Raw genomic sequence first — 60948 nt, forward strand, 5'->3', positions numbered from 1 at the left:
GTAAGTGGTAGCATTTTATCTAAAATCAATATACAGTGCAAACAGGAAGTTGTCAAGTTACCACCAACAACCATTTGCAGTGCAGCATTTCAAAGCAGTTACCACCACCAACAACAATTTGCAGTGCAGCATTTCAAATCACTTACCACCACCAACAACGATTTTGCAGTGCAGCATTTCAAAGTACTTTCCACCACCAACAACAATTTGCTGTGCAGCATTCCAAAGCAGTAACAACCACTAACAACCATTTGCAGTGCAGCATTTCAAAGCAGTTACCACCACCAACAACCATTTCCAGTGCACATTTCAAAGCAACCACATTTTCATTTTCAAACCACATTAAGGGCACTCACAGTTGAGTAGAAATGTGTTCAGTGTTATTCACAGCTCAGAGAGACGTGACCCTCTCGCTTCCTCCATCTTGCAGAGACTGAGTGAGGCACAACACTTCCGTGTTTTATAGTCCATACCCCCTCCCACCAGCAGGGGCAGCAGAGAGAATGTCAACATTTTTAAAACATTAATAACTCTTTTATTTTTCAGCGATGGGAAAAATCCTCTTGTCCTGCGCAGCGGAGGGGGACTCAGTAAGATGGCCAAAAATCACAGCCGTAAGTGGCAGCGTTTTTTCAAAAATCATGAAACAGAAAAACAGGAAGTGGTCAAGATCTTACTTTTAGTAATATAGATAAGATATCCTCTCATCCTTCTGAATATATGCCCAGTCGATCCATTATTTCAAATAATGATGAGACAGAGTACAGGAAGGAGATAGAGAACCTTGTAACCTGTGTCAAGACAACAACCTTTCTCTCAATGCCAGCAAGACAAAGGAGATATTGATCAACATCAGGAAGCAAAGCGGTGCCCATTCATTGACAGCACCAAAGTCGAAATGGTTGAAAGCTTCAAGTTCCAAGGAGTAAAATCATCAGCAACATGGCCTGGATTAGCCATATAGAAGCAACGACCAAGAAAGCTCACCAACGCCTCTACTTCCGTAGAACACTTAGGAAGTTCGGCATATCCCCAACAACTCTCACCAACTTAGAACTTTGCCGTAGAAAACATTTTACCGGGATGCATCACAGCTTGGTTTGGGAACAGCTCCATCCAAGACCGCAAGAAATTGCAATGAATTGTGGACGCATCCCAGACCATCACACAAACCAATCTCCCTTCAATCGACTCTGTTTATACCTCACGCTGCCTCGGCAAGGCCAGCAGCGTGATTAATGACAAGTCGCACCCTCTTCTCCCCTCAGGAAAGAGACACAGGAAAGAGACACAGAAGTGTGAAAACACATACCTTCATTTTCAGAAGTGTGAAAACACATACCTTCAGTTTCAGGGACAGCTTCTTCCCAGCTGTTATCAGGCAACTGAACCATCCTTATCACATGACAACTAGAGTCTTTATCTTGCACTATACAATATTCCCTTTATCCTGATTCTGTACACTGGGGACGGCTTGATTGTAATCATATATAAACTTCTAAATTTGAAATTAATATTTTCATCCTTCAAACCCCGGCATCTCTCCGGTGTAGATACACAAAATGCTGGTGTAACTCAGCGGGTCAGGCAAAATCTGTGGAGAAAAGGAATAGGCCACGTTTGGGGCAGAACCATTCTTCAGACCTGAAACGCCACCTATTCCCTTTCTCCAGAGATGCTGCCTGACCTGCTGAGTTACTCCAGCATTGTGTGTCTATCTTGAGTATAAACCAGGATTTGCAGTTCCTTCCTACACATCTCTCTGGTGTATCTGGGCCGCAACTCGTCCAAGGCCAATGTAAACATCCAGACTTGGTCAGGTACCCACAGAGGGATTTGTAATGCAAATCAACATGTCTTCATGTTATAATAAATTACACTTTGAAATATGACACAGCTAAACAGCAATAAATGTTGGCACGTACCAGTCCATCTTTTGGCAGTGGCTTTGTCTTCTTTATTCCAATCTGGATATAACTGGAAAGAAGAACATGCGTGGTTACTTGCTTTTCTTCATATCAAGTCAAGTTTATTTGTCACATACACATACAAGATTCAATGCAACATCTCCAATTTTCAGATGACACTAAGCTGGGGGGCAGTGTTAGCTGTGAGGAGAATGCTAGGAGACTGCAAGGTAACTTGGATAGGCTGGGTGAGTGGGCAAATGCATGGCAGATGCAGTATAATGTGGATAAATGTGAGGTTATCCACTTTGGTGGCAAAAACAGGAAAGTAGATTATTATCTGAATGGTGGCCGATTAGGAAAGGGGGAGATGCAACGAGACCTGGGTGTCATAGTACACCAGTCATTAAAAGTAGGAATGCAGGTGCAGCAGGCAGTGAAGAAGACAAATGATATGTTAGCATTCATAGCAAAAGGATTTGAGTATAGGAGCTGGGAGGTTCTACTGCAGTTGTACAGGGTCTTGGTGAGACCACACCTGGAGTATTGCGTACAGTTTTGGTCTCCAAATCTGAGGAAGGACATTATTGCCATAGAGGGAGTGCAGAGAAGGTTCACCAGACTGATTCCTGTGATGTCCGGGCTGTGTTATGAAGAAAGACTGGATAGACTCGTATGTACTCGCTAGAATTTAGAAAATTGAGGGGGGATCTTATAGAAACTTACAAAATTCTTAAGGGGTTGGACAGGCTAGATGCAGGAAGATTGTTCCCGATGTTGGGGATGTCCAGAACAAGGGGTCACAGTTTAAGGATAAGGGGGAAATCTTTTAGGACCGAGATGAGGAAAGCTTTTTTCACACAGAGAGTGGTGAATCTCTGGAATCCTCTGCCGCAGAAGGTAGTTGAGGCCAGTTCATTGGCTATATTTAAGAGGGAGTTAGATGTGGCCCTTGTGGCCAAGGGGATCAGGGGGTATGGAGAGAAGGCAGGTACAGGATACTGAGTTGGATGATCAGCCATGATCATATTGAGTGGCGGTGCAGGCTCGAAAGGCCGAATGGCCTACTCCTGCACCTATTTTCTACGTAAGACGTGCAGTGAAATGAAAGTGGTAATGCCTGCGGATTGTGCAAAAAACCACAGAACAGAATAGAACAGAATCAGTATTTACATGTTGGAGAAAAAACCCCAACAATTTTAAAAAGACACATCACAACAGTAAATTAGTCCCTGGTGAGATAAGAGTTTACAGTCCTGATGGCCTGTGGGAAGAAACTCCGTCTCATCCTCTCTGTTTTCACGGCATGACAGCGGAGGCGTTTGCCTGACTGTAGCAGCTGGAACAGTCTGTTGCTGGGGCGGTAGGGGTCTCCGATAATGTCCATATCAGTGAGTGAAAGCATTTTATAATAAATGACAGTGATATCAGAGTGAAACATGAGACATGTTTTCCAATCTCTCTGGTTCTTTGATGCTCAGCAGGGAGGTACATAAGAATGACGGTGCCGAAGTGGAGATGGTTGAAAGCTTCAAGTTCCTCGGAATAAATGTCACCAGTAATTCGTTCTGGACCAGCTACATTGACGCAACAGGCAAGAAAGCACACCATCACCCCTACTTCCTTAGGATGAGGAAGTTTAGAATGTCCCCAACAACCCTTACAAACATCTACAGATGCGCCATAGAAAGCACTTTATAGGGATGCATCACAGCATGGTTTGGGAACAGCTCTGTCCAAGACCACAAGAAATTGCAGAGAATTGTAAAGGGAGTCCAAACCATCACACAAACCGATCTCCTTTACATCGTTTCCTCCCAGGTGTTATCAGGCAAATAAACCCCCCTCTCACCAACTAGAGTGTGAACCTGACCTCATTGGAGACCTTCAAACTATCTTTAATTGGACTTTGCTGGGATTTATCTTGCATTAAATGTTATCCCCTTCATCCTGTATCTGTACACTATGGACGGCTTGATTATAAATCATGTATAGTCATTTCGCTGACTGGATAGGACGCGACAAAAATCTTTTCATTGTACCTCAGTCAGCGCGACAATAATAAACTAAACTGAAATGTAAAGAGGAATCAAAGGATAAATGAAACGCAAAAGATCCTTGCAGAACCATATGAAATATAATGTGGAAAAGTTTTATAATTCACTTTGGGAGAAAAGATTAAATACTGGAGGTTTTTTTTGAATGCCAAGAATTGAGAGGTGTTCATAGGTACCTTGCTGTTCTTGTACATTAATCACTGACTATTTACATGCAAGTATCACAAGAATCATAAGGTCTTTTATTTGAGGTAAAACCAAGAACCAGAAGAAATAGGTTCAAAGGAGCGAAGGGCAAGATTCAATAGAATTTTAAAAATTATTTGGACAAATACATGGATAGAAAACGTCTAGATGGATATGGCCTGGCATGGACAAGTTGGGCCTGTTTACATGCAGTTTGACTATGATTCCAATAATAAAGGTATGCACTATTACAAGTAGATTTGAGAACAAGAGTAGAGATGCCTTAATGCAATTAACAAGGATTGCACATATGTTATTTTTCACAGGTCTGGTCTCCAAACCCAAGGAATATATAGATGCAATAAACAGAGTCAAGAATCCAGTGTGTTCGAATGTGATAATAAATAGAACAATGGAATTCTTAGGTGTTGCAGCTAACATGCCCATTTATGCAATAACACAAAAAATAATACAGAATAAGCAATAATGCAATGTTAATAATTAATGATTCATCTAATTGATTTCTAAGATAGGGGGTGGTTTATTTTATGAGGAAGATTAAGAAGAAACTCTTTACTCAGAGGGTGGTGAATCTGTGGAATTCGTTACCACAATCAGCAGTGGAGGCCAAGTCTATGGATATTGAGTCGGAGATTGAGAGATTCTTGATTAGTACGGGTTATGGGGAGAAGGCAGGAAAATCGGGTTGAGAGGGAAAGACAGATCAGCCAAGATTGAATGGCAGAGTAGACATGATGAGCTGAATGGCCTAATTCTGCTCCTAGAACTTATGAAACATGCAAAATCCTTATGGACCTTGACAGCATGATGCAAAAATTCTGTGCTCACCGATTGGGATGTCTAGAACCAGGGACCACAGTGTCAGAATAAGGTGTCAGAATAAGGTGTCAGAATAAGCGGTCAAACTTTGACATTCTCTACCCATAAGGGGAATTCTAGAAACATAGAAACATAGAAAAGAGGTGCAGGAGGAGGCCATTCGGCCCTTCGAGCCAGCACCGCCATTCATTATGATCATGGCTGATCGTCCCCAATCAATAACCCGTGCCTGCCCATATGTTTTATAGTTGAACATATCCACGAGAAAGGTTGATAGATTTTTCAATATTAAGGAAATTGAGGGAATGGGTTTCATGCAGGAAAGAGGGTTGAGATTAACAATCAGCCATGCAATTGAAACATCAGAAAGCAGGCACGCAGGGCTGAATGACCTAGTCCTGTTTTTATTCCCATCTTGCTATATAGAACTAACTATAGTTTCTTTATGTTGCATCCTTGACGTGGATTTATCCATTAACACCCCTCCTTCCACAGGGTCACAGGGAGAACATACAAACTCTGTACAGACAGCACCCGTAGTCAGGGTCTCTGGCACTGTTGTGCCACTATGTCGCCCGTTCTTCTGAATCACCTCATATAATTCCACTTTGTACTCCATCTGCTCTGTTGACCTGACCACTCATATTTCCACTTAAGTTTATCATCAGTAAGCTCAGAAATATTGCAATTAGAGCCCTCATTCAAATCATTGACATTGATTACGAATAGCTGGGGTCCGAGTGCCAGGTGCAGTACCCGACTAGTTACATCCTACATCCTGTTACAGCCTGCATGCCATTATCACGCAACTGAATCATCCTACCTCAACTAGAGAGCAGTCCTGAACTACTATATACCTCATTGGTGACCCTCAGACTGGCTTTGATCGGACTTTACTAGCTTTGCCTTGTGCTAAATCATATTCCCTTATCATGTATCTGTACACTGTAAATGGCTCGATTGTAATCATGTATAGTCTTTCAGCTGACTGGTTGGCACGCAAGAAAAGTTTTTCACTGTACCTCAGTACACATGACAATACACTAAACTGAACTAAACATGAGATCTAAATTACGCACATGAAAGAAAAAAATTAACTTTCTCTCTTCGTACTATCGTAATTTGTAAAGGTTTGATGGTGGTAAAGATACTGTAGGGATGCACAATTTAAAAAAATAACCTAAACATTGGCATTGTAAAATTTAAACAGTTTTAATTCACTGGCAGTTTTGAAAAACATACCAGCCTTTTGTTCGAGAACAGAACATGGATTAAATGGATAGGTCAGGTTTAGAGGGATTATGGGCCAAGTAGGACTAAAGCAGATGGGACATGTTGGCCGATGTGGGCAAGTTGGGCCGATGGGCCTGTTTCCACACTGTATCACTCTATGACTCCATAACAGAACCTGTATCAACTGAATGCACATTGTTTGGCTCTAGAGAATAACTATCGTACTTGGACTTTGCTATTATGGTGACAATGATTAATTTTGCAGGTAATTTAATTTAGAAATAGATATATTGAAATGTGGAGGTAGATAAATATTTGAGAGATGGAGGAATTGAGGGTTAAGGGGAACTGGCACAGAAGTGTTGATCTATATATGAGTTCATCTATTGATTAGTACAAGTGTCAAGGGTTATGAGGAGTAGGCCTGAGAATGGGGTTGAGAGGGAAAGATAGATCAACCACGAATGAATGGCAGAGGGAATGAGAGGGAAAGATAGATCAACCCACTTGGAACCCGACGACTTTAGTTAAACCCATCCATTTTACACAAAGTCTGAAACTTTTTTTTTGACAAAGACGCTGACTTTGGCATCTCTGGAGAGAAGGAATGGGTGACGTTTCGGATCAAGACTGCTCTTCAGACTGAAGAAGGGTCTCGACCTGAAATGTCTTCGGTTAAGCCGGGCCACGGGCCACTTTGAAAAAGTATTCATATTGTTAGAATGTGGATGATGAGAGAAAAATTCTTTAGACTGACGGGGCTAGAATTGATTGCCACAGTGCATAGCTTTGGATAAAGACCAAGACATTGAGCACATATTTTTAATAGTAGATGTTGTATAGCATTCTTGATTTAATTTAAGGTTCAACTTTATTTAAAATTTAATGTGAATCCTACAGGAGAAGGCAGGCGAATAGGGGTTGAACCAGGCCGAAAATATGAGATCATCCACATGATCGATATGGCGGCTATAAGAGCTCTATCTAATTCTCTTGAATAAATCACTGCCTGCATTCCTCGACTCACAATTTACAAAGTTTTTCATCACTGTCGATTTCTTAATTTTAAACTGTGTGGATAGATCTTATAATGACCAAGCATACTATACATATTTTTGTCGATTTTATTAATAGATTTAACCAGTGCATGTAAAACAGTGCATAATAGTGCGTAACCATTTACCGTTTTTGTTTATTTTAATTTAATGTGAATAGATCCTAACCCTTTACAGTTTTTGTATATCTAAATTTAGTAGAGATCGTATTTCTAAGTGCTGCAGTGTGTGTAAACGGGATGCATCACAGCTCGGTTTGGGACCAGTCCATCCAAAACTGCAAGATATTGTAGCGAATTGTGGATGCAGCCCAGACAATCACACAAACCAACCTCCCTTCCATTGACTCCATTTATACCTAGGTCATAGAAACATAGAACATAGGTGCAGGAGTAGGCTATTCGAACCTTCGAATCATCTGATCATCCAGAATCAGTTCCCTGTTCATGCTTTCCCCCCATATCCCTTGATCCCGTTGGCCACAAGGGCTCTCTTTAATACATCAATTGAATTGGCCTCCACTGCCTTCTGTGGCAAATAACTAAACTGTTAAACTAAACTGAATATTAGGGTCTCAACCCGAAACGTCGCCAATTCCTTCTCTCCATAGATGCTGCCTCACCCGCTGAGTTACTCCAGCATTTTGTGTCTACCTTGAATAATGCATTATAAAGTGTATGTATAACAGTGTATGTATAACCCTTGAAGTTTCTGTTGATTTTAAGTCAGCATGGATCGATCTCATAAGGACTGTATAGTATAGTATAGTATATACTGATTTCCAGTCAGATAGAAGTAGATGGGTTACTAGCGGTTCACACACTCACTCACTCACTCGAGTTTCTTGAACTTCTCCTTGCCTCCCGCCACGTACTGCTTGCCGCTGTCCAGCTCCTGCAGCTGGTAAACGCGGTGTCCCTGCAGCGGTGTGTAGATGTTGCGGACGGCGCCGAACGGCGGCTCCAGCCCGTTGGTCACCTCCTTGAGGAACGCCTCGAACGTGGACATCCGCCGCTCGTTGATCACGAACTTTCTGCCGGCGAAGAAGGGGTCCCCGTTGCGGTAAACCCGCACACTCTTCACCGCCGGCTGCGACAGAAAGCTCGGCTTGGCCGCTGCCATAGCCGGCGCTGGAGAGACTGGGGACCGGGGAGAAGTGAGGCACAGAGGTAGGGGAGAGAGGGCAAGGGCAAAATACTTCTCTACCTGGCCGATTAGTGTTACATTTCGGACTGCAGGGGCCCGGGGGGAAAGCGTTGCGGGAAGCGGCCGGAGTTGCCACTCACTCGGTGGGGAAATGTATCCACTGCTTTGAACTGCAACACTCCGCCGTGTCCCGGGCAACTGTGCATGTGAGTTCCAGCGTCCCCAAGGCAACGCAACGCCGTGGAGCTCGGCTACACACGTGTGTGGAGGCTGCGCCGCTCCCTCTCCCCGCCCTCCTCCTCCTCATCCTCCTCCTCTCCCCCTCTCCTCCTCTCCCCCCACTCCTACACTCCCCTTCTCCCTCACCTCCTCTCCAGCCTCCCCCTCACCCTCCTCACCTCCTCACCTCCTCCTCCTCCCCCCACCTCCTCTCCCCTCCCTCCTCTCCCCCTCTCCTCTCCTCCTCTCCCCCCTCTCCTCTCCTCTGTCCTGCAGCAGTGACACCAGGTCTCCCTCAGGGTCCTGCTCTTGGTCCTCTCCCCACCTCCCAGTTCTCCTCTCCTCCTCTCCCCCCCTCTCCTCCCTCTCCTCCTCTCCTCCTCTCTCCCCTCCCTCTCCTCACTCTCCCCCCTCCCCTCCCCTCCCTCTCCCCCTATCCTCCTCTCCCCACCCTCTCGTCCCTCCCCTCCTCCTCCTCTCCCCCCCTCTCCTCCTCTCCCCCCCCCCCCTCCTCCTCCTCCTCCCCCTCCTCCTCTCCCCCCTCTCCTCCTCTCCGCCCTCACCTCCTCTCCACCCTCACCTCCTCTCCCCTCCCCCTCTCTCCTCCCCCCCTCACCCCCTCCCTCCCCCACTCCCTCCACTCCCCTTCCCCCCCCCTCACCCTCCTCCCCAGCCTCCCCCTCACCTCCTCTCCTCCCTCTCCTCCTCTCCCCCTCCTCCTCTCTCCCTCTCCCCCCTCTCCCCTCTCTCCCCTATCCTCCACTCCCCACTATCGTCCACTCCCCTCTCCTCCTCTCCCCCCTCTCCTCCCCTCCCGCCTCCCTCCTCTCCTCCTCTCTCCCCCCCTCTCCTCCTCTCCCCCCTCTCCTCCTCTCCCCTCTCCTCCTCTCCCCCTCTCCTCCTCTCCCCCTCTCCTCCTCCCCCCCTCTCCTCTCCTCCCCCCCCCCTCCTCTCTCCCCCTCCTCTCCGCCCTCATCTCCTCTCCACCCTCACCTCCTCTCCCCCTCCCCTCGTCTCCCCCCCTCACCCCTCCCCTTCACCTCCTCTTTCTCCTCTCCCCCTCCTCCCTCCTCCCCCCCCTCCCCATCTCTCCTCCTCCCCCCCCTCACCTCCTCTCTCCCCACTCACCTCCTCTCCTCCTCCTCCCCCATCTCCTCCCCCCCTCCTCCCCCCCCACTCCCCTCCCCTCCTCTCCCGCACCTCCCTCGACTCCTTCCCCCATTACCCTCTCCTCCTCCCCCTCTCTTCCTCCTCCCCCCTCCCACTCCCTCTCCCCTCTCGGGAGAACATGGATGAGTGAGGTTTGGGGTCGAAACCCTTCAGAACATTCTGAGGAACTGTAGAAGGTTCTCAACTCAAAACATCACCTATCCATGTTCTTCAGAGATGCAGCCTGGCCTGCGGAGTTACTCCAGCACTTTATGTTGTTTTGTGTATTTAACCAGCATCAGCAACTCTTTGTTTCTACTGTGTGGAGGCCAAGTCTGTGGGTCTTTTTAAAGCAGAGATTGATAGGTTGTCAAAGGTTACGGGGAGAAGGCTGGAGAATAGGGATGAGATGGAAAAATAGATCAGCCATGATCTAATGGTGGAGCAGACTCAATGAGCCAAATGGCCTGACTCTGCTCCTCTGTCTAATGATCTTATAATTATGAAAGGTGGGGCGGCCTGGAATGTACACACTGTTCTCAGGTGGAACATGCTCTGGCTACACTTGGTCACAAGTTAGTGACAAACAAACGTCTACACAGATCAGTGCGGTCGACTGCATTGTCGATGTCGATCAAGGATGACATATTTTTCTCCGGAGATCCAAGGAACTGCAGATTCGGGAATCAACACAAACTGCTGGAGTCTCTCAGCACATCCAGAAGACTTTATTTGATGATGACAGGTGGAACAGGAAAGACGTTGAAGTAACTCAGCAAGGTCAGGCAGTATCCCTGGTGAATATGGATAGGTGACGTTTCAGGTCGAGACCCTTCTTCAGACTGATACTGCTTCTCCAGGGATTGGTTTAGTTTACTTTAGTTTATAGATACCACGTGGAAATGGGCCCTTCGGCCCACCGAGTCCATGTCAGCCAGCAATCCTCGCACACTAACACTATCTTTACACACTAGGGACAATTTGCAATTTTTACCAAAGCCAAAAAACCTACAAACCTGTTCATCTTTAGAGTGTGGGAGGAAACCGGAGCATCTGGAGAAAACCCACTCAGGTCACAGGGAGAACGTGCAAACTCTGCACAGACAGCACCCGTGGTCAGGATCGAAACCAGGTCTCTGGCGCTGTAAGGCAGCAACTCTACCACTGCGCCACCGGATGTCGCCTGACCTGCTGAGTTGCCCCAGCATTTTGCACCTTCCCTTGGTAAACGAGCATCAGAGGTCCTTTGTTTCTACTGGTAGACGGGAGCTGCACCAGGGGGCTGCGTAGTGGATCATACATCAGTAATGCACTCCCTCTCATTTAAACTGTGCCCCCCGAGACTCAAGATGCTCACCGCCACGCCCTACACTCCACCACTTTTGCCCCAGGGCCTTCTGTAAGTCAATAGGCATGTTATACCTTATCAAGGAAACTTTTGAAGACAGCCTTAAATCTTTTCCTCCGTCCACAATCTAATCTCTTGCGACAGAGCTCAGACTACAGCACCTGTTTCAGGAACAGTTTAAGGTGAGAGGGGTAAGTATTTTTTTAGGAACCTGAGGGACAACTTTTTCACACAGTGAAACACAGTGGAACTGTGGAACGAGCTGCCAGAGGAGGTAATTGAGGCAGATATAACAGTATTTAAAAAAATACTTGGACAAATACATTGATCAGAAAGTTTTAGGGATATGGGCCAGACACGGGCAAATGGGACTAGCTTAGTTGGGGCATCTTGGTCAGCATGGATGAGTTGGGCTGAAGGGTCTGTTTCCATCCAGTTGAGGCAGTGTGACAACATTTAAAATACATTTATCCAGGTACGTGAAAGGGTTAGAGGGATATGGTCAAACGCAGGCAGGTGGGGCTCGTGTAGATGGGGCATCTTGGTCGGTGAGGGCAAGTTGGGCTGAAAGGCCTGTTTCCATGTTCTGTGACCCATGGTTACTATGCCGTGTTATTCCACCACTTTTTGTTCTATGAAGTCAAGTCAAGTCAAGTTTATTTGTCACATACACATACGAGATGTGCAGTGAAATGAAAGTGGCAATGCTCGCGGACTTTTGTGCAAAAGCCAAACAACAAAACAACCAAACAAATTATAAACACAATCATAACACACATATTCTTTTACATAATAAATAATGGAAGGAAAAACGTTCTATAGAGTTAGTCCCTGGTGAGATAGGCGTTTACAGTCCGAATTGCCTCTGGGAAGAAACTCCTTCTCAACCTCTCCGTTCTCACTGCATGGCAACGGAGGCGTTTGCCTGACCGTAGCAGCTGGAACAGTCCGTTGCAGGGGTGGAAGGGGTCTCCCATGATTTTGTTTGCTCTGGAGTTGCACCTCCTGTTGTATAGTTCCTGCAGGGGGGTGAGTGAAGTTCCCATAGTGCGTTCGGCTGAACGCACTACTCTCTGCAGAGCCTTCTTGTCCTTGGCAGAGCAATTCCCAAACCAGATGGTAACGTTCCCGGACAAGATGCTTTCCACCGCCGCTGAGTAGAAGCACTGGAGGACCCTCGGAGACACTCTGAATTTCCTCAATTGCCTGAGGTGCATTCCAGCATCTGCAATTCATTGTGTCTCCATCTGTTTTTAGAGTTTGGTGGTGTCGGCCATGCCAACAATGAGCTGGTTGTCGGAGCCCAAAGCACGCAGTTGGGGCCTTGATGGCAAGTGGACGTTGGCCTGGGTGAGCTTATGGACATTACTTTGTTCATCCTACCAGTGGAATAAGAAGATCATGGCAAACCATCTCTCAAGATCTTTCAGGGCCTACTTTTAAATAGTTTAAGGCGGAGATTGACAAATTCTTGATTAGTATGCGTGTCAGGTGTTATGGGGAGAAGGCAGGAGAATGGGGTTGAGAGGGAAAGATAGATCAGCCATGAATGAATGGCAGAGTAGACTGATGAATGATGGGCTTTGCGCTGGGTTTGAGGTTTAATTTTCAATCATCCCTTTCTTCAAATAGCCAAAGACTACAATAGTAGTAATAATAACTAGTGACTAGTGGGGTACCGCAAGGCTCAGTGCTGGAACCCCAGCTATTTACAATATATATTAATGATTTGTACGAGGGAATTGAATGCCACATCTCCAAGTTTGCGGATGACACGAAGCTGAGGGGCAGTGTTAACTGTGAGGAGGATGCTAGGAGGCTGCAAGGTGACTTGGATAGGCTGGGTGAGTGGGCAAATGCATGGCAGATGCAGTATAATGTGGGTAAATGTGAGGTTATCCACTGGTGGCAAATTATCTGAATGGTGGCCGATTAGGAAAAGGGGAGATGCAACGAGACCTGGGTGTCATGGTACACCAGTCATTGAAAGTAGGCATGCAGGTGCAGCAGGCAGTGAAGGAAGCAAATGGTATGTTAGCATTCATTGGCTTTAAGTTGAAAGGCACTGCAAATGGTGGCATGAAGTTGAAAGGCACTACTTACTGCAAGTGGTGGCTTGGGAGCTTTGGTTTGAAGTTGAAAGGCACTACTTACTGCAAATGGTGGCTTGGGAGCATTGGCTTGAAGTTAAAAGGCACTACTTACTGCAAATGGTGGCTTGGTTGCTTTGGCTTGAAGTTGAAAGGCATTACTTTCGGCAAATGGTAGGTGTGGCTTGAAGTTGAAAGGAAATGGCACCATTTGCAGTAAGTGGTGTCTTTCAACCTCAAGCAAATGGTGTGGCTTGAAGTTGAAAGACGCCACTTACTGCAAATGGTGGCATGAAGTTGAAAGGCACTACTTACTGCAAATGGTGGCTTGGTTGCTTTGGCTTGAAGTTGAAAGGCACTACTTGCTGCAAATGGTGGCTTGGGAGCTTTGACAAAGTTGAAAGGCACTACTTACTGCAAATGATGGCTTGGGTGTGGCTTGGGTATGGCTTGAAGTTGAAAGGCACTACTTACTGCAGATGGTGGCTTGGGTGCAATGGCTTGAAGTTAAAATGCATTACTTACTGCAAATGGGGGCGTGGGTGCATTGGTTTGAAGTTGAAAGGCAAGTTGAAAGGCACTACTTACTGCAAATGGTGACTTGGGTGCGTTGGCTTTAAGTTGAAAGGCACTGCAAATGGTGGCATGAAGTTGAAATACACTACTTACTGTAAGTGGTGGCTTGGGAGCTTTGGTTTGAAGTTGAAAGGCACTACTTACTGCAAATGGTGGCTTGGTTGCTTTGGTTTGAAGTTGAAAGGCACTTCTTACTGCAAATGGTGGCATGAGGTTGACAGGCACTACTTACTGCAAATGATGACTTGGGTGCATTGGCTTGAAGTTGAAAGGCACCTCTTACTGCTAATGGTGGCTTGGGTGTGGTTTGAAGTTGAAAGGCACTACCTACTGCAAATGGTGGCTTGGATGCAATGGCTTGAAGTTAAAAGGCATTACTTACTGCAAATGGTGGCTTGGGTGCTTTGGCTTGAAGTTAAAAGGCACTACTGTAAATGCACTTACTTCCTGTTTGCGCTGTATATTGATTTTAGATAAAACGCTACCACTTACGGCTGTGACTTTTGGCCATCTTACTCAGTCCCCCTCTGCTGAGCAGGTGCAGAGAATTCCTCCCATCAATGAAATATAAAAGTGTTATTAGTTTTTTTTAAATGTTGAGAATCTCTCTCCTGTCAATCACTCCATGAAAGGCACATCTTTTCCAGTGTGGGGGGGGTTGTTATAAAATCCGGAAATGTGGGTGTGGCCCAGTCTCTGCAAGATGGAGGAAGGAGAGGTCACGACTCGCTGTCTTTAGTGGCTTTGCACCCTACTTCAAATGGTATGAAACTGCACTTGAATTTGGTGGCCTTATACCCTGCTTGAAACAGAATTTCAAGGATTAGCTGTCAGTCAACTACCAGCCCACCAGCCGTGAGAGAGTGAGTTGCCAGCACAACAGGCTTGATTGACTGATACGCCAGCTCAAGAATCCATTTGGCGCACAATTTGCATACTAGCCCTCTGGAAACCAGTCCCTCCAGCCCACAACACCCATACTAGCGCTCCAGAAAGGCCCCCCCCCCCCCAACTGGCCACCAATATTAGAATTGGTGGAGAGGTGGAATATTGCGTTGGATGACCAGCCCTCCTGTGTGATGCTGGGACCCAACGGGTCCCACTTAGTCTAGTATATACTAAATAACTGGGCTGACACACCTTGGCTGGGAATCTAGGGTTCACCAAAATTGTTCCCAATTGGACCCTGCACCCCCTAAGGCCGGCCCTGGATGGTAGGAGCAATAAGGAAATGTCATCTCACTTAAAAATAAGAATGATACAGGAGAGGAACACATAGAACGGTGGAAACTGAAGTGAAACAGAAAAGGCAGCCTGAGATAGAAACATAGAAAAAGTTAGAAACATAGAAATTAGGTGCAGGAGTAGTGCCATTCGGCCCTTCGAGCCTGCACCGCCATTCAATATGATCATGGTGGATCATCCAACTCAGTATCCCGTACCTGCCTTCTCTCCATACCCTCTGATCCCCTTGGCCACAAGGGCCACATCTAACTCCCTCTTAAATATAGCCAATGAACTGGCCTCAACTACCCTCTGTGGCAGAGAGTTCCAGAGATTCACCACTCTCTGTGTGAAAAAAGTTCTCCTCATCTCGGTTCTAAAGGATTTCCCCCTTATCCTTAAGCTGTGACCCCTTGTCCTGGACTTCCCCAACATCGGGAACAATCTTCCTGCATCTAGCCTGTCCAACCCCATAAGAATTTTGTAAGTTTCTATAAGATCCCCTCTCAATCTCCTAAATTCTAGAGAGTATAAACCAAGTCTATCCAGTCTTTCTTCATAAGACAGTCCTGACATCCCAGGAAATCAGTCTGGTGAACCTTCTCTGCACTCCCTCTATGGCAATAATGTCCTTCCTCAGATTTGGAGACCAAAACTGCACGCAATGGTGTGGTCTCACCAAGACCCTGTACCACTGCAGTAGAACCTCCCTGCTCCTATACTCAAATCCTCTTGCTATGAAAGCTAACATACCATTCGCTTTCTTTACTGCCTGCTGCACCTGCATGCCTACCTTCAATGACTGGTGTACCATGACACCCAGGTCTCGCTGTATCTCCCCCTTTCCCAATCGGCCACCATTTAGATAATAATCTGCTTTCTCGTTTTTTGCCACCAAAATGGATAACCTCACATTTATCCACATTATACTGCATCTGCCAAACATTTGCCCACTCACCCAGCCTATCCAAGTCACCTTGCAGTCTCCTAGCATCCTCCTCACACCTACACACTGCCCCCCAGCTTAGTGTCATCCGCAAAATGTTGGAGATATTGCCTTCAATTCCCTCATCCAGATCATTAATATATATTGTAAATAGCTGGGGTCCCAGTACTGAGCCTTGCGGTACCCCACTAGTCACTGCCTGCCATTGTGAAAAGGACCCGTTTACTCCTACTCTTTGCGGTTGGATGGGTTGGATAAGTGGTCTATTTCTGTAGATAAACACAAAGGGCTGGAGTAACTCAGCGGGTCGGGTAACATCTCTGGAGAAAAAGGATGGATGGTGTTTCGGGTCGGGGCCTTTCTTCAGACATTTTTGCTTCATTGTTCTATTTCTGTGTTATTTATGGAATTCTAGTGGCCATCTTTAAATCAAGCTCCAAAGGCTGTTATCATAAAGGAACTGTTTGCAAACTCCCCACCTTGGAAAGATCAGAATTTCACGCCAGTTACCCTGGACATCCCTCCTTATTGCTACTTTCATCACGACGTATGGACAGCACATTGAACAAAACACTCTGGCAAAGCTGCTATCATTTTTGCTGACTTTCTGAAGAATTTCAAGATGATCTTATTCAAACATATCTATACAATTAAAAGTCTCATCTTGACCACTTCCTGTCTGCGCTGTATATTGATTTTAGAGAAAACGCTAACATATATCACTATGATTTTTGGCCATCTTACTCACAGTTCTCCTCCGCTGAGCAGGCCCCGCGGATTTTTCTCATCGATGAAAAATAAAAAGGTTATGAGTGTTTAAAAAAAACCTTGAGTCCTCTCGCCTGTCAATCACCGTGATGAAGGTAACGCCCCATCTGGGGGGGGGGGGGCAGGACTATAAAACCCCGATGCCTGAACATGACTCAGTCACTTTGCAAGATCACGAGGGAGAGGCCACAACTCTCATTCTAGGCTGTGAATTAATTGAAACTGCTTGAAACTGCAATGGCAATGGACATGAAATGAAAATGCAATGAGCTGTTTGGCCTGCCATGTGTTTGAAACTGCAATGGCAATGGAAATGAAAATGCAATCAGCTATTTGGCCTGCCCTGTGCTTGTGACTGTATTTTCATTTCATTTCCATTGCCATTGCAATGAGCTGTTTGGCCTGCCCTGTGCTTGAAACTACAATGGCAATGGAAATGAAATGAAAATGCAATGAGCTGTTTGGCCTGCCCTGTGTTTGAAACTGCAATGGAAATGGAAATTAAATGAAAATGCAATGAGCTGTTTGGCCTGCCCTGTACTTGAAATTGAAATGGAAATTAAATTAAATGAGTTGTTTGGTCTGCCTGAAACCACTAATTTCGGCCCACCAGGTCCCTATTAACCGAGAAACCAGTCCCCATTTCGCCCCAGTGCCCGTATTAGCCCAGGAGGAGCATTTTGGCCTTAAAGGCCCGTGCCAGGCCACGAAAAGTACAGAAAAACTGCCTTTCACTGAGATTTCACTCAGATTTTTTTTAAGAGACTCTTTGGCCCATCAGGCCTGTACTAGCCCAGGAGGAGTCCCTTCGGCCCATCAGTAAGTATTCTCCTTGCAAGTATTAAACCTCACCCTAGTATTTTTCTCCCTCCCTTCATTGGCTCCCTGTGAGATCCAGGCCAGGATAGACTTTTCTCCGTTGCTGTGATCTGCAGAAAAAGATGAAAAATGTCTAAATTTGATTTTCCACCCTCTCCCCCTTCTCTATCTCTCACAGAGTCTCTCACCTGTTTTTGGCAGAATTTCTGGCAGTTTCTTAGCTGCCAGCTCACCAGGCCTGAGTGACTGAGCTGCCAGCCCACCAGGCCTGAGTGACTGAGCTGCCAGCCCACCAGCCTGCCTGAGCTGCCAACCCACCAGGCCTGAGTGACTGAGCTGCCAACCCAATAATCCATTTGGCACACAATGTCCATACTAGCCCTCTGGAAACCAGTTCCTTCAGCCCACAACACCCATACTAGCGCTCCAGAAAGCCACCCACCACCCACTGGCCACCAATATTGGAATTGGTGGAGAGGTGGAATATTGCGTTGGGGGGGCAGCCCTGCCATGTGAACATGGGACCCAACGGGTCCCACTTAGTCTAGTAAGATTCTAAAAGGCTGGCAGGGTAGTTATCAAGATTGAGATGCAAGAGAGTGAATATGCTGTCATCTGCAGCAAATAAAACTCTTGAAAAACTCGGTGGGTCAAGTGGTATCTGTGGAGACAAAAAGAAAGTCGATTTACAGGTTGATTGGTCGATACAATACGATAAGTTTGATAGCCACAGGGAAGAAGGATCTCATGTGTCATTCAGTCCTGTTGTCACATTTTCCTACTTACACAATGGGTGTCAATGGTTTTGGGGAGAAGGCAGGAAAATGGGATTAGGAGGCAGGGTATGCTTGAATGTCAGAGTAGACTCGATGGGCCGAAATGACTTAATTCTACTCCTATAATTTGTGAAGTGACATTTGTTTTTTCCACACAGTTCAGAAAAATCTTACTCTACATAAGCATAATCGTACTGAAAGACAAGTGGGCTGTCCCACTTACGTGTCCTTGTCACGCAAATTACGCGACCTCGTGGTCGCGTTGAGCCACCCTGGTCCAGCGAAGGTCGGGCGTGATTACATGCGTACACACAGCCGCCTGGTGCTCTTGACATCATTTGAAGATGGACACAAAGCTGGAGTAAACTCAGCGGGACCAGCAGCATCCCTGGCGAGAAGCGATGGGTGATGCTTCGTGTCGAGACTCTTCTGTAGTCTGAAAAGAAGGGTCTTGACCTGAAACGTCACCCATTGCTTCTCTCCAGAGATGCTGCCGGTCCCGCTGAGTTACTCCAGCATTTTGTGCCTATCTTCAATTTACTTTGCTCCGCTCTGGGAGTAGTCGGGGGTGGATCCAGACCGCAATGGCCGTGAGCCCCAGGCCGAGCTTGCCAATCGTTTGCCTGCTTCTGCTGCTGTTGGAGGTGAGCCGTTGCATCGCGCCAGGGTCTTGGGCCTGTCCCACTTTGGCCGTCAGTTCCGCGACAGGCCGTTGGCGTGCAAAGATTTTGTTCACTACAAAATTTCGGAGCCCCGCACGATGTCGCGCACAACTACATACCCCTCCGCGCTTCTCAGTGGGACCAGCCCCGCACGGCCATACGATGCCCGTGCATCTCAACGCGACCACGAGGTTGCGTAATTTGTGTGCCAAGGACACGTAAGTGGGACAGGCCCTTAAGAATAGCTGATTACACTGAGGCAATACACAGAGTCGCCACACTTCTGCTGCCTTCTTCGATCTCTGTGAAAGTAGAGGCTTCAATGAAGCCGTAATGTGAGATTGATAACAATGGAAATGGTACTTTGAATTTATTAGGCATCTGAGAACATGTGTCCAAAGAAAGACAGGGAATTTTCCAATGAGAATAACGAAGACGAGAGAATATTAGTTCACAGCATTATTCCTATATCTCACAAATGTCTAGTTTCAGTCTCAAGTTATGCCCATTGCACAGTTGATTTGCCGTCAAATTGCTTTTCAAAACAGGTTGAGATTCATAACTGTGATCAATCAACCAATATTCAGGTATATTTCCCTTTCAATTAAGTCACTATCAATCTCTTTATGTTATCTTACTTTTCTCAGGGAACTTCACAGGCCATTAACCATCTTGTATGTGGCAAGCTCCGACTACTTTGCTCAAAATATTTTATTCCACCGACTGGAAAGGTTGTTCTTAACTCTTTAAATACCACAGTGTGCAATATCTGCAATAACCATACAGGAATATCTCCATATATTAAAGTGGCACCATGGCGTAGCAGTAGTGTTGCTGCCTTACAGCGCCAGAGACCCGGGTTAGATCCTGACTACGGGCGCTGTCTGTACAGAGTTTGTACAGTTTCCCTGTGACCACGTGGGATTTCTCCAGGTGCTCCGGTTTCCTCCCACATTCCAAAGACATGCAGGTTTGTAGGTTCATAGGCTTCCGTAAATTCTCCTCAGTGAGTAGGATAGAACTAGTGTGGATGAATGCTGGTCGGCGTGAATTCTGAGAACTGAAGCGCCTGTTTCCACGCTGTATTTCTAAACTATTAAAAACTATTACTTTCAAGTATTGTAGCTTTTTAATTGTACCAGTAGGGTTAGTTTATCATATTTTAGTTTATCAAAGAACTGCAGATGCTGGTTGAAATCGAAGGTGGACACAAAATGCTGGAGTAACTCAGCGGGACAGGCAGCAGTCTGAAGAAGGGTCTTGACCTGAAACGTCATCCATTCCTTCTCTCCAGAGGTACTGCCTGTCCCGCTGAGTTACTCCAGCATTTTGTGTCTACCTTTAGTTTATCATATGTTAGTTGCAATTATCACTTTTAGTGCATGTCCTGGAAAACCAGCTATTAATATTGGCCAGCAACTTTTTCCCAGTTGTATGCTTTTACATTTTCAGTTAAGCATCTTATTTATTATGCCCGCAGGCAAAACGTGAATAACAAAGCAATCCAGTTGTGTTATTGCATCAACGACAGTGTGGTTAGTCCTGTACCTAAGGCCCTTATCTCCATATAATGCTGGTAACCTCAGGAACATGGGCAGGTAATTACCAAAGACATTATTACTTAAAGCATAAAACATTTAAAGAATTTGGCCAACCTAAACTCATAAAAAAACTAATAATGGCTAATTGGAACATTTGATCATTTTATTTTACAAAGATCAGTTGTGTAAATTATGTCCTCATATAACACATTGAGATAAACAAAATGAACTTGAAGCATTATATGGCTGCATAAAGGTTATAATATTTTTAAACCAATAATTGGTGGCGCAGCTGGTGGAGCTTCTGCTTCACAGCGCCAGGGTTCAATCCTGGCCTTGGGCGCTGTCAGTGTGGAGTTTGCACGTTCTCCCCGTGACTGGTGAGCTTCCTCCGGGTGCTCCAGTGTCCTCTCACATTCCAAAGACATGCAGGTTTGTAGATTGATTGCCCTCTGTAAATTCCCTTTAATGTGTAGGGAATGGATGCAAAAGTAGCGTAACATAGAACCATTGTGAACGGGTAATTGATACTCAGCGTGGACTCTGTTTGTATGCTGTATCTCTAAACTAATAAACATTCATTGAAAATTATTTTATTTTTAAGGGGAAGTTTGCTTGAGGTTAATTTTTTCTGCTTATTTAAACTCCTGAAGATTAGTTTCAACTCATTGCATGATAGAAAATGGATCAGATAAGACTAGTAATATACACCAGGGTGCAATTAAATTCCCAGTTCATATGAAACTCACAAAGTAAACAGGATATGCATATGGATGAGAAGAGAATGGAGGGTTATGGTATGAGTGCAGGCAGGTGGGACTAAGGGAAAAAATGTTGTTCGGCACGGACTTGTAGGGCCGAGATGGCCTGTTTCCGTGCTGTAATTGTTATATGGTTATATGATATACAGTAATGATAAATACACAAATAAATGCAATAATTAATGCAAAACAGCAGAAAGGTGTAGTATAATTTTAAGTAGTGCAAAATAAAATATTGAAGTGCACTAATAGAATAACCAATGAGGTTATTTACAATGTCCAGGTGTTGCAATTAGGTTAGTTTCGCGACACAGCACGGAAATATTATCTAAATGGTGATTTAGACTATTATCTAAATGGTGGCCGATTGGGAAAGGGGGAGATGCAGCGAGACCTGGGTGTCATGGTACACCAGTCATTGAAGGTAGGCATGCAGGTGCAGCAGGCAGTAAAGAAAGCGAATGGTATGTTAGCTTTCATTGCAAAAGGATTTGAGTATAGGAGCAGAGAGGTTCTACTGCAGTTGTACAGGGTCTTGGTGAGACCACACCTGGAGTATTGCGTACAGTTTTGGTCTCCAAATCTGAGGAAGGACATTATTGCCATAGAGGGAGTGCAGAGACGGTTCACCAGACTGATTCCTGGGATGTCAGGACTGTCTTATGAAGAAAGACTGGATAGACTTGGTTTATACTCTCTAGAATTTAGAAGATTGAGAGGGGATCTTATAGAAACTTACAATATTCTTAAGGGGTTGGACAGGCTAGATGCAGGAAGATTGTTCCCGATGTTAGGGAAGTCCAGGACAAGGGGTCACAGCTTAAGGATAAGGGGGAAATCCTTTAAAACCGAGATGAGAAGAACTTTTTTCACACAGAGAGTGGTGAATCTCTGGAATTCTCTGCCACAGAGGGTAGTTGAGGCCAGTTCATTGGCTATATTTAAGAGGGAGTTAGATGTGGCCCTTGTGGCTAAGGGGATCAGGGGGTATGGAGAGAAGGCAGGTACGGGATACTGAGTTGGATGATCAGCCATGATCATATTGAATGGCGGTGCAGGCTCGAAGGGCCGAATGGCCTACTCCTGCCACCTAATTTCTATGTTTCTATGTTTCTATGTTTCTAAATAGGCCATTCGGCCCACCAAATGGCGATCCCCGTATACTAGCACCCACTCGGATTAAGGACAATTTACAAACCTGTACGTGGGAGGAAACCGGAGCACCTAGGGAAAACCCACGGGGAGAACTCCATACAGACAGCACCAGTAGTCAGGATCGAACCCGTGTTGCTGGCGCTGTAAGGCAGCAATTCCACCGCTGCGCCGTCGTACCGCCCAGTTTCAGGACAGAAGTTTTTAAAAATCTACACAGCAAAGCTACAGCACAAAACTAGAGAACTTAAAGAACAAAGAACTGTCCTGTCCTTCTCCCAGCACACAAACTCTGTGTACAAGAAGGCACAGCAACGCCTGTTCCTGCTGAGGAAACTCAGGAGCTTTGATGTCAGACAGGACATTTTAACAGCTGTCTATAAATCACTTATAGAATCTGTACTCACCTTTAACATCACATCCTGGTTCACCCTCACCTCAGTCAAAGACAAATCAAAGCTTTCCCGGATCATCAATCAGGCAAGCAAAATAACTGGCAAAACTCAAAATCAATTATCAGTACTCCACACCCAGGCAGTTAAAAGGAAAGCCAATCTCATTACACAGGATCCCACCCACCCCCTGCACAAGTCTTTCCAACTTCTGCCATCAGGCCGCCGATATAAAGTCCCCCTATCCAAGAAAAACATCCACAAAAACTCATTCATACCCATTGCCATAAACAGCTTAAATAAAAAATGAACAATGGACAAATTAACCCTGACACATTGTCACTTTACACGTATCCACAACTTTTATCTTGTCTATTTTTACAGTTTTTAATCTTTATATTTGCTTTTAAGATCGATACACACTGTGTGTGCTCGCAGAAATCTGTGTTGTATGACTGCTTATCAGTACATTGTCCTGTCTGTATGTTGAGCCATGTCAAAGAAAATTTTCTGTTACAACAGACAATAAAGTTTTCTGAATCTGAATCTGAATCTGAATCTGAAACAGGCCATCTTATCTGTATAGGATGATCAGGATGTATTAAGCTCTCGAATATACTGACTCTTACCGACTCAAAAACAATCACCCATATTGTGTCCCTTCCATAATGGTCCTGATTGGGAGCTGGTTGGCATTACCTCATTACCCTTGTGCCATGAAGGGGTTATTGTTCACAGTTCTGTCTCGGTTCTTATCAATCCTAACCTTGAGTTCACATATTTGGCTCCGCGCTCAAATTCACAGGCTGTTCTTTTCAAGGAGTCATCATTTTGTAACAAACTCTCTCCACAATTATCTGCAGATTCCACATTTATGAAAGGGAAAAAACATCTTCGACTAATCTACTAAGCACTTTGAGGATGTAAGTGGTGGAATAGATAAGAGAAAACCAGAAGATGTGTATTTGGATGTTCAGAAGGCTTTTGATACGGTATCACACAAGTTTAGAACATTCAGATAATGTACATGATAAGGTCATAAGTTATAGGAGTAGAATTAGGCCATGCAACACATCATATCTACTCCACCATTCAATCATGGCCAATCTATCTCTCCCTCCTAACCCCATTCTCCTGCCATCTTCCCATAACTTCAGACACCTATAATAATCAATCTCTGCCTTAAAAATATGCACTGACTTGCCCTTCACAGCCTTCTTTGACAAGGAATTCCACAGATTCAACACCCTTAGTCAAATAAATTCCTCCTCATCTACTTCCAAAAAAGAAGGTCCTTTAATTCTGAAGCCATGACCTCTAGTCCAAGACTCTCCCACTGGTGGAAACATCCTTTCCACATCCACTCTATCCAAGCCTTTCACTACTCTGTATGTTTCAATGAGGTCCCCCCTCATTCTTCTGAACTCCAGCGAGTACAGGCCCTGCGCTGACAAACACTCATCGGAGGTTAACCTACTCATTCCTGGGATCATTCTTGTAAATCTCTTCTGGAATCCTTCCTGAGCCAACACATCCTTCCAATGTACTGACATGGATTCAGGATTGGATATCAGATGGAAACCAAACAATGGGAATAACTGGGTCTTTCTCAGGTTGGCAGATTATTCTTCAGAGGTAAACAAAGATCAGAACTTGGGGCCAACTTGGAGACCCCCGGTGATGGAATGTGTCCTGTCGCTGGCGGCAGCCTGAAGAAAGCGCCGTGGGCTAGGGGCTACAACGTGAGCCACGACAACAGCCGCATCAACCGGACGGTGCAGCAGCGGGCGAAGAAGAGGTCACAGGTGCAGACCAGGGGCATCAGCGCCTAGTTTTAACGTGAAACAACTCAAAGTGCTGGAGTAACTCATCAGTCTGAAGAATTACTCCAGCATTATGTCCCTCTCTGTCCATTTGTTCATATTCTCGGAGCAGAATAAAGCCAATTGAACCACCAAGTCTACTCCACCATTCAACCATGGCTGATCTATATTTCCCTCTCAATCCCATTCTCCTGCCTTTGTCCCATACACCCTGACACCCGTACTAATCAAGAATCTGTCAATCTCCGTTAAAAATATCCATTGACTTGACCTCCACAGCCGTCAGTGGCAATGAATTCCACAGATTCACCACCCTCCGACTAAAGTCACTCTTTCTCATCTCCTTTTGTGTATTAACCAGCATCTACAGTTCTTTGTTTCTAGTTTTAAGGTGATTCTGACATGTAAAATCTGGCTTATGTGAGAGTTGATGGGACTTAACCTTACGTACATTCGGGTAGTGTTTTATACACGACTACATATAGTCGTCCACAGTGTACAGATAAAGGATAAACAGTGCAACACTGAGTGCAATATGGTCCAATTAAAGATAGTTCAAACGTTCTCCAATGAGGTAGGTCAGGGGTCAGGACCGCACTCTAGCTGATGAAAGGATGTTTCAGTTGCCTGATTACAGCTGTGAAGAAACTGTCCCTGAATCTGGAGGTATGTGTTTCAAACTTCTGTACCTCTTGTCTGATGGGAGAGGGGAAAAGAGGGAATGACCGGGATGATACTAGCTCTTGATTATGCTGGTGGCCTTGCCGAGGCAGCGTGAAGTGTGGATGGTGCTCCAGAAATTCTTGGTGGGACCTGAATTACTGGAAGATTAAGGATGATGCAGATCTTACAGCAATTTGGCAGAATCTTTTAATTGCAAATGCTAAAACGAAGCTCTGATCTTTTTGGTAGTTGGAAGATTAACGAGGGCAGTCACAGAAAGACTTTACTAATCTAGCCCCACTGGGTTACCAGAAACAAAAGCATACCAAGACACATGCAATAAAAATACATGGAATTACAGCAGGAAAATCTGAAAGTTAATTGTGTTTCTCTCTCCACAAGGGGAGGCATGTTGGCGCAGCAGTAGAGTTGCTGCCTTACAGCGCCAGAGACCCGGGTTTGATCCTAACCATGGGTGCAGTCTATATGGAGTTTGTACATTCACCGCATGACCTACGCGAGTTTTATCCAGTTTCCTACCATGCTCCATAGATGTACAGCTTTGTAGGTAAATTGGCTTCAGTAAAATTGTAAACTGGCCCTAGATGCTGCCCGACAGGCAGGGTTCCCGTACCGAATAGTGAAAGGCCTGGACAGAGTGGATGTGGAGAGGATGTTTCCACCAGTGAGAGCCTAGGACCAGAGGCCACAGCCTCAGAATAAAATGACATATCTTTACGAAGGAGATGAGGGGAGGATTTATTTAGTCAGAGGGTTGTGAATATGTGGAATTCATTGCCACAGAAGGTGCAGAAGCCAAGTCAGTGGATATATTTAAGGCAGAGATAGATAGATTCTTGATTAGTACTGGTGTCAGGGATTATGGGGAGAAGGCAGGAGAATGGGGTTAGGAGGGAAATATAGATCAGCCATGCATGATTGAATGGCGGAGTAGACCTAATGGGCCGAATGCTGCAATCACTTATGAACCTACCACAAGACGGTATTTTTCTACCACACATGTCCCTCCCTCTGATGGCGCTTGCGCGCATTGGAGTAGGTTGATTTCCGGGGTCGTGTTGCTGGTTTCATCTGCGGAGATGTCACACTGTGACACTGTTTCTGAAGGAAACTCCATGTAGAATTTCACCCGGAGCGTTCCAAACTTCGCCCGGCCTTGTTGACTCGCAATTCTCCATAGAAATCAGCAACAACTAAAATCTTACTGACAGGGGACTCTTATTCCTGTCTGAGAAAGTTTTATTTTAAGAGATTTCGCGCACTTCACCGATTCAAGTCCTCTTCCGGGAGAGAAGGTCTGTTTTTTTTTTCAACATCCCAGCATGTAATTGCTGAAGAAATCATTACGCTGGGTCTCCGTCGTTCGAAGGCAGAGAAGGAATTTGGAACAATAAACTTCTTGGGATGGAGGTCTGGGGACTGACGAGGTCTTTCTTCTGCACGTTTGCAGAGCGAGCCGGGTTGGCCTTTAAAGGCACGCCTGCTAAATTGCGATTTTTTAAATACGGCTGCAGATGTACGATGTTAAAACCCTGTGGAAGAAGTATTTCTGCATTTCATACTTGTGCTTTAGGAACACAACTTCGGCTCGGGATAAGCAGTGAGTTCTTGCGTTGAAGGCAGACAATTTATAGAGCGCTGTTTATAGCGGTAGTGAACGTCAGCGTGTTTCTTCACCGACCACTGTGATGACACTGTTTGACCTGATGCTATTTTGAAACTAAATGTCGCTTCGTGATAATCAACTGCAGGCTATTACAACGTGCTGGAGGAACTCAGCGGATCAGGCAGCCTCTTCAGTCTGGGACAGTTTCTTCCCAGCTGTTATCAGGCAACTGAACCATCCCACCACAACTAGAGAGCAGTCAATAGAGAATATAATAGGTGTAGGAGTAGGCTATTCGGCCCTTCGAGACAGCACCGCCATTCATTGTGATCATGGCTGATCATCAGTACCCGTTCCTGCATTCTCCCCATATCACTTGCCTCCTACATCTTTAAGAACTCTATCTAACTCTCTCTTGAAAGCATCCAGAGAATTGGCCTCCACTGCCTTCTGAGGCAGAGGATTACACAGATTCACAACTCTCTGGGTGAAAAAGTTTTTCCTCATATCTGTTCTAAATGGCCTACCCCTTATTCTTAAACTGTGGCCCCTGTTCTGGACTTCCCAACATTGAGAACATGTTGCCTCCGTGTCCAATGCCTCTGGCGTACGGTCCAATTACAATACTACAAACAACATCTTATATCTTAATACATTTTTCTTTTTTTTTGAGCTTTAAAAAAGATGCCGCAAGAGTCGTCATCCCCTTCTAAATTCCAGTGTATACAAAAAGAAAGAAAAAGAAAATAGGAACCAGTTAACTCCCGCATTGTGACTACCAACCAAGTGTTGAGCCCGTTACCAGGATACCATGTATTGAATTTTTTAAAATACTGAACTAAGTCCTGAACCAGTCCTGAACTACTAGCTACCTCATTGGAGACCCTCAAACTTTCTGTGATCTGACTTTATCTTGCACTAAACGTGATTCACGTTATTCCCTTTACCATGTATCTGTACACTATGAATGGCTCGATTACAATCACATTTTGCCTTTCTGCTGACTGGTTAGCACGAAACAAGCTTTTCACTGTACCTTAGTACACATGACAATAAAATAAACTCAAAGAAGGGTGCGGAACGACAACGTCGTCTGTCTGTTCCCTCCACAGATGCTGCCTGGCCCGCACAGTTCCTTCAGCACTTTGTGTTTTGCTCAAGTTTCTGGCACCCCAGTCTCAGCTGTTTCAACTGTAAATTAATTGGAGGTTGAATGGACCGGATAATAATTCATTCGCTGCACAATGCACAACTTAGGGGTGTTTGAGAAGGGTGCTCTTTTACAACGGAGGTGAGGAGGAACTTCTTTAGTCAGAGGGTAGTTAATCTGTGAAACATTGCCACATAGGGCTGTGGAGGCCATGTCAGTGGATATTTTTAAGGCAGAGATAGACAAATTCTTGAAGAAGAATTCTTGAGGAAGAAGGGTCTCGACCCGAAACGTCACCCATTCCTTCTTTCCAGAGATGCTGCCTGTCCCATTGAGTTACTCCAGCTTTTTGTGTCTTTCTTTGGTTTAAACCAGCATCTGCAATCCTTTCATACACAGATTCTTGATTACAATGGGTGTCAGGGGTTATGGGGAGAAGGCAGGAAGATGGTATTAGGATGCTGAGATCAGACATGATTGAATGGCGGAGCAGCCTAAGTCTACTCCTAAACAGCCTCTAATTCTACTCCTATAGCTTCTTGCGTGACACGGCTAAAAGGTTTTGAGGCATATAGACTCAAAATATAGTGGTTGCCAATAGTGCTCTTTTTGATTGCCGCTTATGTTGATTGTTAACACAGTGTAATTCGTTTTCCTTACAAACAGTCCAGTACAGTATCACCCTAGCACCGATTATCAAGTGTGCAGGAATAATCTAATGAGCCACAAGCAGCTCTGGCACCATGTTCAAAGTTCACGCTCTAGCTCTTACAAGCCATCTCCTTCCTTGGATGCCATGTGCCATCCTGAGGTGCAAAGGGACTGGGGAGTGCAGGTGTAGGATTCCCAAAAAGTCGAATCGGTAGTAAGGAAGGCAAACGCAATGGGAGCATTTATTTCCAGAGGGCTGGAATACAAAAACAAAGATGTATTGCTGAGGCCTCTACAGGGTGCTGGTCAGGCCCAATTTGTAGTAGTGTGAGCAATGTTGGACCTTGTATAAGATCATAACATCATGTGATAGGAGTAGAATTAGGCCATTCTGCCCATCGTCTACTCCTACATTCAATCAATAGACAATAGGTGCAGGAGTAGGCCATTCAGCCCTTCGAGCCAGCACTGCCATTCAATGTGATTACGGTTGATCATCCACAATCAGTACCCCGTTCCTGCCTTCTACCCATATCCCCTGACTCCGCTATCTTTAAGAGCTCTATCTAGCTCTTTGTTGAAAGTATCCAGTTGGGGAAGTCCAGGACAAGGGGTCACAGCTTAAGGATAAGGGGGAAATCCTTTAAAACCGAGACGAGAAGAACTTTTTTCACACAGAGAGTGGTGAGTCTCTGGAACTCTCTGCCGCAGAGGGTAGTCGAGGCCAGTTCATTGGCTATATTTAAGAGAGGGAGTTAGATGTGGCCCTTGTGGCTAAGGGGATCAGAGGGTATGGAGAGAAGGCAGGTACGGGATACTGAGTTGGATGATCAGCCATGATCATATTGAATGGCGGTGCAGGCTCGAAGGGCCGAATGGCCTACTCCTGCACCTAATTTCTATGTTTCTATCCTATCCAGAAAACCGGCCTCCACCGCCCTCCGAGGCAGAAAATTCCACAGACTCACAACTCTCTGTGTGAAAAAGTGTTTCCTCATCTCCGTTCTAAATGGCTTACCCCTTATTCTTAAAACATGGCCCCTGCTTCTGGACTCCCCCAACATCGGGAACATGTTTCCTGCCTCTAACGTGTCCAAATCCTTAATAATCTTATATGTTTCAATAAGACCCCCCACTCATCCTTCTAAATTCCAGAGTATACAAGCCCAGCCACTCCATTCTCTCAGCAGATGACAGTCCCACCATCCCGGGAAATAACCTTGTGAACCTACGCTGCACTCCCTCAATAGCAAGCATGTCCTTCCTCAAATTTGGAGGCGAAAACTGCACACAATACACCAGATGTGGTCTCACTAGGGCCCTGTACAACTGCAGAAGGACCTCTTTGCTCCTATACACAAATCATGGCTGATCTATCTCTCCCATCTAACCCCATTCTCCTGCCTTCTCCCTATAACCTCAGACACCCGATATCTGAGGAAGGCTGTGCTGGCACTGGAGAGGGTCCAGAGGAGGTTTACGAGAATGATCCCTGAAATGAGCGGTGCTCCTATGCTGATGGTTTGCGGGTCTGAGATTTGCTTTCCCAGCCTCACATGTGTGCTTCCTGTCAGGAAGTTGGTGATCCACTGACAGAGGGGTTCAGGCACAGTCAACTTGGAGAGTTTGGAGTGCAGTAGCTCTGGCACAATGGTGTTGAATGCAGTGCTAAAATCCACGAACAAAATCCTTACATAGATAGATACATTCTTGATTCGTACGGATGTCGGGGGTTATGGGGAGAAGGCAGAAGAATGGGGTTAAGAAGGAAAGATAGATCAGAATGGTGGCATAGACTTGATGAGCCAAATGGCCTAATTTTGCCCCTATCACGTGAACTTATGAAAAGGTGGAAAATGGTGTTACAGTGGAGAATAGCCATAATGTAATCCTGTTTCTCTGTTTATTTTCAATAGTGATATACCATATTGCTTCACTTTGAAATATTTCTCTGTAAAACACTGTACTCAAATACATGTACATCTGACAAACTTGCGATTTTGCTCCATTGCATTTAAAATGTTCCTTTACGCCCCAACCAGATTTCTATACCAGTTGATTAATTCCCAAAACAAAGCAATGTAGGGTATTTTGTTGCATTTAAGATGACAAATGAACTATTTAAAAGTTATTTCTTTGGAATTTATGAGACCCGCAGCCGACCTCAATGTCCGAGGCTATAGTGTCAGACTGACTTCTGGACATTGTGGGTGGTCCTGTGCTGAAAACCCCATGCCTCATCTGTTCTTATTTGTAGCTGGGAGAGAGCTAGCTTGTTTATGCTGAAAGCAAGTCTTTAATATTTTAAACTTTGACATTTCTTCAGTGAATAGACAACAACAATGTCACATCAAGGATTCATCGCAAAGTGCCCTTGGAAGTGTGGTTCCCGTGTTTTCTGTCGTAAGTGATGTTTCTTGAAGACTTATAACATTTTAAAGAACATACGCATGCATTACATTAAAAAATATATTTTCTTTCAGGTGAAATATGAGAGTACTGGGAACATAAGCTTCTTTGGTAGGTTGGTTTTAATCATTTTATGTTTTAAGCATATTTGTTGGTAAGAAATAATTTAACCAATTTTAAATACTTGAACATTGATTCCATTTATTTTTGTTCTTTTGCTAGCCTCACTTCATCATCTGTTATGCAATTAATGTACCCACAGTCATCTTGTCGACAGACATCTTTAAGTAGCTTGCGTCACCTGCATTAATTGCATTTATGTAGGTTTTTAATGAATAATAATTCTTGCCGTGCTTTGAAGAAATGTAACTGGACATAAGCCTACACCAAACCAAAGGTTTATTTTAGGAAAGAACTGCAGATGCTGGTTTAAATCAAAGCTGGACCCAAAGTGCTGGAGTAACTCAGCAGGGCAGGCAGCATCTCTGGAGAGAAGGAATGGGTGACTGATCTGTCTGAATCTATCCAGAGATGCTGCCTATCCAGTTACTCCAGCATTTTGTATCTATCTAAGGTTTGGTTTAGTTTAGTTTAGAGAATTGGCATGGAAACAGGCCCTTCAGCCCACTGAGTCCACACTGACCATTGATCACCTGTTCACATTATTACTATGTTATCCCACTTTCCCATCCAATCCCTGAACATCCGGGACAATTTTAGAGAGGCCAATTAATCTATAAACCCGCATGTCTTTGGGATGTGGAAGGAAACTAGAGCCCTGGGGGAAACCCATGGGAAAATGTGCAAACTCTACATAGACAGTACCTGAGGTCAGGATTGGAACCAGGTACCTCTGGTATTATGAGACAGTAGCTCTACCAGCTGTTTCATTGTGCTGCCATAAATATCATTATGGACAGAGTGTGGCAGAGGGTAATGAAAATCTTAGGCAGAAGTGAAAGTCAAAGAAGAGGAATGTTTCAAAGTATCCATCAAAGATGAAGATATAGAAAGTGAATGAATGCATAAAAACTTCACATGGCACAGTGAAATTCTTTATTTGCATATCCAAGGTATGCAAATAGTTGCCACATAAAGGGCACTGACAAAGTTACGAAATATCCCACGCCAGGTCCTCATTTGTTCACCCCCCCCCCCCTCCTTGCTCCAGGTCCATCACTCCCCCCACGCCAAGTCCACCTGGTAATGAAGAAAGTATAAAATGTTGTACTGCTGATTATGATTCTGGGTATTTAGTTTGTTTAGTATGGTGATGGTAACAAGAGAAATTTACTACTGCTTAAAATGTTGTAGAGATTGGCCTCAAATTTATTACTTAATGTTTATAAAATCATTCTCGCCATAGAACGAAAGAAGACTGAACTATACCAGGAACTTGGACTCCAAGCGCGAGATTTGCGATTTCAGCACTTAACGAGTATTAATACCAGGAATAATTGCATCATCCTCAGGATGGAGGTAAGAAAGCTTCCCAGCTGAGAAAGAAAAATGTTTCGGGTTAAAGGTCATTCTGGACCTGTTGAGAATTTCAAGCATTTTCTGTTTTTGTTTCAATCTTTCAGCATCTGCGTTTAAGTTTGATTTTCAGTTACTTTTATACAGTGACTTATGAGGCATCCAAAAGCATTAAAAAATGGAGTAGACTGTGTGTATGCAGCAAGATGCACAAAAATAAATTTCATAATAAACAGATCTCCTTTTTAAGCGATTTTGTGATTGAATAATAAATATTGGTTATGGTATCATGAAAATCTTCTTTCAATGATATTGTTAGTCTTTTAAACTCATTTAAGGATACATGAACACTGAACTAATGTTACCTGAAGGACTACCTTAAAATTCATAATGATGCTTTGAGCTCAGACCTAATATCGGGCGGCACGGTGGCGCAGATGTTAATTGGCTTCAGTAAAAATTGTAAATTGTCCCTAGCGTGTAGGATAGTGCTAGTGGAAACATAGAAATATAGAAAATAGGTGCAGGAGGAGGCCATTCGGAATATCGAGCTAGCACCGCCATTCATTGTGATAAAGGCTGATCGTCCCCTATCAATAACCCGTGCCTGCCTTCTCCCCATATCACAGAAACATAGAAAATAGGTGCAGGAGGAGGACATTCGGCCCTTCACGCCAGCACCACCATTCATTGTGATCATGGCTGATCGTCCCCTATCAATAACCCGTGCCTGCCTTCTCCCCATATCCTTTGACTCCATTAGCCCCTAGAGCTCTATCTAACTCTCTCTTAAATCCATCCAGTGATTTGACCTCCACTGCCATCTGTGGAAGGGAATTCCATAAATTCACAACTCTCTGGGTGAAAAAGTTTTTTCTCTTGAATCCACTAGCCCCTAGAGCTCTATCTAACTCTCTGTTCAATCCATCCAGTGACTTGCCCTCTGTGGCAGGGGATTCTATAAATACACAACTCTCTGGGTGAAAAAGTTTTTTCTCACCTCAGTCTTAAATGACCTCCCCTTTATTCTAAGACTGTGGCTCAGGACTTGCCCAACATGGGAACATTTTTCCTGCGTCTAGCTTGTCCAGTCCTTTTATAATTTTATATGTTTCTATAAGATCCCCCCTCAACCTTCTAAACTCCAGTGAATACAAGCCTAGTCTTTTCAATCTTTCCTCATATGACAGCCCCGCCATCCCAGGGATCAATCTTGTGAACCTACGCTGCACTGTCTCAATCACAAGGATGTACTTCCTCAAATTAGGAGACCAAACGGTACACAATACTCCAGATGTGGTCTCACCAGAGCCCTATACAACTGCAGAAGAACCTCTTTACTCCTATACTGAAATCCTATTGTTATGAAGGCCAACATTCCATTAGCTTTCTTCACTGCCTGCTGTGCCTGTAAGCCAACTTTCAGTGACCGGTGTACAAGGACGCCCAGGTCTCGCTGCACCTCCCCCTTACCTAACCTAACCCCATTGAGATAATAGTGTGCAGGGATCGCTGATCGGCGCAGACTTGTTGGGCCAAAGAGCTTGTTCCCGTACTGTATCTCTAAACTAAACTCAACTATTTGTAATGCTTGTAGCACCAGTTTATAAGTATTTCAAATATAATTTAAATTTACCAGTAAACCAAAAGTGAAAATTGCAGATGTTGAAAAGCTGGAGCAAAAACAAAGTGCAGGAAATGAGGAGCAGATAAAATGACAATAGACAATAGGTGCAGGAGTAGGCCATTCGTCCCTTCGAGCCAGCCATTCAACGTGATCATGGCTGATCATCCACAATCAGTACCCCGTTCCTGCCTCCCCATATCCCCTGACTCCGCTATTTTTAAGAGCCCTATCTAGCTCTCTCTTGAAAGCATCTAGGGAACCTGCCTCCACCGCCCTCTGAGGCAGAGAATTCCACACTCACCACTATCTGTGAGAAAAAGTGTTTCCTCGTCTCCGTTCTAAATGGCTTACACCTTATTCTTAACTATGGCCCCTGGTTCTGGACTCCCCCAACACCGGGAACATGTTTCCTGCCTCTAGCGTGTCCAAGCCCTTAACAATCTTATATGTTTCAATGAGATCCCCTTTCATTCTTCTATGGGTAGAGCTGCGAAACACTAAGGGGCAGAAAACGCTAGTGGGAGTTGTGTACAGGCCACCTAACAGTAGTAGTGGAGTTGGGGATGGCATCAAACAGGAAATTAGAAATGCGTGCAACAAAGGTAAAATAGTTATAATGGGTAACTTTAATCTACATATAGATTGGGTGAATCAAATTGGCAAGGGTGCTGAGGAAGAGGATTTCTTGGAATATATGTGGGATAGTTTTCTAAACCAACATGTAGAGGAACCAACGAGAGAGCAGGCTATTCTAGATTGGGTATTGAGTAATGAGGAAGGGTTAGTTAGCAGTCTTGTTGTGCGTGGCCCCTTGGGCAAGAGTGACCATAATATGGTTGAGTTCTTCATTAGGATGGAGAGTGACATTGTTAATTCAGAAACAAGGGTCCTGAACTTAAAGAAAGGTAACTTTGAGGGTATGAGACGTGAATTGGCCAAGATAGACTGGCAATTGATTCTTAATGGGTTGACGGTGGATATGCAATGGAAGGCATTTAAAGACTGCATGGACGAACTACAACAATTGTTCATCCCAGTTTGGCAAAAAAATAAATCAGGGAAGGTAGTGCGTCTGTGGATAACAAGGGAAATCAGGGATAGTATCAAAACAAAAGATGAAGCTTACAAATTAGCCAGAAAAAGCAGCCTACCAGAGGACTGGGAGAAATTCAGAGTCCAGCAGAGGAGGACAAAGGGCTTAATTAGGTAAGGGAAAATAGATTATGAAAGAAAACTGGCAGGGAACATAAAAACTGACTGCAAAAGCTTTTATAGATATGTGAAGAGAAAAAGATTAGTTAAAACAAATGTAGGTCCATTGCAGTCAGAAACAGGTGAATTGATAATGGGGAACAAGGACATGGCAGACCAATTGAATAACTACTTTGGTTCTGTCTTCACTAAGGAAGACATAAATAATCTGCCGGAAATAGCAGGGACCGTGGGTCAAATGAGATGGAGGAACTGAGTGAAATCCAGGTTAGCCGGGAAGTGGTGTTAGGTAAATTGAATGGATTAAAGGCCGATAAATCCCCAGGGCCAGATAGGCTGCATCCCAGAGTTCTTAAGGAAGTAGCCCTAGAAATAGTGGATGCATTAGTGATAATTTTTCAAAACTCTTTAGAATCTGGAGTAGTTCTTGAGGATTGGAGGGTAGATAATGTAACCCCACTTTTTAAAAAGGGAGGGAGAGAGAAAACGGGGAATTACAGACCAGTTAGTCTAACGTCGGTAGTGGGGAAACTGCTAGAATCAGTTATTAAAGATGGGATAGCAGCACATTTGGAAAGTGGTGAAATCATTGGGCAAAGTCAGCATGGATTTATGAAAGGTAAATCATGTCTGACGAATCTTATAGAATTTTTCGAGGATGTAACTAGTAGAGTGGATAAGAGAGAACCAGTGGATGTGTTATATCTGGACTTTTAGAAGGCTTTCGACAAGGTCCCACATAAGAGATTAGTATACAAACTTAAAGCACACAGTATTGGGGGTTCAGTATTGATGTGGATAGAGAACTGGCTGGCAGACAGGAAGCAAAGAGTAGGAGTAAACGGGTCCTTTTCACAATGGCAGGCAGTGACCCCAGCTATTTACGATATATATTAATGATTTGGACGAGGGAATTGAATGCAACATCTCCAAGGTTGCGGATGACACAAAGCTGGGGGGCAGTGTTAGCTGTGTGGAGGATGCTAGGAGGCTGCAAGGTGACTTGGATAGGCTGGGTGAGTGGGCAAATGCATGGCAGATGCAGTATAATGTGAATAAATGTGAGGTTATCCACTTTGGTGGCAAAAACAAGAAAATAGACTATTATCTGAATGGTGGCCGGTTAGGAAAGGGGGAGATGCAACGAAACCTGGGTGTCATGGTACACCAGTCATTAAAAGTAGGCATGCAGGTTCAGCAGGCAGTGAAGAAAGCGAATGGTATGTTAGCATTCATAGCAAAAGGATTTGAGTATAGGAGCAGGGGGGTTCTACTGCAGTTGTACAGGGTCTTGGTGAGACCACACTGGAGTATTGCGTACAGTTTTGGTCTCCTAATCTGAGGAAAGACATACTTGCCATAGAGGGAGTACAGAGAAGGTTCACCAGACTGATTCCTGGGATGTCAGGACTTTCATATGAAGAAAGACTGGATAGACTCGGTTTGTATTCGCTAGAATTTAGAAGATTGAGGGAGGATCTTATAGAAACTTACAAAATTCTTAAGGGGTTGGACAGGCTAGATGCCAGAAGATTGTTCCCGATGTTGGGGAAGTCCAAAACAAGGGGTCACAGTTTAAGGATAAGGGGGAAATCTTTTAGGACCGAGATGAGGAAATCATTTTTCACACAGAGAGTGGTGAATCTGTGGAATTCTCTGCCACAGAGGGTAGTTGAGGCCAGTTCATTGGCTATATTTAAGAGGGAGTTGTGGCCCTTGTGGCTAAAGGGATCAGGGGGTATGGATAGAAGGCAGGTACAGGATACTGAGTTGGATGATCAGCCATGATCATATTGAATGGCGGTGCAGGCTCGAGGGGCCGAATGGCCTACTCCTGCACCTAATTTCTATGTTTCTATGTTAACTCCAGAGTGTACAGGGCCAGCTGCTCCATTCTCTCAGCATATGACAGTCCCGCCATCCCGGCAATTAACCTTGTAAACCTATGCTGCACTCCCTCAATAGCAAGAATGTCCTTCCTCATATTAGGCAACCAAAACTACACAAAATACTCCAGGTGTGGTCTCACTAGGGCTCTGTACAACTGCAGAAGGACCTCTTTGTTCCTATATTCGATTCCTCGTGTTATAAAGGCCAATATGCCATTCGCTTTCTTCACTGCCTGCTGTAACCTGCATGCTTACTTTCATAGACTGATGTACAAGGACCCCCAGATCCCGTTTTACTTCCCCTTTTCCCAACTTGACGCCATTTAGATAGTAATCAGCCTTCCTGTTTTTGCAACCAAAGTGGGTCACCTCACATTTATCTGCATTAAACTTCATCTGCCATGGATCTGCCCACTCACCCAATCTGTTCATGACATCTGTGTCAGTCTGAAATGTTGAGTCTTTCTCTTACCACAGATGCTGCCTGAGTTGCTGAGTGTTCCTACATTTTCTATTTCTGTCTAAAATCTCCAGTCCTTAACAAAAAGGTTTTGCTGAATTTATGTTGGCAATGTCATGAGATTGAAATGGTTCAGAAAGGATTTACGAGGATTTTGCCAGGACTGGAGGGTGTGAGCTATTGGGAGAGGTTGAGTAGGCTGGGTCTCTATTCCACGGAGCGCAAGAGGATGAGGGGTGATCTTATAGAGGTGTTCAAAATCATGAGAGGAATAGACGGGTAGATGCACAGAGCCTCTTGCCCAGAGTAGGGAAATCAAGGACCAGAGGACATAGGTTCAAGGCGAAGGGGAAAAGATTTAGTAGGAATCCAAGTCAAGTCAAGCTTATTTGTCACATACACAAACGAGATGCGCAGTGAAATGAAAAGTGGCAATGCTTGTGGATTGTGCAAAAAACAAAAAAAACACACAAAAAAACAAAACAAAAAAAAAATGTTCATACAAAGGATGGTGGGTGTATGGAACAAGCTGCCAGAGTAGCTTAAGAAGTAGTTGGACAGGTACATGGATAGGACAGGTTTGGAGGGATATGGACTAGGCACAGGCAGGTGGGACTGGTGTAGCTGGGACATATTGGCCGGTGTGAGTAAGTTGGGCCGAAGGGCCTGTTTCCACATTGTATCACTATATTACTTTTTTTTCCATTGATCAGATCCTTAAAGCTGTAATAACTCCAAAGTATCTTCTTATCCTGGATTATCACCAATCAAATCTGGAGCATTGGCTTTTGAAGGACCTCACGTTACAATTGGCTGGAGATGGACAACTGGCCACATACTCTTTGCCTTTTGAATTCCGGGCCATAGAAGCAATACTTCATCACAGGGTTAGTAGAAGGGAATTATTTATGTTGCACAAAAAAAAATAAAAATCAATGCTTCCCAATATTACTGCATTTTCCTCCCACGGAATGAATGGCATGGTTGAGAGAATATAAATGTTTTAGAAAGCAAAGTCAACTACCTCAGTTTAGTTTAGTTTATTGTCACGTGTACAGTGAAAAACTTTTGTTGCGTGCTAACTAGTCAGCAGAAAGACAACACATAAATGGAGACACACTTTAATACTATTATGCAGGTACAGCGAGCAGTTGGGAAGGCAAATGGAAAACTAGTCTTTATGTAAATAGGTTAGGGTTTAAAAATAACTAACGTCTTGGAACAAATGTACATTACTTGATGGGACTACATCTGGTGTGCAGTTTTAGTGGTCTTGATCAAAGAGGGATATGCTTGCATTGGAGGTATTTCAGTTAAGGTTCACTAGGCTGATTCCTGGGATGAAGATATGAAGTTTTGCAGTTTGAGCCTGTACTCATTAGAATGTAGAAGAGATGGCAGCATGGTGGTGCAGCGGTACAGTTGCTGACATATAACGTCAGGAAACCCGCGTTCGATCCTGATTCAGGGTGCTATCTGTGTGGAGTTTATACATTCTCCCTGTGACCGCGTGGATTTTCTCTGGATGCTCCGGTTTCCTCCTGCACTCCAAAGATGTACAGTTTCATGGGGTAATTGGCTTGGTATAATTGTAAGCTGTCCCTAGTGTCTGTAGGACAGCTGGTCCACGCGGACTCGGTGGGCTGAAGGGCCTCTTGCCACGCTGTATCTCGAAACTAAACTAAGCTAAAAAGATGATTTTATTTCAAACATTGAAGATTCTGAAGCAGCTTGAAAGGTAGATGGTGAGGGAACATTTTCCCATCTGGGCATGATTTCAGAATAAGGGGTCACCTAATTAAGAATGACAATAGACATAGGTGCAGGAGTAGGCCATTCGGCCCTTTGAGCCAGCACTGCCATTCAACGTGATCATGGCTGATCATCCCCAATCTGTACTGTGATGAGGAAGGACTTCTTTTGAGGGTCATGAATCTTTAGGTATTTGCAGTGGGGACTGAACTATTATATTCCAGGCCAGATTTGCATTCTGTAGGGAAGTCAAGAGTTATGGGGATCAGGCAAGAAAGTAGAACAGAGGTCAAGATCATGGCCTTGTTGAGAGGCAAATCAAGGAAATCCACTGTTGATGCTAACATATTTCCTCAAATTTCATCAAATTTCATAAATTTCTTATTGTGCATCAGCCGTAGCTATTGTCAATCTCTGCCTATGTTTTCTGTGAAGTTAACAAGAAGTTAAAATATTTCCCAATGCAATGTCTACTTATCACTGCTTGTGGTGACATGAAAGCTACGCAACGGCAGCTTCAGCTGGCTATCACATAATATGTAATGTGAACTCCAAAGACATACAGGTTTGTAAGTTAATTGGTTTGGAAATTTTGTAAATTGCCTCTAGTGTGTGTAGGATAGTGCAGGGAATGCTGGTCGGATTGGGCTGAAGGGCCTGTTTCCACGCTGTATCTCTAAACTAAACTAAAGTTCAGTCACACTAATACATTTTTCCGACTTCATTAGACGTCTCTGGCTAATTTGATGAATAATTATTTGATGAATAAGTATATTCAAGGGTTGTCATTTTAAGATGATCAAATATCTTTTTTCCTTGGATTTTGGTTTCTTTTCAGACTTCCAAATGATTTGAAAGTAGTTATATTTTTCAGCTAAAGTTTCAATCATTGGTTTTAGATCAGGAAATGAATCATAAATCAGTTATCATAAAGCTGACTCGATGGGCTGAATGGCCTAATTCTGCTCAGATATCTTATGCTGATCTCAAGTTAGAAGAATAAAGTTTACCTCTTAATATTTTTTAGCATAACTGCAACAAGTCGCCAAGCTACAGGGACAATGTCAGTAAGGTGAAAAATATGCAGACGAGATTCACCAGGATGTGTATTATAGTCTACATTTGCAGCACTGCCAACTCTCACGCATTGAGCGTGAGACTCGCGAATTTCTCGCAATTCTCACGCTGATCACAGAATTTAATATCTTCAGTTGTCGCCAACAGGGTCGTAGCTTGTCCTATCTTGTGGACGTAAGTTGACTTTGGTTGTCGTAGGTTGTCGCCTGTGTGGTCATACGTTGTAGTAGGTGTGGTTGTAGGTGGTCATCACAATTCGCGAGGAATTGTGTCGCCGGTCGACATAGCTTGTCCTAGCTTGACTAGACTAGGTGGTAGCTTGTTGTAGACATTGTTGTAGGGTGGGTCCAGATTTCTCACTCCCAACTCTCACCGAACGTTGGGAGCCCTGCATTTGAATTGTTCGCAAACATGTAATCCATTTCTTTGCGTTCCATCACGACTCCATGCGACCAATTTTAGTTTAGTTTAGAGATACGGGCGGAAACAGGCCCTTCAGCCCACCGAGGCCACACCGACTAGCGATCCCCGCACAATAACATTATCCTACACACATGATAAACAATTTACACTTATACCAAGCCAATTAAGCTACAATCGCGTACATCTTTGGAATGTGGGAGGAAACCGAAGATCTCGGAGAAAATCTACGCGGTCACGGGGAGAACGTACAACCTCCGTACAGACAGCACCTATAGTCAGGATCAAACCCGGGTCTACTGGTGCTGTAAGGCAGCAATTCTAACGCAGTGCCGCCGTGCAGTTGAAAATAAGTCAGAATCAAAAATCCAGATTGTCGTGGGCTTTGCGCGAAGTGCATAGTTTTTGTTCTGGACCATGCATCCAATTTTATCAATGTCTGCCTGGCTTCTTCTGCACCCCATGCAGGCCACCAGCCTAGACGCAAGCTTTATTGACACTCATAAAGCCTGCTTATTTGGGGTATTGTGTTCAGTTTTGGTCACCTGGCATTGGTGCCATTTCTCCAGCAGAGGGCCAACAAATAAAATGTTTGTCGACCTTCTAAAAAAACTTAGTCAGTCCCAAGCAATCATGCTCTACACCTTGTCTCCATGTATGTTATGAGATCCAGATATCCCTAAAGATTTTGTACATGTTTTGCTTGGTTAAGCCGGCTGATAAGTACACCATCTGACAATGGAAGTTTATCCATTGTATGTCCATAATGCTGAAAGGTATTTTCTTTTATGTTGTCCAGATTAGTGCTCTGCAAGCAAGTCTGAATGAGTTACAGCCTCAAATATTAGAGACATTAGAAGCTCTGGTCAATCCCAAACAAATGTCGATTGATCGAAGCAAACTGCATATTTTACTTCAAGACAGCAAAAAGTAAGAGTAAACTAATGGCGAAAGAGGAATTTGATAGAAGTAATATAAATGTAGCACGGAAGGTGGCCATTTGACCCATCATGTTTACTCGGGCTCAAAAGTGGACTTGAGGACTATTTTGGACCATAGTTTACAACTTGGTCTATAGTTTATAACTGTTCAAGTCCTCAAATGAATGGTTTCTGCCTTCATTATCCTTTATTTGTCCTATGCATTAATAAATGCATATTATCATTATCGATAAAATAAGTTTTATTGAGTTTCAGAGCTCCTTGGTTCAGTGAATAAAATTATTTTTCCTTCTTATCCTTCTCTCACTTAACATGTTTTTGGGTTGCACATTGTCTTGTTTATTCTCCTATTAAGGAAATTTGGTCCTTTCTTGTGTTCAGGCCTCTCACAATTTTACGCATCTCAATTACTGTAAATCTCCCCCCAGTTTCCTTTCTTGTAAAAACAAAACAGTTTCATCATAAACAGTCACCATCACAACAATTGACAATAGACAATAGGTGCAGGAGTAGGTAATTCGGCCCTTCGAGCCAGCACCGCCATTCAATGTGATCATGGCTGATCATCCCCAATCAGTACCCCGTTCCTGCCTTCTCCCCATATAGAAACATAGAAATTAGGTGCAGGAGTAGGCCATTCGGTCCTTCGAGCCTGCACCGCCATTCAATATGATCATGGCTGATCATCCAACTCAGTATCCTGTACCTGCCTTCTCTCCATACCCCCTGATCCCGTTAGCCACAAGGGCCACATCTAACTCCCTCTTAAACATAGCCAATGAATTGGCCTCAACTACCTTCTGTGGCAGAGAATTCCACAGATTCACCACTCCCTGTGTTAAAAGTGTATCCCCTGACTCCGTTATCTTTAAGAGCCCTGTCTAGCTCTCTCTTGAAAGTATGCAGAGAACCGGCCTCCACCGCCCTCTGAGGCAGAGAATTCCACAGACTCACATCTCTCTGTGTGAAAAAGTGTTTCCTCATCTTCGTTCTAAATGGCTTACCCCTTATTCTTAACTATAATACATAGATACCATTTTTTTTACAATATGCTTACCAGTACTGTACCTTGTACCCATGTTGTGAACTATTGTTTTCTATCTTCTAGCTTGACTTCCTGTTCTTGATTTCCGTACCTTAGTAAATAAAAGCAAATATCCCAAAATGCCTTCTGAACCACCTTTATTAACTTGTACTGCTACCTTAAATCAGTCTGACGAAGAGTCTCAACCCGAAATGTCACCCATTCCTTCTCTCCAGAGATACTGCCTGTCCCGCTGAGTTACTCCAGCATTTTGTGTCTACCTTCGATTTAAACCAGCATTTGCAGTTCTTTCCTACACAATGCTACCTTAATGAATATGTTACGGTTTGAGGTTCAACCAACACTTTCTTTATGAACCCCAATGACAAAGCTAGTAGAGCTACTGACTCATAGTGCCAAAGATCTGTGTTCAATGCTGATTTTAGCTGCGGTGTATGGAATTTACATATTCTCCCTGTGACCGTGTGGGTTTCCTCCAGGTGCTCCAGTTTCCTCCCACATCCCAAAGACATGGGTTAGTAGGTTAAAATCGTTGATCGTTAAATCGTTAAAAATTGCCTCGATATATCGGTTTGGTTTAGTTTATTTTGGAGATATAGCACGGAACTTCAGCCCACCAAATCCGTGCCGACCATCGATCTCCCGCTCATACTTGTTCTGTTACCCCTCTTTCTCATTCACTCACTTCACACTAGGGGCAGTTTATAGAAGCCAATTAACCTGCAAACCCGCCCGTCTTTGGGATGTGCGGAGAAACAGGAGCACCTAGAGGAAACCTTCACGGTAGAATCCTAGAGTGGGGAGAATGTGGAGAATAAAGATGGGATTAATATAAAATGTGTGTAAGGGGTGGTTGATTGTCAGTGTGGACTTAAGCCCCTGTCCCACTTGAGAAACCTAAACAGCAACCTCTGGTGACCTTGCCCGCCACCCAAGGTTTCCATGAGGTCACCGGAGGTTTTGATCACTCTCCCTAATGGTCCGAAAGTGGTTTCCGCGTGGTCGAGGCTTCATCTAGGTTGCTGCTATTTTGTTAATCATGTTTAAAACCGGCCTCGACTAAAAATAGGTTGCCGTTTTAAAAATCGATAATTTTTTAGTCGCAGGTCTAGTCGAAGCCGGTTTTCTTCATAGTTGAGGAAGGTTTCCAACATATGCATCGGAGGTGGTAGGAGGTTGTAGGTCACCTCGACATTGATTTTTTTTTGGGTGGAGGGCAAGGTCACCAGAGGTTGCAGTTTAGGTCTCCTAAGTGGGACAGGGGCTTTAGTGAGCCAAAGGGCGTGACTCCATGTCTCCATACCACCATAATGCTGCCATGCCACCATTCACCATGTCATGATTATCTTTGGCAAATCTGTACTTCTTAAAACCAAAATGTTTAAATTTGGTGATTCTCATCTATAACCCATCATCCCAGTGCTTGGTTCTATATTGGATTCTGAAAAATATCAAGAGCTTAAAATATTCATCCTCATCTTCAAATGTTCAGTTTAGTGATAGGGCGCGGAAACTGGTTCTTCGGCCCACCGAGTCCATACCAACCAGCGATCCCCATACACGAGCACTATCCTACACACTAGGGACAATTTACAATCTCTATCAAAGCCAATTAACCTACAAACCTGTACATTTTGGAATGTGGGAGGAAACCGCAGCACCCTGGGAAAGACCACGCGGTCACGTACAAACTCCATATAGACAGCACCCGTGGTTGGGATCGAACATGGGTTTCTAGCGCTGTAATGCAGCAACTCTGCCACTGTGCTGCACTCAATATATCTTTATGGATTTTCCCCTCCCTCTAAATTTCTCCCCAGCCTTATAGATCCCTGCCCTTCTCCATCTACCTTCCAGTTTATACCAGATCTTTCAAATATTCCCCTGTTGTGACTTTTCAACTTCTCAGCCCTAAAATTCCCTCCCAAATCATCCCTATCCTGTTAAAGCATTCCTTACCCTGCCTATTTGAACAGGTCTCTCCAGTCCATGTCTCGGTACACATGACAATAATAAACCTCAATGTTAAAAAAAAATACACACATAATGTGCTGGAGTAACTCAGCAGATCAGGTAGTGTCTCTGGGTGATGTTTTGGGTCGGGAAAGATTGGGTTGGGTCTGAAGAAGGGCCTCCCTCCACAGATGCTGCCTGACCAGCTGAGTGACTCCAGCACTTTTTTAAAAAATATTTAGGTTTATTATTTTCAGGTACAGAAAAACCTGGTCAAATAGACAGGGTAAGGAAAGTTTATGTAAGGAAAGTTCTTTTGTAAACCTGCAGTTCCTTGTTTCTGAACCTAAATCTAACTTTTGATCATCTCTCTCCCTCTTTACATGGGTTAGTGATCTTTGGATCTTTCACCATGTGAAAGCTGTTTTATAAATGCCTGTTGTTATAAAATGTATCAATTGCATTCAGGCTAAAATTGCAGTAAATAATGTGTGCATGAAACCTAGAAGCTGACAAATCTTCAACAGAATTTATCATGAAAGTGGAATTTAAGCTTATGGAATTTCCCCTCATCATTCCAGCCTTTTTTGCTGTACTGTGAAAAGACATAGACATGCGATGTGGAAAAGGCCATTGAGCCTGTGTCACTCATCAAGTACCCATTTCTGCCTATTTTTTACCTTCCTACAATCCCATCAATTTGTACTAGTTTCTATGGCACGGTGGCGCTGCAGTTGGCTTACAGCGCCAGAAACCCGGGTTCGATCCTGACTACTCGTGCTGGCTAATTTGTGCATTCTCCCCGTGACCACGTGGGTAGGTTTGTAGGTTTTGGTGTCGGAATGAACTGCAGATGCTGGTTTAAACCGAAGATAGACACAAAAAGCTGGTGTAACTCAGCAGGACAGGCAGCATCTCTGGAGAGAAGGAATGGGCGACGTTTCAGGTCGAGACCCTTCTTTAGACTGCTTTCTGACAATGGAGGAGACCTAGGACAGAAAGGTCTCTGTGGGATTGGGAAGGAGAATTAAATTGTTTATTGTTTAGCAACCGGAAGATTAGGTAGGTTCAGATGGACTGAAGAAGGGTCTCGACCCGAAACATCACCCATTCCTTCGCCCCAGAGATGCTGCCTGCCCTGCTGAGATACTGCAGCTTTTTGTGTCTATCTTAGGTTTGTAGGTTAATTGGCTTTGGTAAAGATTGTAAATTGTCCCTAGTGTGTAGGATAGTGCTAGTCTATGAGTATCATTGGTCAGCCAGGACTGCACTGTATCACATAACTACCACTCGCTTCACGTTAATGGCAACTTACAGTCATCAATAATATACCAGCCTGTACATCTTTGGGATGTAGGAGGATGGAACAATCAGACGTAACCCATGCAATTTCAGGGAAAACAAGGAAACTCCAAAGTAGACATAAATGGAGGCCAGGATACGCTCCTGGAACTATGAACCATAAAAATCATGGCAAAGACTTTGTATCTAACTACAGATTATCTTCACTGATAGAACGAAGGGCATAAATGTACCATTTACATAGTCAAATTAATTGTAGGTACAAAGAACTGCCGATGATGCGCTACAAAAAAAGACACAAAGCGCTGGAGTAACTCAGCGGGTCATGCAGCAACTCTGGAGAACATGGACAGCTGATGTTTCGGGTGGAGAAAGATAGAGAATAGACAATAGACAATATGTGCAGGAGTAGGCCATTCGGCCCTTCGAGCCAGCACCGCCATTCGATGTGATCATGGCTGATCATCACCAATCAGTAACCCGTTCCTGCCTTCTCCCCATATCCCCGGAATCCGCTATTTTTAAGAGTCCTATCTAGCTCTCTCTTGAAAGCATACAGAGAACCTGTCTCCACTGCCCTCTGAGGCAGAGAATTCCACAGACTCACCATTCTCTGTGAGAAAAAGTGTTTCCTCATCTCCGTTCTAAATGGCTTACTCCTTATTCTTAAACTGTGGCCCCTGGTTCTGGTCTCCCCCAACATCGGAAACATGTTTCCTGCCTCTAGCGTGTCCAAGCCCTTAACAATCATATATATTTCAATGAGATATCCTCTCATCCTTCTGAACTCCAGAGTGTACAAGCCCAGCCGCTCCATTCTCTCAGCATATGACAGTCCCGCCATCCCGGGAATTAACCTTGTAAACCTACGCTGCACTCCCTCAATAGCAAGAATGTCCTTCCTCAAATTAGGGGACCAAAACTGTACACAATATTCTAGGTGTGGTCTCACTAGGGCCCTGTCCAACTGCAGAAGGACCTCTTTGCTCCTATATTCGATTCCTCTTGTTATAAAAGGTCAACATGCCATTTGCTTTCTTCACTGCCTGCTGTACCTGCATGCTTACTTTCATAGACTGATGTACAAGGACCCCCCAGATCCCGTTGTACTTCCCCTTTTCCCAACTTGACGCCATTTAGATAGTAATCAGCCTTCCTGTTTTTGCTACCAAAGCGGATAACCTCACATTTATCCGCATTAAACTTCATCTGCCATGCATCTGCCCACTCCTCCAACCAGTCCAAGTCACCTGTATTCTCATAGCATCCTCCTCACAGTTCACACTGCCACCCAGCTTTGTGTCATCTGTAAATTTGCTAATGTTACTTTGAATCCCTTCATCCAAATAATTGATGTATATTGTAAATAGCTGCAATACCGGCACCGAGCCTTGAGGTACCCCACTAGTCACTGCCTGCCATTCTGAAAGGGACCCGTTAATCCCTACTCTTTGTTTCATATCTGCCAACCACTTCTCTATCCATGTCAGCACTCTACCCCCAATACCATGTGCCCTAATTTTGCCCACTAATCTCCTATGTGGGACCTTATCAAATGTTTTCTGAAAGTCCAGGTACACTACATCCACTGGCTCTCCTTTGTCCATTTTCCTAATTACATCTTCAAAAAATTCCAGAAGATTAGTCAAGCATGATTTCCCCTTCGTAAATCCATGCTGACTCGGATCGATCCTGTTACTGATCCTGAGTCTATAGAACATTGGAAAATTATCACCAATGCATCCACGATTTCTAGAGCCACTTCCTTAAGTATCCTGGGATGCAGACCATCAGGGCCTGGGGATTTATCAGCCTTCAGTCCCATCAGTCTATCCAACACCATTTCCTACCTAATGTGGATTTCCTTCAGTTCCTCTGTCACCCCAGATCCCCTGGCCACTACTATATCAGGAAAATTGTTTGTGTCCTCCTTAGTGAAAACAGATCCAAAGTACCTATTCAACTCATCTGCCATTTCCTTGTTCCCCATAATAAATTCACCTTTTTCGGTCTTCTATCCTATAGATCACCTATCCAGGTTCTCTGGAGATGCTGTCTGACCCGCTGAGTTGCTCCAGAACTTTGTATTAAGTTAATTGTGACATTCACATTTATAATAAATTGCTACAAATGATTAGTTTAGTGTAGTTTAGAGATATAGCGAAGAAACATGCCCTTCGGCCCGCCGAGTCCACGCCACACACTAATCCTACACAACACCCACTACGGACAATTTAGAATTTTACCAAGCCAATTACCCTACAAACATGTACTTCTTTGGAGTATGGGAGGAAACCAGAGAAAACACACACAGGTCACAGGAAGAATGGACAAACTCGGTACAGACAACACCCGTAGTCAGGATCGAACCCGGGTCCCTAGCACTGTAAGGTAGAGAATGTGTGCATACAAAGAAATGTGCATAGCTTATATTGCACTTTCTCAGTCTTTTTTACCTGTGTTATTTCCAAGCTTGTCTGGATTGGAGACGGACGTAAAGGTCTTCAAGGAGACGTTGCTGGAGATTCTAGATGAAGAGAAGCTGCTAAAAGAACTTTGTCTCACCAGCGAGCAACTTGTTTCGTATGTATAGAGCTTTCCTTATTGTCACCCATGTTAAAAGTCTCCTGGGTATGACCACTTTCAATTTTATCAGCGAGCAGTGAAGAAAGCATAGGGATCAGCTTTTACTTTGATTAAATTGAGAAATAGAGAACTTTACCCCTCACTCTAAATAGCAAGCCATGTGGAATCGCAAAAAAACTTCTGCTTAAGAAGGTATATTTTTTAAGCAGATGACATTTGTATTAATAAGTATGAAAAATGGTATATACTATTTAAATTTTATATTTTTTAGTATATACAGTCAGGTTCGAACCCGGAACTCTAGTGCCGTGAGGCAGCAACTCTACCGCTGCACCACCCATACTTGGGTACATGTGACAATCAAGTACCATTCACCGTCAGTTGCATTCTTCACAGTAATGATGCTTCAAGAGGTGTGGAGGAATTATGCTTTTCGAAATGAAAACTGTACTATCTATAATGTGAAGTATTTTTTAGAAGCTCCATCAAAAGTGAATGTGACCATGAAAAGTTTGCAATGCTGGAGTTGAAGCCCACAGTGTTAAACTGATAGTTTGTTGGTTTGCAGTCATCAGAGTAATTCCAGAATCGACCTCACAGAAGAGATGGAACTCCTTCTTGAAAATTATTACCGACAGGCCGAAGACCTGGCCAATGCAGCACGGGAGCTGAAGGTGTTGATAGATGATTCTGAGAGCATCATTTTTATCAACTTGGACAGGTTGGTTAATGTCTGCATCCCTCCCCTCAATGAATCAAGTATCAAGTATCCTTTCTTGTTATTCTGACTTTTCAGTCTGAACGAAATTTCGTGCCTTGCAGTCATAACATAGAATAAAATAACAAAACACACAATAAACACAGATTTAACATCCACCACAGCGAGTCCACCAGGCACCTCCTCACTGTGATGGAAGGCAAAAGTCTTAAAGTCCTTGTCTCTTCCCTCCTTGTTCTCCCTCTGCGTTGAGGCGATCCAGGCCTCCGATGTTGTGGCCACGCCGGGTGACGGTAAGCAAGTCCCGCAGCTGAATCCGAGCTCCTCGAACGGGCCGGTTCAAACTCCGCAGCCCGGGGCGGTCAAAGCTGCCGAACCTGCGCCCTCCAGTCCAGCGGACGAAGCTGTTGTTGCGGGAGCTCCGGATAAACAGGTCACCAACCTGGGACCTGCGAGCACCCGACGATGTCGTCCACTGGGCCCGCGGCCGAGGCTCCGAAGACGGGTCGCCCCCGCCGCAACACCGCCACAGCCTCGAAGTCGGGTCGCCGCCGCCGGAACGCCACCACAGCCCTGTAGTCGGCCAGCCTCGCGTTGGTAAGTCCTGGCTCGCTCTGCCTCCGGAGCCTCGAGGTCGGTCCCAGTTGGAGGCCGCCAGCTCCGCCATTAGGCCTCAGCGCAGACGGAGAAGGAGACGGGGGATATGACAAGAAAAGGTCGCATCCCCCCCGAAAGAAGTGGCCAAAAACATGTTTCTACCCCTCCCCCCCTCCCCCCCAACACAGACACAACCTAAATAAACTAAAATGAACTAAAACAGGACAAAAAGAAAACAAAAAAAGAATAAAACAAACTGACTGCAGGCGAGCCGCAGGTGCAAGGGCAGTGCCGCCACTTCCGGAGGCCCGGAGAATCATTTCCGGAGAATCATGGTGTATTTGCTACATTATGTGCATCCCTTCCCCCGTATTTCAGTTTAGTTTATTGTCACGTGTACCGAGGTACAATGAAAAGCTTTAAGGGCCTGTCCCACTTGGGCGTAATTTGCACGTCATTTACGTGACATCCTAGAAATTGGTTGGCGCATCGTGACGTGCGCATGGCGCGTGGTGAGGCGTGGTGGCGTATGCAGTGGCGCAAGGTAACGTGCTTTTTGCATTGCTCAAAATCCTTGCATGCCACCTGCGTGATGTATCCCTTGCGCACGCTGATGTACTGATGGCGTATGCTGACGTACTGACGGCGTACGTGTAGCGCGTGGTGACGCATGGATACGCACGGTGACGGTGAACATTGCCAATGCTAATTTATTATGCGTCACCGTGCATCAACATCCGTAACCATGCGCCGCCCATACGCCGTTGTCGCGCCATTTTCACACCATTTGAGTGCTGCACCACGTGACCACCTGGGTATAAAGCGCGCGTAGTTTTGAAATTTTTTCACCATAGTATCTTTGATTTTCACTGGGAAAATCCTTGTCACGGAGTTCGGGCTAAGTACGAACGACATCGCAAATGGAACCCAAAAGAAGCAGGGCCCTCAAGAGCACTTGGTGCACAACTGTCATACTGCTAGACGATTTTTGCGCATCAGTCACTACCAGACTTTCGCGTAAATGATGCGCAGATGACGCCCAAGTGGGACAGGCCCTTTAGTTCTTTGCTAACCAGTCAGCGGAAAGACAATACATGATTACAATCGAGCCATTCACGGTCTATAGATACATGATAAGGGAATGACGTTTAGTTGAAGGTAAAGCCGGCAAAGTACCTACATCAAGTTTTAAATGGCGCAGTGGTAGAGTTGCTGCCTTACAGCTGCAGAGACCCAGGTTCGATCCTGACTGCGGGTGCTGTCTGTACAGAGTTTGTACAATTTGGGAGGTGTTATGGTGTAGTACTGATAGGTGAATGAATCTTCGAGCAGCTCTGAGCCCATCTAAAATGAGACACATGTCGGATGCAAGAGGCGCTCTCGATGATTCAGTGGTGCTTTTTTTTAACCATTGTGATCTTCTTGCACCTGACACTCGTCTCGTTGAAATAGGCTCAGAGCTGCTCGAAGATTCATTCAACTCTGACCTCTTCCGAAAGGCAAGACGCCACTTACTCCCGACACATCATGAATAGCTCAGTAAATTGCCAGGCTGCTCTTGTGTTGTAATGGGAAGTGACGTTAGCCCAGGATGAAGGAAAATTTCCAGACAACCTAATGCCGTGGTGCTTGCACATCTCTCCATGGTGGGGTTAGTCAAATATCTGTTTTGTGCTTCAATGATTTACCAATGACCTCAGTAATTTAATCGTAGCGGTTCTGTTACGGAAGGGTTCGATGGCCTAGAGTTGATATTGGCTTCCTAAACTGAGTTTCAAATAAAAGAGGATCAGTGCCAAAATACATACACATTGTGTATTGACCAGGTGTATAAAGGAAATCTGTTGTAGGCCAAATAGTCTTGCAGAAATTAGTCATGCAGCACAGAAACAGGCCTCACTTTTCCGTGCTAATCGAGATGCCCCAAGTTAGTCCCATTTGGCCCATATCCAATCCATATTAACATTTTCTAGCTGTGTACTTGCCCAAATTTCTTGTGTTGGAGGAGGACTGATTGAACTTTGTTGCCTTCCACCACAGTGAAGAATGCTGTAGTGGATGTTTGTGTTAAATTCTATTGTGTATTGTGTGTTCTTTTTTTCAACTGTATCGCTGCTGGCAAATTAATTTCACTGTACCTTAGTTGGTGCATGTGATTAATAAATTTGATTTTGACTTTGACTTTTGGTGATATAGTACCAGCCTCAACTACCTCCTCTGGCAGCTCGGTCCATACACCCTCCACCCTCTGTGTAGAAAAAGTTGCCCCTCGGGTTTCTATTTAATCCTTCCCCTCTCCCCTTAAACCTATGCCCTCTGGTTCAATTTCCCCAACTCTGGGTAAAAGATTATGTGCATTCACCATATATATTCCCCTCGTTATTTTATACTCTATATGTAGAAAAAAGAGCATGAACGAAATCACCTTCACTAGACAGTTTTAAGGGGACATTAACAGCACGTTAGTGTGCACAACACATCCAAGTTGGCAATATGCAGAGTACTGCCCTGCCGACTACAAATTCAGAAGGTTCAGAAGATACATCTAGAACTGGGTGTGCTTGTATATCAGTCACTGAAAGTAAGCATGCAGGAAGAGCAGGCAGTGGAGAAAAATAATGGCATGTTGGCCTTCATTGCAAGAGGATTTGAGTTTAGGAGCAAGGAGGTCCTACTGCAGTTGTACAGGGCCCTGGTGAGACTGCACCTGGAGTATTGTGTGCAATTTTAGTCTCCTAATTTGAGGAAGGACATATTGCTATTGAGGGAGTGCAGTGTAGGTTCACTAGGTTAATTCCCGAGATGGCGGGACTGACATATGATGAAAGAATGGGTCGACGGGGCTTGTAATTAATGGAATTTAGAAGGATGAGAAGGAATCTTGTAGAAACATATAAAATTCTTAAAGGATTGGACAGGCTAGATGCAGGAAAAATGTTCTCGATGTTCATCACCCAGAGAGTTGTGGACCTGTGGAATTCTCTACCACAGAAGGCATTGGAGGCCAATTTACTGGCTATTTTCTAGATAAGTTAGAGTTAGCTCTTGGGGCTAAAAGAATCAAGGGATATGGGGGAAAAAGCAGGAACGGGGTACTGATTTTAGATCAGCCATGATCATATGGAATGGCGGTGCTGGCTCGAAGGGCCGAATAGCCTACTCCTGCACCTATGTTTCTATGTATTGTCTTTCTGCTGACTGGTTAGCATGCAACAAAAGGTTTTCACTGTGTAAGAGGAACTGCAGATGCTGGTTTAAACCGAAGATAGACATAAAAGGCTGGAGTAACTCAGCCAGACAGGAAGCATCTCTGGAGAGAAGGATTGGATGACGTTTTGGGTCAGGACCCTTCTTCAGAAAAGTCTAAAGAAGGGTCTCGACCCGAAACGTCACCCATTCCTTCTCTCCAGAGATGCTGCCTGTCCCACTGAGGGACTCCAGCTTTTTATGAAAAGCTTTTCACTGTACCTTGGTACACATGACAACAAACAAAATATTTTTTTTAATCTGTTATTTTCCACTCTTCTTTGACTCTGGTATGAGTTCTCTTTTCATCCCTTTAGCTTCATCTCACCAACAAGGATGTGTTTATATGGAACACTTGCTGTGAAACTTTTCCCCAGTTTTCCTTGTCTTGAAGTAAGCTTTTGCTCAACACCACCCATCCTACTCAGTATCCACCCGCCACCTCACCTGCCAATCCTTGTCTCTTCTTTTTGTAGGAAGAAACTGCAGATGCTGGTTTACACTGAAGATAGACACAAAATGCTGGAGTAACTCAGAGGGTCAGGCAGCATCGCTGGAGAAAAGAAATAGGTGACCTTTTCTCCAGAGATGCCGCCTGACCCATTTGAGTTACTCCAGCATTTTGTCTATTCATATCTCTTCTTTTCTCCTCCTGATAGTTTATTCGTTCCACTTCTGCAAAGTCCCTTGCAACACAGGTGTTGGTTTTAAAAACAACCAATTGGGCACTAATGTTGATTGCATAAAGCGCAAAGTTTAGCTTTAAAATATTGTACCATCAGACTGAAAATTGCTCCCGAAGACTTGATGTCATCGTACATGTTTTGCTGTAGAACTTACTCCTTCCCTCTCACCCTGGCCACAAACTATTTGAATCACTTCCATCTGGAACGCGACTCTGGATTGTCAAAGCTGCCACAGCCAGACATAAAAACAGTTTTTATCCACGAGTAGTTGCTCTACTCAACAGCCAAAAATCTGTAGCCTCCCTTTGATCTGGTATTTTGTTGGTTCACATGCTTGACCCAATGGTGTTTTATCATTAATGTTTTATTATTATTAATGTTTAGTGTTTTCTGAGTAATTCGTAACTGTCACTGTATGTCATGTTAATACTTGTGGGCGGAGCACCAAGGCAAATTCCTTGTATGTGAATACTTGGCCAATAAACTTACTTACTTACTTCCGGGATCTGTGGATGTGCACTGATTGATTTTGGTTTTCCGCAGCCATCGCAATGTGATGATGCGTTTGAACCTCCAGCTGACGATGGGAACGTTTTCCATTTCCCTCTTTGGAATCCTTGGCGTTGCCTTTGGCATGAACTTGGAATCCTCCTTCGAAGAGGTGAGGTTGGTTTGACATACGGTTTTGGCGATGAACGTCACAGATGAAATACAGTGGGAGGGCTGAGCTGAGGCATGGTGCTATCTTAGGCCAGGCTGATGTTCGTTTGGCCTGACCCTGAAGAAAGAGCAGAGAGCTGGCGAGAAAATGGGCAGTCTTTCCTCCCTGCAATTGATTGTCAGTGAGAATGTCCAATAGATTTTAGTTTAGTTTTTAAGGTACAGCATGGAAATCATAAGGTTATATGTGACAGGAATAGCATTAGGCCATTCGGCCCATCAAGTATACTCCACCATTTAATCATGTCTGATCTATTCCTCCTAACCCCATTCTCCATCCTTTTCCCCATAACCTCTGACACCTGTACTTATCAAAAAACTATCTATCTCTGCCTTAAAAATATCCACTGACGTGGCCTCCACAGCCTTCTGTGGAAATAGGCCCTTCAGCCCATGAAGTCCACGCCAACCAACGATACCTCTACATTAGTTCTATCCTTATACTGGGGACAATTTACAGAAGTCAATTAACTTACAAACTCTTTGTTCTCTAACTTTTCATACCTCTAGTTTACTTCTCCCCTGACTGTCAGTCTGAAGAAGGGTCTCGACCTGAAATGTCACCTATTCCTCTTCTCCAGAGATGTTGCCTGACCCGCCGAATTACTCCAGCGTTTTGTGTCTAACTTACAAACCTTTGGAGTGTGGCAGGAAACCAGAGCACCAGGAGAAAACTCGCGTGGTCACAGGGAGGACATACAAATTCTGTACAGGCAGCTCCCGTGGTCAAGATTGAACCCAGGACTCTGGCGCTCCGGGTTCAATCCTGACTGCTGGTGCTGTCTGTATGGAGTTTGTACATTATCCCTGTGACCGCGTGGGTTTCCTTCGGGTGCTCCGGTTTCCTCCCACATTCCAAAGACATACTGGCTTCGGTAAAATTATAAATTGTCCCTAGTGCATAGGATAGTGCTAGTGTATAGGATGATCGCTGTTCGGCACGGATTCACTGGGCCGAAGGGCCTGTTTCCGCGCTGTATCTCTAACATCTAAAGTAAAGTCTTAAGTCAAATAAAATTATGATTTCATGTATCTATACACTGTAAATGGCTCGATTGTAATCATGTAAAAAGATTTTCGCTGTACCTCGGTACACGTGATAATAAACTAAACTAAAACTAAAATTGTTCATTTTCAGGACCCCAGGTTCTTCTGGTTGGTAACTGGAATAATGTTTCTAGGGAGCGGACTAATGTGGCGACGCTTGCTATCGTTTCTTGGCCAGCACTTGGAACCCCAAGCACCCCCATCGGTATGTCTCAGTCCCAGAATTTCATTCTAAAAGGACAGAACAAGACCATTTTTCTCACTGACTCCATTCATCCTGTTTGAGAGTTAGCCAGTCATCCCAAACTTCGCTTTCTCCACAACAGTACGTTCCTCATTTTCAGGTCCAACAATATTACCAATATTAAATCAATACCAATTTTCCTATTGGAGTCAATAATATTACAGATGTGTATAAGATCATGAAGGGTATAGATAGGGTAAAAGCACAAGTTCTTCTTCCAGGGTAGGAGAATTGTGAACTAGAGGGCATTGGTTTCAGGTAAGAAGTGAAAATTTAATAGGACCCTGAGGGACAACTTTTTCACAGTGAGGGTGTTGGGTTTGTGAATCGAGCTGACAGAGACGGGTACAATAACAAAATTAAAAAGACATTTGGACAAGTACCCTGGTATATGGATGTGACGGATATGGGCCAAATGCAGGCAAATGATAAGACAAATTTATATAGGGCTTCTTGGATGGCATGGATGAGTTGGGCCAAATGGCCTATCTCTGTACTCTATGACTCTGACTCTAGTGTGTTCTGTTACATCATTTAAAAACTGAAATGAACTGAAATTGCCAATTAGTATATTATAGTCTGGTACACTGCAATAATATTTACAAAAGGGTATATTTAAGTGAAATATTGCATTCAAATTCACATACATCCATGGATAATGAATATGTTGCACTTTTAGAAATGATAGCATCCTCCTGTGGGGTTGGCTTTGTCATTCATTTTTGGGGTATGGGATCACTTGCAAGGTCAACATTTACTGGCCATCCTTGGCTGACCATGAGAATGAAGGGAGCTAGCTGCATTAGTGAATTAGTGGTGCAACAAATGTACTGTGTCTCAAAATCTGCATCAAGAGATTTCAGTAATGGTCCTACGAGGCATTTTAATCAACTACAGTTTGATTTGAATCTTTCTGGTATAACCCTTCTTTGATGTGATTAATTAATGGTGTGGCTGTGATAAAACAGAGGACTTTGATAAGGTCCCACAAAGGAGATTAGTGGGCAAAATTAGGGCGCATGGTATTGGGGGTAGAGTGTTGACATGGATAGAGAAGTGGTTGGCAGACAGGAAACAAAGAGTAGGGATTAATGGGTCCCTTTCAGAATGGCAGGCAGTGACCAATGGGGTACCGCAAGGCTCGGTGCTGGGACCGCAGCTATTTACAATATACATCAATGATTTGGATGAAGGGATTCAAAGTAACATTAGCAAATTTGCAGATAACTCAAAGCTGGGTGGCAGTGTGAACTGTGAAGAGGATGCTATGAGAATGCAACGTGACTTAGACAGGTTGGGGGTGTGGGCAGATGCATGGCAGATGAAGTTTAATGCGGATAAATGTGAGGCTATCCACTTTGGTAGCAAAAACAGGAAGGCTGATTACTATCTAAATGGCGTCACATTGGGAAAATGGGAAGTGCAACGGGATCTGGGGGTCCTTGTACATCAGCCTATGAAAGTAAGCATGCTGGTACAGCAGGCAGTGAAGAAAGTGAATGCATGTTGGCCTTTATAAAAAAGAGGAATCGAATATAGGAGCAAAGAGGTCCTTCTGCAGTTGTACAGAGCCCTAGTGAGACCACACCTGGAGTATTGTGTGCAGTTTTGGTCCCCTAATTTGAGGAAGGACATTCTTGCTATTGAGGGAGTGCAGCGTAGGTTTACAAGGTTAATCCCGGGATGGCGGGACTGTCAAATGCTGAGAGAATGGAGCAGTTGGGCTTGTACACTCTAGAGTTTAGAAGGATGAGAGGAGATCTCATTGAAACATATAAGATTGTTAAGGGCTTGGACACACTAGAGGCAGGAAACATTTTCCCGATGTTGGGGGAGACCAGAACCAGGGGCCACAGTTTAAGAATAAGGAGTAAGCCATTTAGAACGGGGACAAGGAAACAAGGGCTCTTAAAAATAGCGGAGTCAGAGGATATGGGGAGAAGGCAGGAACGGGGTACTGATTGGGGATGATCAGCCATGATCACATTGAATGGTGGTGCTGGCTCGAAGGGCCGAATGACCTATTCCTGCACCTATTATCTATTGACACTCTTTTTCACCTTCATGTTATCAGTGAATATTTCCAAGTCTTCAGCTGCAGGTTCAGTCTTAAGGTCCTATTTTACATGTTCCCAAAGATCAGCAAAAAACCACTGCCTAACATTACGAGAATATAATGTTTCAATTGAATCTTGCTTCAATTTTGATTTTTAAATAATTTGATTTTAAATTATTCTTGGTGATTGTCAGCATTATTCACGTTCTTCCTTTTATGTCAATAGCTTGATTGTCTCAAGAAGGGTCTCGACCTGAAACTTCACCCATTCCTTCTCTCCAGAGATATTGCCCTGGGTTACTCCAGCATTTTGTGCCTATCTTTGGTTTAAACCAGCATCTGCAGTTCCTTCCTACACAGCTCGATTGTAATCATGTATTGTCCTTCTGCTGACTGGTTAGCACGCAACAAAAGCCTTTCACTGTACCGCGGTACACGTGACAATAAACTAAACTAAACTCAACCTTTTTTGTTGTCCTAGATGCCCTCTATCTTGAAAAGATCACAGCTGCTGGGTGGAAGAGTCGACCAAAGACACGGTTCAAAATGATAAAGATCCAAACGCATTGATACGTTGATAATGGACTTTGAAGCTAAGCCAGGTAGCACTGGATAGGAAGGATGATACAGGAGCAATATTTGTAGCACCATCTGAAAAGAGCAATTCAGTTCAGCGAATAAATTGCATTTGCATTTGGGACTGAAAGGCCAATATTTTGGTTGTTAAAAATCCTCAGCAATCCATAGGTTTTTATCATTTGTAACCCTGAGTTCACAAGTTGTTCTTTGTCTCTGTGCTTAAGTTCACAGACTGTTCTTTTCAAGGAGTGACACAGGAGTGTCATAGTGGCTCACCTGTAGATTCAATACTGACTGCAGGTGTTATCCGTACGGAGTTTGTACGTTCTTCCCCGCGATCACATGGGTGTTCTCTGGGTCCTTCGGTTTCCGCCCACACTCCAAAGATGTACAGGTTTAAATAGGCTATTTCGATTCAGTAAGTTGTAAAATTGTCCTTAGTATGTGTAGGTCAGGGTACGGGGTGATCGCTAGTCGGTGTGGAATCGGTGAGCCGAAAGGCCTGTTTCTGCACTGTATCTATCTAAAGTGCAAAATTTCCAGTCTGTTTCCATCACTGTGTTACAGCAGGTTTTAGAAACCTTTGCCGATCAGACCCACGAGAGACAAAAAAAAAATTGAATTACACAGGGCATCTGCCCTATCCAGAATAAATTTTAGTGGGTTAATGCTTCCTGTAGTCATGCATTCCCCTTATTAAAACATAAAATTATGGGTATAGATTCTTATTTTATTTTATCGTAATTACTTATACATTAAAAGTCTTTGTAACTTACACATTCAGTGTTCTTTAGCTAAGAGTACTAGATAGATGTTGCCAGTGAAATAGTGTTAACAGTTGACTTTATGAGATGTTAACACTCCCATCCCCACATGACAATTTAATTTATTCCATCTCATGAAGAAACAATTAGTTGCAGTTACCAACTGGTCCTGCAGCATACGAGTTTGGGAAGTTGATGCTGGAAGATTTAACACTGTTAACACTTAAAGAATGATTAAACAAAAAAATGAGTTCAGTACAAGATAAATGTTTTCATGCAGTTTTATTAAATGTACATAAAAGCTCAAAGGCCACAAAAAGATAAAATTCAAAGCAAAAAGATTTATAAATGTATAAAATATGGATTATTCCACTACTTTTGAGGTCTTCGCTCATTTTATGTAGTCAGAACCCTAGCTGTCTTCAGATCTTAGACTAATCTAGTACAGTGGTGCAGTGGTAGAGTTGCTGCCTTAGAGCGCCAGAGACCTGGGTACGATCCTGACTATGGATGTTGTCCCTACAGAGTTTACATGCTCCTCATGACCTGTGTGGGTTATCTGTCGGCTGCTCTGGTTTCCTCCCACAATCCAAAGATGTGCGGGTTCGTAGGTAAGTTGACTTTGGTAAAATTATAAATTGTCCCTAGTGTGAAGGACAGAGATAGTGTACGGGGATCGCTGGTCAGCGTGGACTCAATGAGCTGAAAGGCCTGTTTCCGTGCTGTATCTCTAAACTAAACTAAAAAGGAGGCTTAGCCCATTTCTTTCTGTGATTTCTTTCACCTTATTAGCTCTTTTCCCACAGCTTTTGTTCTTCTTTATCAGGTATTTATCCAATTTACTTTCAAAAGTCCAAGTTTTCCCCTTCCCCACCCCCTCCACTTCACTATCCACCTCCCCATTCACATTTAGGCAGCTTGTGTCATATCAGAGTATTTTTCTGCAGGTGAAATAAAATGTTCTCTCACATTTGGCACCTTTGTAGGTTGCTTCAATTTGATCCCTGTTACTGATCTTTTGACTACTTCAAACAATTTCTTGAAAATAATACATTTTATTAGCCAAGTATGTATACATACCTGTTCAAGGAATTTGCCTTGATGCTTTGCTCGCAAGTAACAACACGATATACAGTAATTAGAAATAAAACATTATATTTATATGATTATAAATACATGTGAAGAATGAAATAAAATACCAGAGCAAAAGGAGGCTACAGACTTTTGGCTGTTGAGTAGAGCTACAACAGCTGTTTTTATGTCTGGCTGTGGCGGCTTTGACTGGCCGGAGTCGCCTTCAAGAGGGAAGTGCTTCAAAGAGTTTGTGGCATGGGTGAGAGGGGTCAAACATGATCTTACCCACTCTCTTCCTGGCCCTTGC

General features: G+C 44.1%; 2 protein-coding genes across 3 annotated transcripts in view; one reads left to right on the forward strand and one right to left on the reverse strand.

The window, feature by feature from the left end:
* The window catches only part of LOC129705752 (doublecortin domain-containing protein 2-like), a 125671-nt gene extending 117039 nt beyond the window's left edge, over nucleotides 1-8632 (reverse strand). The window contains exons 1-2 of the mRNA XM_055649533.1: nucleotides 8114-8632; nucleotides 1926-1977 (exon numbers count right to left, since the gene is read on the reverse strand). Coding sequence (XP_055505508.1) covers nucleotides 1926-1977; nucleotides 8114-8400 — 339 coding nt within the window. The 5' untranslated portion in view covers nucleotides 8401-8632. The remainder of the gene's footprint in view (nucleotides 1-1925; nucleotides 1978-8113) is intronic.
* A 17520-nt stretch (nucleotides 8633-26152) lies between these two features.
* mrs2 (magnesium transporter MRS2) lies at nucleotides 26153-59834 on the forward strand. 2 transcript variants are annotated; one of them, XM_055654881.1, is made up of 11 exons: nucleotides 26266-26954; nucleotides 31088-31164; nucleotides 31245-31281; nucleotides 32537-32649; nucleotides 38548-38721; nucleotides 41883-42013; nucleotides 48797-48907; nucleotides 49479-49631; nucleotides 54701-54818; nucleotides 56016-56129; nucleotides 58706-59834. In XM_055654881.1, exons 1-11 carry the CDS (start codon nucleotides 26759-26761, stop codon nucleotides 58772-58774), a joined length of 1293 nt encoding a protein of 430 aa, XP_055510856.1. In that variant the 5' UTR covers nucleotides 26266-26758; the 3' UTR covers nucleotides 58775-59834. The 2 variants fall into 2 exon arrangements, with proteins under 2 accessions (XP_055510866.1, XP_055510856.1); XM_055654891.1 differs by lacking the exon at nucleotides 38548-38721 and having other exon boundaries at nucleotides 26153-26954.
* The last annotated feature ends 1114 nt before the right edge of the window (nucleotides 59835-60948 follow it).

Source organism: Leucoraja erinacea, chromosome 2 (genome assembly GCF_028641065.1).
Source record: "Leucoraja erinacea ecotype New England chromosome 2, Leri_hhj_1, whole genome shotgun sequence".
NCBI classification, from domain to species: domain Eukaryota; kingdom Metazoa; phylum Chordata; class Chondrichthyes; order Rajiformes; family Rajidae; genus Leucoraja; species Leucoraja erinaceus.

Coding starts and splice junctions, on each gene's coding strand:
- mrs2 (XM_055654881.1), top strand. CDS start 26,759: ATGGAGGTCTGGGGACTGACGAGGTCTTTCTTCTGCACGTTTGCAGAG. Junction 31,165..31,244: donor TGGTTCCCGTGTTTTCTGTC/GTAAGTGATGTT, acceptor ATTTTCTTTCAG/GTGAAATATGAGAGTACTGG. Junction 38,722..41,882: donor AAGCAATACTTCATCACAGG/GTTAGTAGAAGG, acceptor TATGTTGTCCAG/ATTAGTGCTCTGCAAGCAAG.